At 42.6% G+C, this 70,898-nt stretch overlaps 4 protein-coding genes and 1 long non-coding RNA gene across 12 annotated transcripts; 2 read left to right on the forward strand and 3 right to left on the reverse strand.

Moving 5' to 3' along the window:
* Positions 1-27,277: 27,277 nt before the first annotated feature.
* Positions 27,278-31,916, reverse strand: pcare1 (photoreceptor cilium actin regulator 1). Its single transcript, XM_029831795.1, has 2 exons — positions 28,610-31,916; positions 27,278-27,533 (listed from the first exon to the last, which is right to left on the reverse strand). Exons 1-2 carry the CDS (start codon positions 31,879-31,881, stop codon positions 27,410-27,412), a joined length of 3,396 nt encoding a protein of 1,131 aa, XP_029687655.1. The 5' UTR covers positions 31,882-31,916; the 3' UTR covers positions 27,278-27,409.
* On the forward strand, positions 31,914-36,733 carry spdya (speedy/RINGO cell cycle regulator family member A). 7 transcript variants are annotated; one of them, XM_029831818.1, is made up of 8 exons: positions 31,914-31,931; positions 33,688-33,837; positions 34,539-34,812; positions 34,894-34,952; positions 35,024-35,109; positions 35,189-35,360; positions 35,433-35,745; positions 36,595-36,733. In XM_029831818.1, exons 1-8 carry the CDS (start codon positions 31,929-31,931, stop codon positions 36,654-36,656), a joined length of 1,119 nt encoding a protein of 372 aa, XP_029687678.1. In that variant the 5' UTR covers positions 31,914-31,928; the 3' UTR covers positions 36,657-36,733. The 7 variants fall into 7 exon arrangements, with proteins under 7 accessions (XP_029687678.1, XP_029687682.1, XP_011612665.2 ...); XM_029831822.1 differs by having other exon boundaries at positions 36,598-36,715; XM_011614363.2 differs by lacking the exon at positions 31,914-31,931 and having other exon boundaries at positions 33,514-33,911.
* Positions 36,420-41,370, reverse strand: trmt61b (tRNA methyltransferase 61B). Of its 2 annotated transcripts, none has more exons than XM_011614332.2 (7): positions 40,207-41,370; positions 40,033-40,135; positions 38,069-38,259; positions 37,869-37,960; positions 37,296-37,498; positions 37,133-37,213; positions 36,420-37,055 (listed from the first exon to the last, which is right to left on the reverse strand). In XM_011614332.2, the coding sequence occupies exons 1-7, from the start codon at positions 40,912-40,914 to the stop codon at positions 37,021-37,023; spliced, it is 1,413 nt and encodes a 470-aa protein (XP_011612634.2). In that variant the 5' UTR covers positions 40,915-41,370; the 3' UTR covers positions 36,420-37,020. The 2 variants fall into 2 exon arrangements, with proteins under 2 accessions (XP_011612634.2, XP_003962355.3); XM_003962306.3 differs by having other exon boundaries at positions 37,296-37,495; positions 40,207-41,365.
* Positions 41,371-41,492: 122 nt separating this feature from the next.
* On the forward strand, positions 41,493-49,285 carry wdr43 (WD repeat domain 43). The gene is made up of 18 exons (XM_011614371.2): positions 41,493-41,741; positions 42,564-42,698; positions 42,921-43,042; positions 43,768-43,888; positions 43,995-44,113; positions 44,193-44,295; positions 44,722-44,786; positions 44,934-45,093; positions 45,478-45,564; positions 45,681-45,806; positions 46,077-46,223; positions 46,372-46,458; positions 46,554-46,585; positions 46,682-46,745; positions 47,050-47,163; positions 47,696-47,765; positions 48,458-48,516; positions 48,592-49,285. The coding sequence occupies exons 1-18, from the start codon at positions 41,535-41,537 to the stop codon at positions 48,706-48,708; spliced, it is 1,935 nt and encodes a 644-aa protein (XP_011612673.2). The 5' UTR covers positions 41,493-41,534; the 3' UTR covers positions 48,709-49,285.
* Positions 49,286-50,259: 974 nt separating this feature from the next.
* On the reverse strand, positions 50,260-52,277 carry LOC115248237 (uncharacterized). Its single transcript, XR_003887183.1, has 3 exons — positions 52,226-52,277; positions 51,749-52,086; positions 50,260-50,732 (listed from the first exon to the last, which is right to left on the reverse strand). It is a non-coding gene; the product is annotated as an uncharacterized lncRNA (long non-coding RNA).
* Between the last annotated feature and the right edge of the window lie 18,621 nt (positions 52,278-70,898).

Genomic DNA, 70,898 nt, shown 5'->3' on the forward strand with positions numbered 1-70,898 from the left:
CATTCTGGTCTGAGTAGTTTAGAAACTGATGATCTACTGGGATTTTCACCCTCAGCCATCTTCAGATTTACAGAGAATGGTCCCAAAAGAGAAAATATCCAGAGAGCAGCAGTTGTGTGGAGGAAAAAGCCTTGTTGAGGTGAGAGGAGACTGGGCAGACTGGTTCATGATGATAGAAAGGTAACACCCACTCAAACAACCCCTGGTTCCAACCAAGGAGTGAAGAGCAGCATCTCTGAAGGAACAACATGCTGAAGCAGATGGGCTACAGCAGCAGAAGACCACAGCTGGTTCCCCTCCTGTCAGCCAAGAACAGGACAGCATAATTCAGGGTGGGGGGGATTTTCTTGGTACATTTTGGGCCCCTCAGCACCAACTGAGCATTGTTTCAACACCTCAGCCTACCTGAGTATCGTTCCTGAGCATCCTCCTCCCTTTATGACCACAGTGGACCATCTTCTGATGGCTGCTTCCAGCAGGATAATGAACCATGTCACAAAGCTCAGATCATCTCAAACTGGTTTCTGGAACATGACAATGAGCTGACTGTAGTCCAGTGGCCTCCACAGATAGATAGATAGATAGATAGATAGATAGATAGATAGATAGATAGATAGATAGATAGATAGATAGATAGATAGATAGATAGATAGATAGATAGATAGATAGATAGATAGATAGATAGATAGATAGATAGATAGATAGATAGATAGATAGATAGATAGATAGATAGATAGATAGATAGATAGATAGATAGATAGATGGATGGGCGGATGATGTTCCCAACGTCCTTCACGTCTTCACACCTGGGAGCTCATGGTCAGCTGCAAATTTCACTACCAGCACTGATAATAAATCTAGTAGTTTAAATGCAAGCACAGGAACTATCCAAGTACGCACATGTAACATTTCATTCAAGGTTGTTATTAGCACACATTTGTAAGGATTTTAAGTGTTTATTTAGTGGTTAGAGCACTTTAAGAGTTAGTCCATCAACTCCGTTTGACCTTTTCCAATTGAAAACACATTTTCTGTCCCTTTATGTGGATTTCTGCACAAGATGGATTATAATAAAATATATTTTGTAGGTATTTCACTCTATGGATATACTGAAAACAGGCATACAAGAACCATATATATATATATATAACCCAGAATATATGTATATCAGGAAGAAGGAACACGAGAAGCTGGAGAAGTACCAAGGGCTGAAGGAGGAGATGGAGAGAATGTGGGGTATGAAGGCAACAGTGGTCCCAGTGGTGATCGGGACACTAGGGGCAGTAACACCCAACCTGAGTAGATGGCTCCAACAGATACCAGGAACCACATCAGAGATCAGGAACAGCTAAGATCCTGCACAGATCCCTCAGACTCCCAGGCCTCTGGTAGAGGACCCGAGTCTGAAGGAAGGAAGCACCACCCAGGAGGGCGAGGAAGAGATTTTTTATGTCTATATATGTATATACAGTATATAAAAGTGTGTTTGCATGTTTCAGGTTAGGTTAATTTCTCAGTCTCATTCTCCTACAAAGAAAACAACAAGAATCCCTCAAAAAAGGAGCTATTTCAGAGACCAAGGAAGAGGAATGTTGAATAGTGGATGACAATTACTGTCCATCATGTCTGTCGTGCTAACAATGAACTTGAAAACATAAAAAAAGAAAAACAGGCACTTGTTGATCGATCATCTCTGAGATGAACTCAGAGGAGAAGACGACTTCCTGCGGGGTGTCAGTAAAGAAAACCCAGCTGGATCAGACGCTCATGCGGGGACGTTGACCCTTCACAGCTTCAAACAGACAGTGGTAAGAGAACATCTGTGGTGGTGAGGATGTTAGCACAGAGGCTGTAACTCGCACAGGCCAGAGGTTGAAGTGGAGGAGAATGAGCTGCTCTGTGACATGTGACCCGTTGGAAACACACGAGTCTCACAGCTCAGACAAAGGACGCTCTATTTTAGGAGGCAAGAGACAGACAGACCTGTCAAGTAAAATAACCCATCTGAATCATTCGCTCTGACCGTAGCATCTCAATTTTCTGGCTCTTGTTACAGCACAGGGGTAAAAACTCTGTATCTTTGCTATAACTTGGTAGATAACTTCAACGGTCCTCCATAAAAGAGCCCATCCCAGGTGCCTTTGGTGGGGTAGGCTACATCCTGGGCACATCACCTGCTCACAACAGGGCTGACAGAAAGACAGACAACCGTTCACACCTAAGGTCAATCTAAGGTAGCCAAATCACCACTTCCCCCATGTCTTTGGACTGTGAGAGGAGGAGAGATAGGAGAACAGGACCCAATGGGGTTCTAACCCAGAATCTTCTTGTTGTCAGGCAACACTGCAGCACCATTTTTTAAAGCCTTTTTATAGTACGATGATGACTAAAACAAAATTTCTAAGTATTTGACTGATGATTTGGAGTCACTGTGTGTATGAGTCACCGAGTCAGGCAGACAGAACACAGTTAAAGGGAATTTGGAGCCACAAAAGAGCACACGATGACAACCTGGGATGAGGACCCTCTCAAAGACGGGGGTCTTTGGAGGAGGAGACCGTCGCATATTAACAAGGGATACGTGAAAAACACTTCCCTCTTGACCTGGACCTTTGGAATTGTTCTCCTCCCCATGTGCAAACAATCCAAAATAGACTCAGAGGATCCCAAACAGATGTGGCAAAACTCAACTCTATAAATTAGGTGATATGGGATCACTTGGAAAGCCGTTATAGATACAGATGTTTCTGCCGTCTGCCTTGTTCAGCTGACTTACACAGCTCAGCAGCAGCAGCTCATGATGGATGGGGAGGTTTAGGCTTATTACAGCGGTGGTGTCTTTGCCAGTGGGTTTATTCTCAGGATGGAAGCAAAGGACTGCTAAAGTGCCTGAATGTGTTCCAGACATCTGGGCAGGTGCCTGGAGAGGCAGCACGTCGCTTCCAGTAACCCCCACCCCAAGGCCTGGTCTGCTTCTGATGCCGTACAGGCCGAACAGTAGGACAAAACTGTCCTCTACATAATCTGACAAGGCTGGAAAACACGTCCGCTTGTTAGAGTCGATTTCTCTGGAAAGGGAAGGGGAAAAGCCCTTTACCTCAGCAGAGAGTGCTTTACTTTCACTGCAGTTTAATTGTCTTTATTGCTCACAGAGAAAAAGGGGGGGAAAAAGTTTACGCCTTTAACTTTGGCACAGCGAGCACCTCGGCTGAACCGTCTTATCACACCAAAGTCTTCCTTTAAGACCCCAGGAATGCACCTAGTTAGCAGAACGAGAATATACTGTGACTGCCTTTAAGATGCAGATAGCGTTCTGCTGTGCCCCAATTTAAACTCCTATGAATAATGTATGTATTTAGCAATGCATTTGGGGATGTATGCTTATTTATTTAGACATATATATGTACATAGTGCACATCATCATAGACTTGAGGTCATGTTCTGGGATTGGTGTTCATAACTGAGGAAAACTTATCTATATTGAAGTGGAAAATTAGCATTAATTGTATACCATAGAGGAAAAAACAGTTATAGTCTCGTCTGACTGGTAATGGTTCTGGTTCTACTGCTTCAATAAGGTCAAAGGGATGAGTTGATTCTAAATTATATCAGTTTTTGTATCTACGTGGTTTTGCAGCAGCCGAGTAAGCAGTTACTCAATGAAATTTGAATCATGAGAGAAAAAAGGAAATGCACAAGATGCTCAGAAAGGTTATTACATGTAAAAGTGACGATAATCACAGCTAGCATGACTTTGCACATTAACGTGAGTAAATAGAATCCAATATAATTTTAATCTTACACAAATGCACGGTTCAATAATTCAAGATTTAGGGAGGGGAGTTTGCCTTTCTGCCTTTTCCCGGTGGACTCGTGGGAGATATAGTACAAGTAAAAACTGCTGTTTTGTTTTTCATCTCAGGAAATCAAACTTATCAATGTTTCACTGTGCAAGATGGAGCAACCATTTAAAGATTAGCTTCAGGTCAATGATTCTCCAAAACTGCCTTTGCTCCTGTCAGTCTAGATGGTGGGTCAATTATACTAAAACACAAATGTGTGTTTTCCTGCGTCGCCGTAAAATCTTTAAAAAGCGACACTGGTTCCGTGTGCACGACGAACAGTCTTTTCAAGAAATTGTCTGAGAGTTTGATTGGCACGATTCATCCAACACCTACTTATGCTAGCACGTTAGCTTTAAAATTGCACTGAATTGAGCTATGGAGCACAAATTAGGCCTGAACAAGTGTTGAAAATGAAAAAGACATTATGACAAGATGGACAAACACTGGTCACTGTGAATGATACACAGGAGATGTGATTATGAAGGTAGCAGCATCTAAGAGATCTGAACATACATATAACCTAATATTACACTTAATAGCACTGCAATCCCCTTTCACCCAATAATTCTAATTTTTGGTATATTTTTGGAAGCATTATGTCTATTTTTCTCCATGTCTTTTGTTGCTTTTCGTGATGTGGAGGCCGTGGCACTAGTTCAAACACCCTAAAAAGTGTGATTCTAGATCAGCTGATCCATCACATGACCTCTCCTGATAGGGCAGGTATTTAATCCCCTCCATTTTACCTGGTCACTCATTGTATGCTGCTCATGCTGCTCTGCCTCCTGCTGCCATAGCCATATTGTGCTGCTCTATGCTATTGTGCTGCTCTGTGCTATTGTGTTGCTCTGTGCTATTGTGCTGCTCTGTGTTATTGTGCTGCTCTGTGCTATTGAGTTGCTCTGTGCTATAGTGCTGCTCTGTGCTATTGTGCTGCTCTGTGCTACTGTGCTGCTCTGTGCTTTGGAGCTCAATCCCACCAACTACCCAGCATCCTTCTGAACTATTTTTTTTAACCCTAACACTAATAATTTGTGAACAATAAAGTATTTATTTTAATTCAGAGTTGTCTGACAAAAATGTATAATTAGACAGTTTTTTCCAGCATTGATTTCAGTTTTATGTTACAACCGTTAATGAAATTTTATGGAATCGTAGCAGAGGCGCCGTAGATGAAGGCTGCAGAGGAAATCTAAACAGATGAATGTAAGGGGCGCTCAATGAAAGCAAGAAGATGCCAATGGCTTTCCAGTTTGTATATCTACCGCTGAATCATTATCTCAATATGCAGGTTGAGAAGCAGAGAACTTTGAGATAAGGAATGTCACCCGAAACCTTATTTACAACGTTAATTATCTCATTTTTCTCACTTACGTTTGCAGCTCAGGGGCACAATCCTGCGGCCTCATTCCATGTGCTAAATGCTTGCTGACAACACCTCTCTGGATGTGTAGTAACAGTCAGCAATTTGCATACATTATCTTTGCATATGTTACTGTGTCGTGTGTATTAATTCAATAATGATAAAAACAAGGTTTGTTGTGTTCTATATGGAGACACCGTTCCATCCATTCCATCTAAGATGGCCTCAGTACATTAGTTACAGCAGAACATCGTGCAAACACATTTGGGAATATGAATAATAATAACAATATCAACAACAATAATAATTTTCTTTATGTGTACAGCATCTTTTCATACAATAACAGTGCCTCAAAATGATTCACAATAAGAGATGATAGACACTTAAACAAAATAAACAAATAAAACATTAGAGATAAAATATTAGAGAAAAAGATGCAAACCAAACACAATAAAGGATGGAGTGAAAGTGAGCTAATTAAAGGCAGAGCATAAAAAATGGTCTTCTTTTGGATACCTAGTGAGCTGTCAAATATCTAATTTTATTTTATAGTTTTCCTCTAATTCTCTTTCTTTGTTTTCACTTAAATCTCCAAAGAACTAGCAACAGACAACTGCAGTGTTCTTTTGGGTACAGCTAACGGGAGTTGGCAACATAGCTTGAAGACAGCTTTGTGTAGAAAGAGTAGTTCCTTAATGTTAACTCTGAATGTTATAGGGAGCCATTGTAGGGCAGCTAAAGCTGGGATCATTTTTTATACTCTTGTTTTTAATTAGCTTTAATCAGCTAGGGTTTCTCCATTATTAATGATGAATAATAAGATTTTCAACTTAGGTCACCTTTTGATAACAGATCAATTTGTTGTTAAAGCAAATGGTTGCACCCCGTCCTGGGCTACCACCTTATCGTGGTGGAGGGGTTTGCGTGTCCCAATGATCCTAGGAGCTCCGTTGTCTGGGGCTTTATGCCCCTGGTAGGGCCACCCAGTGCAAACAGGTCCTAGGTGAGGGACCAGACAAAGCGTAGCCCAGGACCCCCTAATGACGAGAAACAATATTGGTTCCAAGTTTTGCTTGCCCGGATGCAGGTCACCGGGGCCCCCTCCTGGAGCCAGGCCTGGGGGCGGGCCACGTTGGCGAGCGCCTGGTGGTCGGACCTCTGCCCATGGAGTCTGGCCGGGCACAACCCGAAGAGGCAACATGTGTCCCCCTTCCCGTGGGCTCACCACCTGCAGGAGGGGCCAAGGGGGTCGGGCGCATTGGGTGTTGGGTAGCAGCCGAAGGCAGGGACCTTGACAGTATGATCCCTGGCTGCAGAAACTGGCTCTAGGGACATGGAATGTCACCTCTCTGATGGGAAAGGAGCCTGAGCTGGTGTGTGAGGCTGAGAGGTTCCGACTAGATATAGTTGGCCTCACCTCGACGCACGGCAAGGGCTCTGGAACCAGTCTTCTCGAGAGGGGTTGGACTCTCTACCACTCTGGAGTTGCCAATGGTGAGAGGCGGCGGGCAGGCGTGGCAATTCTCGTTGCTCCCCAGCTCAGTGCCTGTATATTGGAGTTCACCCCGGTGGATGAGAGGGTAGCCTCCCTTCGCCTTCGGGTTGGGGGCCGGATCCTGACTGTTGTTTGTGCCTATGGTCCAAACAGCAGTTCAGCGTATCCACCCTTTTTGGAGTCCTTAGAGGGAGTGCTGGAGAGTGCTCCTTCTGGGGGCTCCCTCGTCCTCCTAGGTGACTTGCTCACGTTGGCAGCGACAGTGTGACCTGGAGAGGTGTGATTGGGAAGAACGGCCCCCCTGATCTGAACCCAAGTGGTGTTTTGTTATTGGACTTCTGTGCTTGTCTCAGATTGTCCGAATGGACCATGTTCCGTGCCTCCGTTGTTGAGGCGGCTGACCGATTCTGTGGCCGCAAGGTGGTTGGTGCGTGTTGTGGCGGCAATGCCCGAACCCGCTGGTGGACACCAGCGGTGAGGGATGCCGTCAGGCTGAAGAAGGAGTCGTATCGGGCCTTACTGGCTTGTGGGACTCCTGAGGCAGCAGATAGGTACCGGCAGGCCAAGTGGAGTGCAGCTACGGTAGTTGCCAAGGCAAAGACCCAGGCATGGGAAGAGTTTGGTGAGGCCATGGAGAACGACTTTCGGACGGCTTCGAAAAGGTTCTGGACCAACATCAGGCGTCTGAGGAAAGGGAAGCAGTGCACTGTCAACACTGTGTATAGTGGTGATGGTGTGCTGCTGACCTCAACTCGGGATGTTGTGGATCGGTGGAAGGAATACTTCGAGGACCTCCTTAATCCCACCAACGTGCCTTGCGGTGAGGAAGCAGGGCCTAGGGACCTGGGGACAGGCTCTTGTATCTCCGGGGCTGAAGTTCGGGGCTTCTCCTTAACTCAGGAAAAACTGAGGTCATGGTGTTTGGTCCTGAACCTCTCAGGGATAGATTAGATCACATCTAGGGAGATGGTATCTCCCTAGCATCTAGTCTCTCTGTGAGGAATCTTGGTGGAACTTTTGACCAAAATCTGTACACATTAAAATAGTCTCTAGAAGTGCTTTTTTGTCACCTGACAGCGTCTCTTGATTGACTGCACATTACATTTAGAATACTTTTTAAAATTCTTCTTCTGACCTACAAGGTCCTCAGAGGCCTAACTCCATCCAAGCTAGTGACACCTTATCATACCAGCATTATGTTATTATTAATGTCTATCTATGTTATCTACCTATTCTCTCTTCTACCTGTCCTCCTCCTTCTCCTCTCTCTCTACCCAGCCCCACCATCAGCAGGAGGGTCCCCTATATCAGCCTGGTCCTGCTCAAGGTTTCTTCCTGTTAAAGGGGAGTTTTTCCTTGCCACTTTTGCTTGTTGGGGGTCAGGCCCTGGGATTCTGTAAAGCATCTAGAGACAATTTTGATTTTAAACGTCTGTGCCCCAAAGGTCGTAAGGTGTCACAAAATAGTGAATGTAAAGTTTTTGTAAAGGGCGTCATTGAACTGGAGTTCTGCTTTATTCCGCCATGTTGGATGAAAATGTGGAAAAGTGAAGAAATCAACCATTTGTAGATGATTGAACTGTCTTCCATAAGAATTAGGAGGCCCCTGTGAACACAAGACTACGTAGCAAACGACATAAGCACCATGTTATTCATCTAAATATCATTAGTTCTTCACTGTGTCACAGTTCAGTCCTCCAGGATTTTTCTATTGATCCTGATCCTGCCACACTCAGCCTGCCAGCCTCTCCCACACAGCTGCCGCTCCTCAGAACCATCCCAGCATAAACTCACCAGTTCCAATCACTCCACTACCGACCTCGGCTGTCCCCAATCCTGAGCCTTGTGTCCCTGACCAGGATTTCAGTCTCTGTTCTCCTGTTTCCTGTTTGCCAGTTTCTGACTTACCACCTGGTTGTATTGGTCCTCCTGCCTGCTCCTCGTCGGATAACTGCCTGTGCTGTCGTGTTCTGGTACCAAACCCCTGTCTGCCTTGTCTATTGAGCTGAAATTGGGTTTATGCTCCAGCCATTACAAACTACTTGCGAAGTACCACGTATACTGTAAATGTTTTGTTTTGGTTTTATTGTTTTTGGTTTTAAAGACAAAGTAAATTCCGCAAAACTGGAGCAAGCCCATGGTGAAATTCTGGGAAATATACATCTGGAGTTCTGGTCATTTCTGCTACCTAACCTGAGGGCAGATTTCCAACACTATTTGGTAAATAACTATCTGTGGCTTCTGCGCCCAGAGGCTAACCTCACTGGAGAGGATAGCGTTATCATTTTCATGGGTAATTTGCAAATTATGCTGCAGCAGAAGTAGTGTCGACTCGTTTTTCCATCCAACATGGCCTTACCAACATTGGGTCATGTGTTTGATGATGCATAACCTCTATAGCCCTGCTATATACCAAAGAGAAAAGGGGTTGCAGCGGGTTACACCGAACCAAGGTTATTGTCAAATTTCATCATGTTTTTCTAATCAAGGAAGAGGGATTTGAACTTCTCTCACATCTCTCCCATATGCTCTTCCAACACGGCTACCAATAGAGCCAGAGCTGGTGTAACCACACCAGACTCTGTGTTGTAAGTCTCCAGGATGCTGGCCTCGGTCACGACTCCCATTACACACGACACTGTTACAACAACAAGACACACAAGGATGGAACCCTAGAATGCAGACAGGAAACAAACTCAAACTGAAAGATTTATTTACAAAAAATTAGAAAAAAAGGGGGCAACAGTGACACAAACATGCTGCAGGGCTAAGTCACAGAACACTCAGCTACCAACAACAGGGACAAAATAACCTAACACAAATCAGCTGGTGTTGACTGCTTAAAAAGACTTCCAATCATTCCAATCATTCAATCATCAGTGAAGGTGGGGAAGCAGCCAGGAACGAGCCAGGAACCGGCTCACCAACGCCCCCGCTAGGGGAACACAGCCTTAAAAACAGGAGCGCGACAGACACCTCATTACTACGCCACAATGGCTCACCACCCTCACTGTTCAGACATTGGAATAGCCATACATACATACACTGGAAAAGCCAGCACCTAAAAGTTGAGCACTTCGCCTCACACTTTGAACTGAAAAAGTTTAATTTCTTCAGGGCTCCAGTTCCCCCTCGCGCTTCACCTGTTTAAGGCCAGAGGAGGACACTGCAAAAGGTAAAAAGTTCATCCTGCATTGGCATCACCCCCCGCCCCCTCCATCGTTGTAGGCAACACAGATGGACTCTATGTTTCCAACATTGCTCCCAGCATTAAACATTTCATTTTCCAACTGCAGAAACAGCTGAAAGAGGTAAGAGATATAGTTCAGTTATCATTTTAGGATCAGGATCAGAACATAGATTAGTGTTTGGTTCTTAATATGTTTTAGTGACATGAATGAGTACATAGAAAATGTTGTTTCAAGCCCATAGCTTGTTGGATAGGAAATAAGACCTTAAGACCTTCCTCTTTGAAAAAACATATAGTCAGTAATTCTGTAGTTCCAGTAATTATTCTAGTCAGACTAATTATCATATTTTGAGGGTCGTCTAATTATTAGGTTAACATCTTAGTTATGCTGCTATAGGCCGAAGCTGCCAGGGTCCAGAAACATGATCACCTGACAGGCCTCTGTTACCCTGCTGGGTCATGGCTGCGTCTCCTCTCCTCTCCTCTCCTCTCCTCTCCTCTCCTCTCCTCTCCTCTCCTCTCCTCTCCTCTCCTCTCCTCCCCCCTTCTCTCTCTGTGTGTCCATCTACAGGTATTGTGGCCGTCATAGCTGTATGCTGGCCTGCTGACCTCTTACCCCCACTCTACTCTTATACCAGCAGTTTGTTATTTTCCTGATCCCTGCCTATTCTCTCTTCTCTCTCCTCTCCTCCCTAGTCTCTCCTCTACCTGTCCTCCCCCTTCTTCTCTCTCTCTATCAAGCCCCCCATCAGCAGGAGGGTCCCCCTACATGAGTCTGGTCCTGCTCAAGGTTTCTTCCTGTTAAAGGGGAGTTTTTCCTTGCCACTGTTGCTTGTTCAGGGGTTAGGCCCTGGGATTTTGTAAAGTGCCTAGAGACAATTTTGATTCTAACAGACGCTACAGATAGATAGATAGATAGATAGATAGATAGATAGATAGATAGATAGATAGATAGATAGATAGATAGATAGATAGATAGATAGATAGATAGATAGATAGATAGATAGATAGATAGATAGATAGATAGATAGATAGATGCAGGCCGCTTGAAATTAATTTGCTCTGAGTTTGACAGTTTGCAGTAACAGGAAAAATAAAAAACAGCGGTCGTCATCTGACTTCCTGTTTGAGTCTGAGTGGTGCCACACGTTTCTGCCAGAGCTAAAGCCAGATTAGATTGACCCTGTCTTTGAAGAAAAATTTCATTCACGCCCAAAGGCTACATAAAACATGCCACTGTAGTAAGGTTTTTATAAATACCTCAATTTCCCTCAAAGGGGAATACTCTTGTGCTAGCATCATTATTCCACGTTCTCCAACTCCATCTGTTATCTTAGAATTCCATAGCATATACACACTAAAATAGTCTCAGCACATGGGAATAAGAAGGCCTATTAACACTTGAGAAACTGTAATCTCTCTATATTGTCAACAAACAGATGTTTTGAGGAAAAACTGGCATTCAGGTGGTGACCTGCACCTCCCAGTTATTTATTCATCTTCTGTTTATTTCAATAAGCCCTCAAAGGTCCAGAAGGTTGATGACATTGGTCCTAACTCTCACCTGGATTCCTCACACTGGGTCAGCCAAAAAGCATGATCTGGTGGAGGAGGGGTCTTATTCTTACCCACTACAGTCAGTTAATCATTACCTCCGGTGTTTCCTGGTGTTGCTATCATCTGTGCTGTGTTTTCCTCACCTTAGCTGATAATATTTTATCTTGTTTAGAGTTTTTTTCATGGTTCAGGGTGTGAGTGTTGCTAAATTAAATTGCCTATCCGCCTGCTGGTCTCTGTGGCCCCTTTGACTGTCCCAGACACACAGGGACAATATGTGGGCTTCGAAGTTGTCCTTTATTAAAACCTGGAGACCAAACAATCAATGACTCTGCGACTTTGTGGTTATGGGAACTATGAGGAGGACCCCATTGGGAAAGAAGCAAGCAGGAAGTGTGAAAACACACCAAATGATTGCTGTAAATCAGCAGAGAAAGGAATGTAATTGATTGATGCCGAGGAAGAGCACTCTAATTAAAATATGTTGTTTGAAGCCAATTTTCTGAAGCCTTGTTTTGATACATATGACACAGAAAGGTGCAGGTGTTTATTTCGGATGTTAAAAAAAAACAGCAATGCATGTTTAGGGGTTCAGTGTTTGTGTACACACATGCTCCATTTAACATTTCATTAGAAGCATATGATAGCAAGTTATGGGTGTCTTTGTGTCAATTGCGGAGCTACCAGACTGTATTTCATCAGAAATACAAATCCAAAAAGTATTTTTAAGGGGGAGATTTAGGGGAATCACAGGCTTCAGTTATCTGTCAACTGTCAACCTTCTAATGTGCCATTTTACACTTAAATTTTAGATATTTTGCAGATGCTTTGGTCCAAAAACACTAACACATATTTAAAAAAAAATCAATTTCCAGAATTTGAAATCTGGACTGTAACATATATTACTGGTATGTTCGCTAACCCAGCAAAAGACAGCAAGATGTCTGGCAAGGGCTGACTCCCTGGACTGTTCACTTACAATGAAAATTCACAAGACCGGTGAAGAACAGTGTATTGATATACAGTATATGATACAGACGTAAGGCTACAATAATTTCAGTCCCATGAAATAATGTTTTCATAAAGATGGTCTTGTCCCATCAGGTTCTTGTTCCTAAATCTTCTAACTGATGTGTTCTAATTCTTAATAAAGGAGAACTATGTTAGATATTTAAATGAGGCTGCACTGGACAGACTGATCTGCTTTAGATATTCTACCTCCAACACAATCAGTGCTGCATGACTAAACAAAGGAGGACCAACACTGCCAAAGCTCTTTTGTTAATTAATTTGAAGACTCGAAGAGAATCTGTTGTTGCTGCAAAATGAAAACACAACAAGGCAATGGGAGTTGATCACGTTTAAAGCGGATCCATTATTCTTTTTTCAAAGTCTCCAGCATTACTAAAATACCCCACAGCAGCTGGTGTGGAGGGGGGGAGACCCTAAAGTAATGCAGTGAAAGCTGAGGCTCTGAAGCCTGTCTCCTCACTTCTATCCCCTGATGTGTTTATCAGGTTCTGTCCGGGAGCAGAACTTCAAATCAATATAGCAATTAGTCCATCCCAGAGGCCAACTCTCACCAGGGCATGCTTTATTGGTTGTAAGAGCAGCCCTGGCACAGGGTGACATCATCATTTCTTCAAGGCTGACTAGACTCAAGTTCATGGGCTTGATGGTATCACTGAACAGAGGCACACCATCTCAGGAAGTGAGGAGGTCCGCTTGTGTTATCTCATTACGTGTCAGAGATAGCTGACCTTTCCCACATTTCACTCCCTGCTCTCCAAGTCTGGAGTTTGTCTTGCGGAATGTCAGCATGTTCTTAATCTGTACGGATTTACAATAAAAATACAATAAAAGAGACAATTCAAAAGAACCAATCGCCGTTTGTAGAATAAAACGGTGATGCTGAGGACTGTGAATGGTGTAAAACACTTTTCATGGCACCTTCTTTCAGAAATGACGCAGAGGAGTATTTGCCAACAATAAACCAATTCTCTTGTCACACATCAGAAATTTTAAAGGTTTAAAAACAATGATCAATTTAGAGGAGCTGCTAGGGTCTGTTGGCTCCCCACTGGGAAATGTGCATCCTTTGGACACATTTTCAATAAGAAACATAAAATATATCCATAACAACATTTCCACTTGCTGCTGTCTTGGCCAATCAGAGGCAGAGGAAGGCGGGTCATTGTGCCTTGTCCATCCTAGATAGGAAATAATCAGCCAGAGAGTGCATAGTGGGGCCCCCTTAGGGGGTCTTCTACTGTCATTGCAGACTTGAATATAGACTGAATATTGTCATTGCAGTAAATTTACAATGGAGCAGTGGTCATGCCCCCCCCCCCAGCAACTGCCTGCCATGCCTGTTGGCTAACAACACCCCTTGTTGCATAAATGTGAGAAACTAGGCCAGAACACAGGAAGAAAGTGATAGAAGGATCACGGGGAGCTTCCCTGCTGCTGGGACTGGAAAATACTGAGAGAGTAATTATCAGCGCTCTTGTTCAAAGATTCTATTGAAAGTTGAGGTTAGATCTGTATACACGGGCCGAATTAAGCACACTTTCCGATTTAACCTCCATGAAACCTCAATATGCATCTCCTTTGCATGTGCAGTCACAAAGACCCCAATAGTTATCCAGGATCATCTTCATCCTTCCATTCAAAGTCCAGCTGTCACTCCAGAATAGGCGGGATGCTGCAGCAGATGGTCTTTATTTGCTGCAAAATTTGGCATGCGGTGATGCTGTGCACCTGAGATTTGTTTATTGGACGATCAGTTAATATGAATTATGCTGCCGCCTCCTTTGAGAAATTACAGCTAACAGCTACAGCCTGGTTGTCATCTTTAATTAGGTCCTGGTTAATAAATACATGTTTATTGCTGACACAGGAGATAACTGCTCCTCTACCTTGAGAGCAATAGCATCTAATGGCTTTTCAGTGATGCTCATAGATGCCATCTTGTGGGATACTTTTTTTCTTGGTACAAGTTACATTTGTGAACTAACACCTTTTCTTGGGTAATGACACATTGTTAAGTAGCGGCCTTCTGGCCCTCCTGCTGTAAACAAAACATCATTACTGTACCTTTGTGTACAGCTGAAGACTAATGTTCTGGTTTATGAATCAGCTGGCGCCTCTCATTATATCTTTGCATCCATAATCCATAATTGTTATTAGCAGTTGCAGGTTCTGAAGAAAAGCTGTCTTTCAACATTAATGTGTATTTTCTTTGGGAATCGCTGTGGCCAATGACTGACGGGCGTTTACCAATCATGTCCCACAGAGATGTTGTAAGGAGATGGAATACAATACAGACACACATGATTTTGGCGAAATATTTCTGAAAAGGTACAGATGGCGCATTGTGAGTGGCAAAGCTAATTGTGTGGTTTTGTGTTTAATTTAGCATTCGCAGCCCTGCAACTTTTTTTTCAGCGCTTTAAACGAAGTTTTATTTCTTCTGGCAAGCTCTCATTTTGACCAGGGACAGCAGATAGCGGTCTATACGCTCGGACACAGGACAGCCGCCGATAAAGGCTCCCGATTATCTGCAGTAGATAATACCATGACTCCGCTGAAAGCAAAGCAAACCTCCAGCCTTTGTTGCAGCTTGCAATTCTTCACGCTTCAAGCCGGTGTTTTGTCAACTGGATGTTTGTTACAGGTCGACCTAATGCACCAAAGTCCAGATATTCTGAAGAAGATGTCCTGTTTTCCAAAGCATTAACTGCAACATAGCAGCTGTTATAACAGCAATAAATTGTTCTGTGGCTGTGAAATCAACCCAATTTTGTGCAGGATTGATCATTTGTAATATAGTTACTCCTTGTTTCCTTTAAGTTGGACCTGACCAGTAATTACAATTATAAATCTGAATGACAGAGAGTTGGGTGGCATTTTGTTCGCCACATTTCACCCAGCAGCTTTAGTAGTTCATTTTTCTCTCACTTGTTGGCAGTGGTCCAATATTGTGATGCGGTTTGGTTGTTCAGGGCTGCTATAACCATCGTCTGAGGCTGCAGATGGCTTATTGCTTTGATGAATTTCCACTTACTACATTTCAACAAGGGATTTAGAATGTTTAAGGAATACTTGAAGGCTACTTTTGACTTTTGTAAGTCTTTAAACAGTATATTTTACTGCCTTGGTTGTTCAAAACCTCTGTGTTGAATTGATGGCTAACATCAGTGAGCAAAGATCTTCACTACCAACAGAGTCATTTTACGTAACATAATATTATCAACCACATTAACTTAGTATTCCACACCGGGAGCTCCAGGAGCAATGCAGTGAGTGTTTCTCCTTTGACACACTCCTTTCACTTCACTTTTCCTGGGTTTAACTTTGTCAGTCAATGTGATAAGACAGCTGTCCTCAGCAAGACCTGCCATCTCTAGCATAGTAACCATAGTAGATACACACCTTGTGCACTTGTATTTGCCAAGTTTCTTGGATTGACTCTATAAACTGTAGACATTATTGTTAAATATTTGTTAATCTTCCAAATCAATACTGAAGTTCTAAATCTCATCCATGAAGGACCTTCAGAGCTACAGAAACCATTTCCCCAAAAAGTTCCATATGCGTCATCAGAGGAAACTGGTACAATGGAACAATGTGTCTTTTGATGACAAAATTGATCTAGTGCACATCTAAAATGAAACGCTGTTGTCTCTTGATTGTGCTCTTCTGTCATCTTGTTTTCCTCTGCTTCTAGTAAGGAAGAGATGACCCAGAATGAAATGGAGCTCATGTGTTCATGGAAGATTTTACTCTGTGACCAAATGAGGCCTTATAGGACAAACATGTTTAAGGGCCTACTGAAAGATTTCCACATGCATAAATGCATTTTTAAAACCAAATGTTTCTGTGGGACTGTGATCCATCTGAGATGAGTTAAAACATCACACATTCACCTTTTACTCTTGCCATGGCAGCAGATGATTATGTGCTATCAAGCATCTGGGTTCAAATGCAAACTCAGTGTACTTGGAGGGGAAACAGACGCAGATGTTTGGCCATTGTCTCACTGATGCTAGCAGCTTAATGGCTTTCCCTCTGTAGACCATGGTGAATCTGAGAGCTGCTGGGATTGGATTATACTCAGTGGTATAATGCAGTTAATTACTGAAGTTAATGTGAAAACAAAGTGAAAGAAACACAAATTGTCTAATCTGCTTGCATGATTGTGTTAGAAGTAGCAACATCAAAGACCTCAGTAAGAACTGTATCTCCTGATTCACCCTCACCTCTGCTAACCCCATTACAGACTTTCTTTTCATATTTGGGCTCCTCTTTTAAGTGGGTGCATATATTGGGAATATGTGGTCAACTAACAATGGTGTATTGTAAATGTCATCATGTTTCAGACTCACGTTTGAGGAAAAACAATATATTCCTTACTGACACAATGAACCCCAAAAATTATATTTGATCTAAAAGAATGAAACGACAATCAAAAGCTTGTAGTTGCTTGCTCTACACACAGCAGGACTTTAAAATTCCTGAGACTTTAAATAAGCCTATACACTTCTCAAAATGCATCTTTCAAATTAAACTAACTAAACATCAAAGCCTATTTTTTTCCTGCAGAGATCAAATCTGTTTGGGTATACAGGAGTTGTTGATTAGTTATGGTCTTGACAGTTTAGTCAAAGTCTTTCGATTTTTGCATACCTTGTTGTAAAAAGGCAAGAATGACTTAGGTGGTGTCAGCAGCAGTAGCATTAGCAACATTCAGGTCAATTATCAGCAGTTCTAAAGAATACGAAGAAATTATTGAGCTCCTCAGGCAAGTGGGTGTTGTTTTCTGTATTTTGTGATGTTTTGATGCATTTCTAGGTGGTTACATTTTCAGTACAGGCCCTAAAGTAGCATAGAACAGTGAGGTATGAGCTTCTCTGTCTGGGTCCAAGAAAAGACCCCAGTTGGTCCTTTCAAAGCAGTTTTGCCGCTGTATGGGTGCGTCCTCGTGCTGGGTCACAACAGTTCTAGGGGCTTCGGTTTTTTGATAATGAGGCTGTACACCGGGGCCAGGAAGAGTAACAGGTGATCGTATTGTCCTAGCATTGTCCTGCATGCTTTAGTAGAATATTGTGCATGTTTGAGAGAACACAGTTGAAAGGATTATCCCCTCTGGTTGACATGTTGGACAAACTTGGGTGGTACACTCTTCAGTTCAGTATGATTGACGTCTCTAGCAGATATAAAGATGCCATTGGGATCTGGGTTGGGGATGGGTTTTATAGCAGTCAGCAAATAGCCCATTGCTATATTAGCATTAGTAGCCGGTGGTATGTAGAGAGCTTTCACAAAAACAAGAAAAAACTCCTGGGCTGGTAGAATGATCCGCATTTTCCTGCTGGAATCTCCAGTGTCTGTCGATGACACTGATATCATTTCCTGTCATTAAGCATCCAGTATTGTCTGTTATAATCAATATGCAGGTGTCCCTCTCCGATTGGTAAATTAGACAAACTGATGACATTAAACTCATTAGGTTTCTATTTTATGCTTCCATCCACAAGATAGAAGCAAATTCTGATGATGATGATGATGATGATGATGATGATGATGATGATGATGATGATGATGATGATGGTGGTGGCTTCCTTCCTAAACTGTCATGCACTGTGCTTTGGGGTGTTCAATTTGATTAGAAGTTCATGGACCAGAGGGTCTTACATTAGCTGTGCTCCATTGGGCCACTGGTATGACTGGTTTAACAGCATTATCTCTGAGAAGTGTGTGAGACTAGAATGGGAAGCAGTTAGCAAAAATGTGTTAACTTTGGATGGACTCGCTTTCTGCTGCAGCACTCGCAGGGTGTCTGTTCAGCTGCAGGTCAGCGGGGCAAAGACAGCAAAAAAAAGTTAGGGGCAAAGGACAAACGGGCTGCTGCAGTGATAAAGACACTGGTTATGAAGTTGGGAGGGACGTGAAGGATGAGCAACATAATGGATGCGACTGTAAATACATTTCCGTACAAAATAATTGCTTCTTTCCTTTCAAACGATGGACTCTTTGGTGAAATTTCTATTCTAACTGGGCATCTTGCAACCGTTTCACTATGCTCAGCCATCCCCTAAATAGACTGTGTCTGAAACACATCAGTGAATTGGACTGTGGAAATTGGGGTTTAAGCAAGCCAAATAGCCATGTTATTACCACAGGGATGTTTCCCCATCGTTCACCACAAAATTCACACTATTCTCCCCTTTTGGTGACAAAGTGTCCCTCCACCCCTCATCCCCCCGTAGGCCTGGAATCCAATTTAATGGATGTATTCCCACAGACCTGTTGCCAGTGATGAGGAGAATCGACGAGAATCGGGAGGCGGTGGTGTAGGGACCAGGAGCTCGTTTCGCCTTTTAATGACCATTTCTGCAGGTTCTTGTGGGCGGAGTCATCTTCTGTGAGCCCACATAAAGCGGAGAAAGAGGATTTGCATTGAGGCAATTACTGCTGCAGACATTTGAACGGAGCTGCTTGACCTCACGACAGGCGTGAGGCCTCATCTGCAGACAAGAAATGATAAAAGAGATCCAGGAAATTGAGAAAAATGACCTCAGTCCTTAAAGTTGAGGATGGTTAAGAGTAAAAAGGTAAAAAAAAAATGGGATATTTAGATTGTTCAGATTTTTCAAAACTCTTGTTGCAGAAACTTACTTTTGTGATGCTAAAGTCCACCCCCACACATCTTTAGACCTAATTTATTTCATCATTTCCAAAAAAAGACACACTGGCTGAAAGAAAAGAATCAATCAGACCCAGTTCAGCCTTATTTTCATGTGCGTTTATTTGAATATGTTTATTTTATGACCTGCACTTCTTGCGATCTCATTATGGTTCTACCTGTATTTAAATTCATTCTTTTTTTAAATTTTGTGGGGGTGATGTATTCTGACGTGTGTCTGCATAAAGCAAAACCGTTACGCACATTTGTGTTTGTCTGTATGTGTGTGTTCTTGTATATGCTACATACTGAGTACCAAAACGTTCATTCTACAAGCAAAGTGAGGACATTTTAGGGCAGTGAGGACATTTGCCTTGTTCACAAAACATTAAAGGACTTTTTGACGGTTATGCCATGGTTTTAAGGTCGAGGTTGTAATTGGGTTTAGGTTAGGGTTATGGTTAGGGTTAGGGGGTTAGTTGGGATGGTTAGAGTTAGTGTAAGGAGCTGGGGGATGCCTTATGTCTAAGAAAGTCCTCACAAAGATAGGAGTACAAGGATGCGTGTGGTGCAGCAAGATGGTTAAAGGTTACTGGGGCCGAGGGACTTGCCATGTGTTTTTTGTTTGCGTGGGTTCTCTCTGGGCACCCCAGCTTCCTTTCACAGATATACGACAACAAGAGAGGCGAGTTGGTGTGAATTTGGTCTGAATTCATTTATTATTCAATCTTGAAGGGCCCCAAAACAATTTAGGGGGTCCTGTTTAAATCTGTTTCTGTGAAATGATCTTCTGATCAAATCATTTCCAGCACTTAATTCCCAACTGTTTGGCGTAGCAGATGATTGGCAGGAGCATTGAGCATCAGAGGTCTTTTAACGTGGGCCGGAGATAACGTGGGTGCCAAAACGCACTCGAGTTTATTATTCCTGATTTGCCTGCAGTTTATTCCTGGAAGACTCATATATACAATGAACTCAAAAACTTTAAATTTTAGCTGTCATGAAAGCAAAGAAACCCACAGGGATGTTTAAACAGCGGTTATGTAAAGGAATTTCCTGACATTTAATAGAAATGCAGTTCTACTCTGATTATTTCTGGGTAAAATTCCAACAATCATTCATCCTTCTAATATCCCTATTATCAATAATCCCATTAGCACACACACAAACACACACGTGTGGCTTGACAACACAAGAGTCACTGCCAATAAGTCACTAATAGAATGAGAAGTTAAAGGAACACAAGAGGTCAAGCAGATCAAACACTGCTGTAAGATGAAGGGGGGGGGGCGAATATTTCTCCTGGTGCTGCATTCTCATGCTAGATGTTAAATGTAAGTGTTTTTGAAAGCTTGTAACAAATGTATACAGTATACAGAAATATATCTATATATTTATAGCTTGTTGAAATAATTTAATATTTTTGCATAAGGTTCAATTTATTTATTGAATAAGAAGAATTTGTTCTTTGTTCCTTCAGTATTTATTAAGTTTATTATGTTTTGATCCTTCAAGCCATCCTACTTTATTTTACATTCTGCCTCTGAATTCAGCTCAGTTTTCTAAAGTGCATGTCAGCCATCAACCACTCACATCACATAGAGAATGTCCAAGATTATTTTGTGTACTTAATAACCTTGTACATTCTTTATATGATGGAGAAGGTTATTAAGTGCACAAGGTCTAATAACATTGTCAGTTTGACTACCTACCTTTATGGTGAACATGGTCAAAACTGCTGCTGCACAAGAAAATTTTGTACCCATTGGAAATGAAGGTTAGTGGGGAGTGAGTCCCAGTTCACGTCGCCTTTCTATGATCCGCACCACGTTTGCTGCATCTGCATCGGTGCAGCCCAGCTGTAGCTCTCCTTCAGGTAGGAGCCATTTGACACAGATAGATATCAGTTGGTTTTATTTAGGAGCTGCCAGGTTTGAAGTGGCAACAGGCACACGCCGAGGCCTGATAAGAGGCAGCCGTGCCAGCTGCTGGGTCCTGTTTTTTCTGGGGCCTCGTTGGAGCAGACAGTTCTCTATCTGTAAGCCAGTGAAAGGATGCTGGCTGTGTAAATAGGATAAATAGAAGCGCTGAGTTGCCTAGAGCCCTCTGTGTAATCAAATCCGAGTGCTTCTGGGGTCTTGGAAGGAGTGGGTGTGAGAGTGGGGTTCTTTTGTTTCCTTTTTGTTTTGGAGTTTGAAACAAAATGTTCATTGTAGAAAATCAGCCCAATTAGAGCATATAGTTTTATAATGTTGACGCAAAAACCCAAAGGGTCAACAGCCTGAGTTAACAATTTCACACCAACCCCCACCTGACAGATCTGAATTATACAAAACATGATTGCACCTTATAATGCTCATGAAATATGCAGATTGTTGCTGTGAGCACAAGGAACGGTGCTCTGCCTTGTTCTGTTCACACTGCACGTCTCTGACTTCCAGTATAAGTCGGAGTTCTGCCGTATGCAGAAATACTCTGATGACCCTACAATCCCCGGATGTGTTGCATGTGTTGTACAGGAGCCTGGTGGTAAACCTTCTGTAGGTCTAACCATCTTCAGTAAGAGCCCCTCTCCAGTCTGTCTCCATAGAGGGCTCAGATGTGGAGGCAGACATTTAACCCCTCTGTTGTGTCTAGTGTTCATTTTATGCTGTGGTTCATTGAGGGGGCAGGATGAAAAAGAGGGCTGCTGGATGATGGAACAGCCTTCTGAGGAGGGCTGGATCTGTGGCGGCCACAGAGCTGGACTCTATGGTGTCATTGGCACAGAGAGACAGACCATAGAAAAGACTCTGTCCTTCCTAGACAACACAGCACTGTATAACGCCTCAGTGGTTGGACAGAGAGGGCCATATCTATCTATCTATCTATCTATCTATCTATCTATCTATCTATCTATCTATCTATCTATCTATCTATCTATCTATCTATCTATCTATCTATCTATCTATCTATCTATCTATCTATCTATCTATCTATCTATCTATCTATCTATCTATCTATCTGTCTAATACCAGATGAGCTGTTTTTGTCCACTTTTAGTCTAATATTTGTCTAATATTTGATTTTGGTCTCCTTTTTGCAGTGGTCACAGCACCATGTCTCTCTGCTGCATCAGGATATTTCCTGAGAACTTCCATATTGATGTTCTCCTCATCTTCTGCAGCTCAAGCCAGAGGCTCTCCGTGAATGTAGAATAGCTCTAGTCTGGTTTATTTTCCCGCTTGTTTCAAATTTACTGGATAGGAGTGAGGTTGAGGGGGGACAGTTCAGTGTTCCCATCTGTTGCAGCAACAGTTAAAACCTCTTAAATACTGTATGTGGGTCATACTTTAAAGTATTCTAGTACATTGCATGAAATAAACTGCCTGAGATTTGAGACTTTATGATCAATTTATATCGATCAATTACTAATTTACCAATGACTTCCTGTCATTTTTAAGGAGAAATATCAAGATGCAGGGAGAGCTGCAGGATATCCTCTTTCAGTGACCTCGATGGCACAATTGTCTGGTTCCCTCCTTTTTTCCTAATAGCACAACTCTTTCAGGTACATAATAATTCGGCTCCATATGCTGTGTCCACCTCCACACAGGCAACATAGATATGGGACATGTCTGATGGTAAAAACAGGTCCTCTCCAAGAAGCAGGCTGTGAGTATTTCTGCCCATCCAGCAGAGGAGCGGGAATTGAATCGAGTTCACACAGAATCGACGTGCTGCAACATTGATTAGCACGCCATTCTCAGAGTGCTTGTTTATTTGTGTTTGCCAGGATATTAAACAGTAGACTGGGTGGCCAAGCCTTAAGCAATCAGGCCCCCCTGCTGTGGATCCAGGTACAAGAGGCTGACTCCATCTGTGCAGCTTAAAACACTCTTTGAGACAGCTTATAGTCAGTAATTCTATTCATGTCTATTTTATAGTTTAATAAAGCTCACGTTTGCATCCTCTCCTCTCCTCTCCTCTCCTCTCCTCTCCTCCTTCCCTTCCCTCCTCTCCTCCTTCCCTCCCCTCCCCTCCTCTCCTCTCCTTCCCTCTCCTCCCCTCCTCTCCTCATTCCCTCCCCTCTCCTCTCCTCCTTCCCCTCCCCTCCCCTCCTCTCCTCTCCTCTCCTCCCCTCTCCCACCCCTCCTCCCCTCTCCTCTCCTCCTCTCCTCCTCTCCTCTCCTCCTCCTTCCCCTCCCCTCCTCTCCTCTCCTCTCCCCTCCTCTCCTCCTTCCCTCCCCTCCTCTCCTCCTTCCCTCCCCTCCTCTCCTCTCCTCTTCTCTCCTCCCCTCCTCTCCTCTCCTCTCCTCTCCTCTCCTCTCCTCTCCTCTCCTCCCCTCCCCTCCCCTCCCCTCTCCTCTCCTCTCCTCTCCTCTCCCTCCCCTCTCCTCTCCTCCTCTCCTCCCCTCTCCTCCTCCTTCCCTCCCCTCCTCTCCTCTCCTCTCCCCTCCTCTCCTCCTTCCCTCCCCTCCTCTCCTCCTTCCCTCCCCTCCTCTCCTCTCCTCTTCTCTCCTCCCCTCCTCTCCTCTCCTCTCCTCTCCTCTCCTCTCCTCTCCTCTCCTCTCCTCTCCTCTCCTCTCCTCCCCTCCCCTCCCCTCCCCTCTCCTCTCCTCTCCTCTCCTCTCCTCTCCTCTCCTCTCCTCTCCTCTCCTCTCCTCTATCCTGATCTGATGGGTCTTTCATTTTGATGCATGTGTCTGTCAAAGAGATTGTTTTTAACTTATATGATCGAGAGCAAATCTTCTGTGAGCTATGTGTAATTATCAAGGATTTGTGCTTGTTGCCTGCCCTAAATCTAGTCAACAAACATTGGAAAGACAACATCGAGTGAGCAGAGACAATGTTGATTATGCCCCCTGGCAGGCTGTGTGAACATGGAACAACAATGTGTTTTGTGGGCAATTATGAAAGAACCTCATTTAATAAATAACAGTTTGGCCTCAGCTCATTACAACAGAAATAAACCAAAACAATGGAGAACATTAATACAAAATTTCACTCATCATTTACCTGCAGTGATAACTGTGCCACATTCCCCATTTGCTAATGGTGGAGGGAACACCAACGGCATTTTAAAACCCAGCGTATCAGCCCGAGTGACTAACAATTAAATCTTTCTGGTCCTTGAACAACCTTGAACAAGTTACCAGACCTGAAACATTGTTCCTGGAGTCGCATATTTTACATTGCAGACGAGTCATTGCATATCATTGGTTGTGTGAAGAGGTGAGTAATACACACAAGCCATTTACCGAGTATTAAGTACACAACATTATGAAACAAATCCACAATGGTGATATTTGTACTGTAGATTTTCAAAAAAAGCCATTAAAGCTGCTGGATATTCCCTTGTTGCATTCAAATACAGTGAATATTATAGACTTGCATTATCTGCACTGAATAATGAGTAATATGTAAACTAATGTTGTAATTGACTTTATGGTTTATACTTTGAACAACAGGTTTGTGTGGAGGCTTGTCTCTTTTGTCCTGTAATACAGTTAAAAACAAATGATACATTCTGCTGTTTTGCTACTTGTTGCATTGTTCTAACATGCTTTTCATTGTAATATATGATCAAATATATATATATTTTCATGGGGATATAACACGTCAGAGATGAGACAGCGAATGAAGGCGTCTCCATTTTTATTAAGCCGAACCTGCTGTCCTCCTCATGAAGATTAATTTCTTCAATTTAATTGCCTTTGCTTTAATCTGCACACACACACACACACACACACACACACATACATACATATATATTCAAATCATTGGGGAGAGGATCCAGAATCAGCAGGTCTGTCGTGTTAACCCTCATAACACAGCTTATTTCACCAGTTTATACATCTGAACCTTCCGCATCCAAACACACTATAAATAAAACGATGCATTTTCCAGCACATTATAGAATTATAGACAAATGCCACAGGGAACATGGGTTTGTCTGAGGATACCAACATGTTATTGCTCTGCATCACATATGCTGTATATTCCATCTGTGTTTGTGAATCCTGTGAGTCTGCAGATACCTGAGAATTGTGTGCAGAGACCCTCCTCTGGTGGAAAACAGGCTTAATTGCAGGAAGTTTACTGAGATGGTGTATGAGCAGTGGTTGTCTGTCAGGGCCTTCTCTGCTGGCCTTAAAATATCTGGATCATGTTAATTATATTTTTTCCACGTACGCTTATAAAATAATGTAGAACGTTCTCCATTTCCTTTTATTGTGTTTCCGCTGGTTATGCTGCTTCCAGACATGTATTTTCATATCGGAGTATTTAACCAATCAAATTCCCTCTATCCTTTGTTGCCAGGCAGGGTCAAAGTCAATTATTGGGTTATTATTAATGTTTTTTGCTAAGTGTGAAATGCACGGTTCGCCACTGTGTATGAGTTTGGTGGACATCTGCTTGTTCAGTGATCTGATTACAGCAGATTATACAATCCAGGCTTAGTTCAGTGAAAAGAAAGTAAAACCTGTCATTAACCTGCAAAAGTCAACTTTTATTTCTTTGCAATTATGTCAAAAAATAACTTGTGTGGGATCTTTGTGGTAGGTTGGAAGCATGAGATCATCAGAAGACAACTGTCTCTGATAGAAATAGAAGTATATGTATGTGTTTGTCACTGGATTTGATCAGATTCATGATCCAAGCATGAATATAAATACCGTATTTTCTGGACTATATGTCGCTATGGAGTTTAAGTCGCACTAGCCACAAAATGCATAATAAAGAAGAAAAATAGATATATAAGTCGCACTGGACAATAAGTCGCATTTTGGGGGAAAATTGATTTGATAAAATCCGAGACCAAGAACATACATTTCATCTTGAAGGGCAATTAGCAATCCATTAGCATGGATTAGCAATAGCGTTACGGTATGCTTACGTAACAAAGTTACATGACCCACAACGAACTGAGTACGTGTCTGCTTTGTTAACGTAACATATTAACAGTTATTCAGATATCTATAGCATAAAGAACATCCGAGAAAGTTTACCAAACAATCAAGTCTAACTCCATAGACGAAGCACCGCTTCTTCTTCTGCGTCGCTATAGGAACTCGTTCCTCAGTACACACACCTAGCGCGCCCTCTTGTGGTTGTCAGTGTGAAAATAACGAACATATGAAATTCTGTAATAATGTATTTATATAAGTTGCAGGAGGACAAGTCGCACCCCCTGACAAACTATGAAAAAAAAGTGCGACTTATAGTCCGGAAAATACGGTACTTCAAATCAGTCACGCGGGCTGCAGACCCCACTAGTAGAATAGGCTGCTTTTACACAATTAAACCTTAATGAATGGGCTGCACAAACATGAAAAGAGTTCATTAAAAGCCAGAGTAAAGCATTACACAGAACACTCCATTCTTTTAGTCTCTCTTTCAATCTTTTACTGGGTGTATATGAGATAAACCACGACAATAACAGACCACTTTAGGTTGAGCATTGTAGAACAGAATTGAAGTGGATACATTAGAGCCATAAAACCATTGTAATTTCAGATTATGCACTTTACAAAAGCTTAATGTTGAAGTGTTTTGTTTTTGTCTGTCATGGCCTGTGTGTTGGTGCCTTTTGTTTGTGTTTTGTGTTCCTGGTTCTCTCACTAGGGGGTGTGGTGGATTCACCTGGGTACCTTTCTCAGGTGACCAGCTCACCTGCAGCTGGTTACCAATCAACAATCTTCAGAAGCCGCTGCCTCTGATCACCAGCATCTGGTTGTTTTGTTGGCTTTGTTGTAAATGTGGGTCAATGGTATCTTCTTGTGTTCTGTAAAGTAACTTTCCCCGTTCTTCTCACGTCTCCTCCTAGGTCACCACGCGCCCCTCATTCAGAGGATACCTGGGTTAATTAAAATCTTGTGTTCACACCATCAGTTCTTGTTTGTCTGCCTACGGGTCCTGCCTGAAACGCACCCTAACATTGTCTTTTCTTAAAATCCTCAGGCAATAATGCTAATATGTCAAACGTCTGATTGATTACATGTAATTTAAAATATGTATCCAAACATGTAAGCGCTTCAGTTAATGAATAAACCTTGTAATAAACACAATTAAGGCAATTTCAAGTAGGGTTTTATCTGTATAGCAAAGATTGACTCAAAGGTAGTTTTCACAATCTTTATTTAAAACAGTGTGCTGGTGTTTACTGGTGTTGTTGTTCTTCAAAGTAGGTGTGATTAGCTCCGCCCCTTATCTCAGTGGTACCAACAATGCCCTGTAAATCCTCAGTAAGGCCTTCTAATCCATAATCCCACTGACTCCTCAAAGGCCTGTTAGTCTCTGTACAAGGCATGTCCAACAACGTAGAGTTCTGGGTGTGATACCGAGCGAGCTGTAGCTCTGAAGTCTGTCCGCCCACCCCATAAATCTTCATCTCTGGCTGGTTCCTTATCCAACCTGTAGGCACAGGAATGATTTTATTACGGACTTGGCAAGGGGTAGCAAGTGCGATAAATTGTGATCACAGTTCCCTCATTCTGGATAAAACCAAACAAGACAGAAAAACAACCAAAAAAGTCAACATTATAAAAGAATCTTCTGTCAAATCTTAAAAAAAAACATTGACATTTATTTTAGTGATGTGATTTTAGGTGATTATAAAACAATTTCATATTTTGACAATATCAAAATAGTAAGATGATACATTCTTCCCACAGACATGTATTTAGGGAACATATAAATTGGCTACTCTAAATTTACTTGATGTGTGAACGGTTGTTCGTTTTTGTATGTTAGCCTTGCTAAGGACTTATCCAGAGCTTACGCTGCCTCTCACAGGAGGGATGCTGGGACTGACTCCAGTCCAGAAATAAACCAGGAGAAGATGGATGGTTAGATGTGAACTCATTAAATACTGCCTGATATACTGTATGAAACCCTCTCCTCTCCTCTCCTCTCCTCTCCTCTCCTCTCCTCTCCTCTCCTCTCCTCTCCTCTCCTCTCTCTGTATCTATCTACAGGAACCACTGAACCCATAGTTTCCCACTGACCTGCTTACTGGCCCCACTGACCCACTCCATGTTTTTCTGCATGTCATTCATGCTTAAGTATGATGTATGTGTCTGTCCTTCTCCTCTCCCTTTCCTTCTCCCCTGCCTGAGCCTGAGCCTGCTCAAGGTTTTTATTGAAAGGGATTTTTTCCTGTCACTGTTGCTTTTTTGTTGGTCACAATATGCAAAAACCTACTCCAAAGATTAGTCAGTTCAACATTCTCCTTTACCATCCTCCCAAAGTTAGCTTGAATTGTTGATTAGTACAAAGTGTTGTTAAACAATTGCTTTTTTGACATTTAATAGTTATATCATTTTCTTTTTTTGGAATTCACTGTAATCATGAGAAAATTGTAAAAACATTTTGTCAGAAATAATATTAACAACGACTCAAAAGATCACGACAATGATTTAACAGGAAGACATCATTTAGACATATATTTAATGTATAGTGTAAAAACAATAAACATAGTAAGCACTCACCCAGGGGAGTACATTGCTGGGTCACTCCCACATGTCTCAGCTATAGACGCTTCCAGCGGCCTTGGTGCAGGTTTTGGTCTTTGGTCTGAATGGCTGCGTTTGATGAAGGGTCGAGGGCCTTGAAAATTTACAGGAAACCTTCCACGACTTCCACAGGAGCGTGAGGGAAAGGATTCAGTAGAGGACGTCCATGCTTGAGGGGGCTGCAGAACTGGAAATGGCTGGGCCTCAAATAGGGATGAGGATGCCGGACAGAAGAGTGAACGCACATTACTGGTCTTTTGGCTGCAGGGTGAGTCTTCACTGCTGTTTCGTCTTGATTGTGTTCTCACTTTTGGTGAGGCTGGTGGAGACGGTGCTTTGAAAAGGTAGGAGGGGGAAGAATTTGAACTCCGTTTTGCAACGGGAGGACTGGGAAGTCTTCTCTGAACTCCAGGTGGAGTGGGAAGTTTCCTGTTTGCAGGAGAGGGCGCTGAAGAGGTCACAGATGGTTGCCTTTGAATGCTATGGGGACTAGGAAGTCTTCGATGCAGACTGCTTGATGAAGAAGGTGTGGATGGCAGCATTCTCCCTCCAGAAACAGGCAGAGTGCTGGACGATTGGCCTCTGATTACTGAAGAAGTAGGCACCGTGGAAACTGTAGTGTTGTTTTCAGGCACTGAAAGCGTTCCCTCATCTTGTGTGTCTGCTGATTCATCTTGATTGCAAGATGGATGTCTTGCTGTTGTGTTCATTAATGGTCTCTCTGAGTCTAAATTGTGCCTCTGCTCCATGATATTTTGGGGTAACTGGTAAAAAGAAGGCCTTTGCCATCCTGAGTCAGTATCTGGTTGCACATTTGATGGGGCAGTTTTGGACTGACTGTTTGACTGTTCGGTTTTTGTAAGGATTACAGCTTTGGAGGTCTGTGGTACAACTACTTTGCTTGGCAAAACTGTCACTGTCTGACCTGAAGCCCTCAGTCTTTGTGACAGTGCAGCCCTTTTAAATTTAGGCGATTTTTCGACTTTTGCAACTGCTTCATCAACTTCACCAGTTGGAATGCTCTGGGTACTTTCGTAAGAATTGTCCATTAATACTTCCAGTGGAGGAGGAGGGAGACTATCAAGATCCAAGTAGTCTGTTTTTTCAGATGAAGAGCTTTTAGGTCTACAACTGGTGATCCCAGTGCTAAGCACAGCCTCCATGTTTGCTAAACCAGGTAATATAGGAACTCCGCACTTCCGCACTCCCTTAAGAGGCCCCAGAGCTTCAGGATTTGATTGACCCTCTAGTCCTTGACTGAAGGTATCGATGAGCTTCCTAACAGAATTCCGGCCTCTGCAAAAGCCAGAAGATGGTCGCGGTGATGAAGGAGGGCTAGGGGGTGGATTTGAAACAACAACTTCCATAATCTTGTTTTCCCTCAATGTATCTTCTACAACAGTGCTGGATGCTGTTTGTTTTTTGCTGCTCTGCTTTGTAGGGCTTGACTTCCCTTTAAGAGTTTTTGGGCTGCAGCCACTCTTGTCTTGTGAGAGATGTTTGCGATTCATTGCTGGAGATTGCGCTGGTGATTGAATTTGTTTACCTGAAATAGGCATTGCATTTACACTAGCCTTGTTTTTATTTATTCGCGGGAGCCCTTGGTTTGAACCCATGGGAACTTTGTCTTTTTCAAGCAATGTTGAATCTCCACTTTTAGCACAAATGGATTCTGCTGACCGTGACCGTCGCTCTAAAGCCACTGGTGCCTTTTTGACTGTTGCCCTCCTGGAAGGTGCCACGGCTTTAGGCCTCCTTGAAGATATGTCTTCCTCATCCATCAATTGTCGTCTACTTGCTTTGGGGCTGCCACCTACCTTTGCTTTGGTAGTAGACTTCTGGGAGGGGGCAAACTGTATTCTACCCTTTATGGGATTTTTCATTTTCATGGTCATTTTTACATCTTGAGATGTCTCAGGTGTCTGTGAGGGTAAATGATTTGAGTGTTGATCGTAATCTGCGGATGAGAAATTTGATCGCTTCAGAAATCCTACTTCTATAATTCCCATTCCTCTGTCCATTTCCTCATCATCAATTTCATCTAAAGAAACTGACCCTAAGGCTGAGTCTCTTTGATCATTGGCCATTTTGGTGCCTGTAGAGCATATGGAGTTTAGTGATGTAACAGAAACACTTGGACTAATTTTCTTTATCAGCATCTGCCTTGAGACTCCCTGCTGAACATTCATAGAGGTTTGTCCATCAGGACTGACAAGAGTGGTGCTATTGGTTCCTGATGACGAACAACTCTCCCGTCTATGCTGTCTTTCAGATCCAGCAAGTGATTCACTTTCAGCCCCAATGCCACTGTCTTCACTAAAGAGAGCAGAGTCCTCTGGTCCAGGTTTTCGTAGAGAGGCCATCTCAATTCGAGATAAGAGCTTCATTAGCCTAGTTTCAACCAAGCGTTTAATTCTTATTTTCTCCATTAAGATTTCTGAGACAGATGCAAAATAAACAATTGCTTCCTCTAATGCCGTGTCTCCAATTCCACCAACTGTGTGGCTCACAGTTTGCATTCTCTGTGTTGTGTATTGTAAGAGCTGCTGTAACAAATCTGGTGGGGGTTCCGTGTTGGCAGAGCTAGCCTTTAGAGGCACAGAAGAAGACCGGTTTGTAATTTGACTCGGCCAAGCCAGATGGTCTCCATGTTCTTTCAAAACTTTTTCTCCTTCATATGCCATCTCCTCCAACCCCTGTATAACCTCTTCATAGCGTAGAGCTATAAAAGCAACCATAGGCTGCACAGAAACCTGTGTCTGGGTGGCTTCTTCCAAAAGCCCAAGTATGATGTCATATTTGGTTATACCAGGATTTAGAAATGCATAAGCAGCTTGGTGAGCCTTAACTAAAGGTTCTGGAAAGTCCACCTTCTGTTCTGGTACGACTTGGTCCTTGTCTTTCTTTTTTGGCACCTTAATACCTCGAGACAATTTTTTTGTTTTTTTGCCAGGCTTCTTCTCCGCAAAATCCTGTTTGTCCATTTTTCTGTCTTTTTTCTGTGAAACTGTGTTGCTGTCAACTCCTTGACCTTCACATTTATCTATGCTCACTGCTTCAGGGGCTACCCCAAGAACAGATCTCTTATTTTGTGGTGATGCGTGAGTCTCTTTCTGTAATACCTGCGCTTGTCCAGGTATCTTCTTCTCTTGTTTATCACCATCTGGTAATCTGCTTGACTTGTGATTTTCTTCAATAGCCATCCAATTTCCATCTCTGGGGCTTTCTTGAGGTGGAGCAGGCAACATTCTTCCTTTCCGTGTGGGACCCAGAGTCCCGAAATTGTTGCCTTTTGATGGTGAGCAGCCCATTTCCTTTATTATTTTTTTCTTAATTAAAGCTAATTCTATGCCTTCCACAGCGTGGAAAGACTTGTTCAAAAATAGCCAAAATCCTCAGCCACCTGCTGTATCTGCCACGTTCAGATGGCCAAAGTTGTTCAGTCTGTAAAGATCCTTTCCCAGAAGTGAGCAACTGAAGCAAAAATAATGGTAAATCCATTTTAAAAACCTCCCAGAACTGTCATATACAAGCCAAAGAAATCCAGAGATCGATGATTACATAAAAAATATATATTCTGCTTCGTGCTGTAAAACATCCTTCAGAACCCCACAAAGGACAAGCAGCTGACAGGATTAGTAAAGCTTTCTGTGAAGTCTCAGCATGCGCATATGTCACGTTAGACCATACAACACTCACCTACTTGTAAGACCATAAGCTCATTAAGGTAATGCAGTTTGGCATCAGGTTATTTTTATAGCCTGTGATGGCGTCTCTCTGTTTACCTTTTTAAATATCACTTTAATAAATACTAAATGACATCAACTGTGCAATAAAAGAGGGGAATATTTTGGGTTGATTTTTTTTTTTTATGGCGACAAAGATTAGACTTTTATCAACAGTAATAGAGAATGATTGGTCAATTTATTCCTCTTTATGATTTGCTTCGGTGTCTTAAAACAACCAGGAAATATTTTAAAGCCTTTTTTAACCACACTATAGCTACTTTGCAGCATTGGATAGCGTCTCACTTGTACTGGACAGGTAGCCCTAGATGGGGAGATAGTGAAAGGAATATAATTTGATTTTGGTAATTTCATAGAAGGGTCTACTGAATTGTGGTTACACTGGAGGTTTTGTGCAGGTACTCACTTCTATCATATAAAAATTCCAATCAATATCTGCAATAAGCTATACATGTCAATCTCCCTTTTAAAGGCCATTTTAACTCTTTTATAACAGCTAATGAACTATAGCCTGTGTCATTTACCTGACTTTATTTCTCCCCTCTCATGGCACTATAAATGCCACCCCCAGTGTCCTACATTGTTGTCTCCTGAAATTTTAATCATGTCATTTTGGACTCTTCACTCACCAATTTTCAACAGTTTATGAAGTGCCACCAGGACAACAGACCTCATTTATGCCATTGTGTTAGATGCATGAGTGCTATCCCTTTGCCTCCTTTAGGAAATTGGATTACAATTTGCTTTTCCAGCATTCATAGTCCAACCCATGTGTATATTTGAAACCTTCAACTTTGTCAGGAAATGGTACTCTGAGGCGTTAAGCATAAAGTTGAATATAATTTTCAATTACATAAGCAAAATAGTTGGCGTTGTAGTTGTTTTCAAGCAGATTCTAAATTATTTGGGGACTGTGACTTTGAATATAGCTGATAAGAAATACAGGTATGAAGCAACTTTGAATAAATTTGTTAGTACTTATATTTCAGTCATGTACATTGTTTTGAGTGAATAATAACATCGATCTTTTTAAGGCACAGATCCTCAATGAAGCAATTTGAAACCAGTCTGGCTCCAACCTGCTGTAGTTTATAGTTTGACCACTAGTTGTCGAAAAAGCGTTGTCCGTTCTTTGTTATATAGACTAATTGATCATCGAGACCGAAAGAGACTGGACGAGTTCGCTACAGTACTCTACAACGAGTTGATATAACACAAACTGAGCTTTAATAATGGGGTTTAATGGAGTAGGGGGAAGGACGAGAAAGCGTTCTGTCAAATTGTCTAGTATTTTCCTCTCCATTCCAGTCTGGTAGCCATCTGTTGATAATTCCAAGGCAGTGGAGGGGAGACACACAGTGGAGGGGAGAAGGTGGAGGGTCTCGAGGCCGAAGGATCGCGCGACGGATCTGCGCGCCATCCACGTCTCCTCGCGCAGATGTACTACCGCTAGCCAAGGTCTGAGCCGCACTCTGGTCCAAAAACGCCTTCCCAGCGATTGACAAGGTCTCATTTACTCGCTTTTAAATACGGTGAATGTTTTACATGACTACGTTCCATTTGTTTTAGCGCTGTACCATCTAGCATTGCCTAAATTTTAAATTTTAAAGAGCGTCCTTGACAAGCAAGAGATCTGCGCATGCGTGAACTGGCTAAAGACGTCGGCGTTAAAACAAGCTATTAAAAACATCCTAATGGACTGTCGAATAATACATAAACTAAACGTTTGATTTAATTTGTACCTTGGCTTTACCGAGGAAAATAAACACGGCATTTGATTAATTAAAATGATTGATGGTGAGTTTACTAAAACACGGAGTCTTTCCTTCAATCAAGAAAGTCGCTGTAAGTTGTTAAATGACGCCATATAATTTTTGCACCACAAACAATAATAATAATGACGTGGGAGAGATAAACAGTGAGTAAAAGCACCTTTAATATTGTGCGTAACCCAGTCATTTGACCAAAAATTGTAAATTGTGTCACAATTTGTTGCCATAGAAGCTCTCACATATAATGTCCATTACTGTTTAAATACACAGAATTGGCTTCAAAACCAAAAATATTCGACTACCAAACTACTTTACTCATTCAGTTCTTTAAACTTTTCATTTTCAATATTGTAAGATAAATTTTACTTTTCGTGTGTTTCCTCCTAGATTCCAGCGGAGAACCGAAAGATGTTAAAGCATAAAAGCCGATGGCCCCATTCTCAGCCCTACGAAACAGTTTGGATGAAACCCAAACCCGATCCACGCTCTGTTCCACTCCGAAGAGGGCTCGTGCTCAGAAGAGCGGTCAAAGCCCCATGTTTAGGGAGGAATCGACCCAACCAGCGTCCATCTGACTTATGTAGTAATAAAATCACCAAATCCAAAGCCCCAACATTTGTCATCCAGTCGCAGGAAATCGCAGCCTTCTTTAGCCTCTTTGGTAAATGACACCTCATTAGACAAAACAAACAAACAAAAAACACATTTCACCTAAAAGCATTTGAAAATGTCCTGATTACAGATGACCGGCTAATCAGGGACTTTCTGTTGAAGGACTCTTGCTGTAAAATTACTGACAAGGTAGATGTATTGATCAACTAGCTAATATCACTATATGTCCAAATAATTAACTTCTCCTTCTAATCTGCTAGTACCTTTTAGCCATGACCTTTGTGTACTTCAAACGAGCTCACTTCGCTGTTTCTGACTACACTAGGAAGAATTTCTTTCTTGCTCTGTAAGTTTGAAATGTCTTTTAAATGGTGTGCTGTGTTTTGTCCCTTGCATAAATGTGGCTTCTGTGCTCCAACTTGTAGGTATCTTGCCAACACCATGGAGGAGGATGAGGAAGAGAGTAAGTATGAAATATTTCCATGGACACTGGGCAAGAATTGGAGGAAGAAAATTTCCAGTTTCCTCAAGCAGCGAGACGCGCTATGGGCTCGTATGGAGTACAGAGCTGCTGTTAGCAGTGATTGTTGCAAAAAGGTGAAGTGTAGGAAGATAAATGGTGTCTGCATTTAAAACTCTAAACTATCTATTAAGCCTGTCTCTTTGCAGGTGATGGCCATCACCCCCTCCCACTCTCTGTGGCAAAGAGAGCGTTTAAAACACCACAGCGGCGCCCAGCGTTACTATGATGACCATCCTGTCCCGGTTCCCCGTGGACCCGCAGCCTCGCCCGTTCACTGTGCTCTTTGTAACTGTGAACCTCTTTCAGATAAAGCCTCGGGCTCATCTTTTTTCCCCGACACCTTTAAAGAGAATCGGATCCCTGTTTTTCTACACCGGTTCACCACCACAATGGCTTTGAAGAAAACTTTAACCCGGGCTGCAAGGCATCCATCTTGCTGCAGTGCAGAGGTCCTTCCCAGTAGGTACCACCAATACTATCAGTTGAATTCTCTTTTTTCAGGAAAAATCAGGAATCGGTCTAATCGCATTATATTTTCAGCCAGTTGCTGTTTGCAATTGAACTATAAGGGATTAACTCCACAAAGTGCTGGACAGAACTGATCTGCTTGTCTCTGTAATTTAATCTTTAACACCCTTTTAGATTATTGTCTACATTGATTCTGGTCTTCATCGCTCACTAATTCCCGATTGTATTTAAAGCACATTGTCGCCCACTAGTGGTAGGCTCGTAATCTACATGTGATTTTGGTCAGATTGTACTCAGACGTTCAGAGAACATTGGTCACCTGTGCCTTTGCAAGAACAATGTTGTTCTGTTTAAAAGCCAGAAACAGCCAACAGCAGCCTAAAATAGTTGCATACCTGAGACTGGAATATTTGCTTAACTACTAACTGTTCTGCTTAATGTCTCTAAATTTCATTATACTTGTGTTTTATATTAGTTGTATACGCTATATTTGAATGACCAATGCCCAGTTAATTCAGCACCTAATTGAGGATCCGCGCATGGACAGCCCATGGTAATGTCTCAGCATAGAAAGAGTTGTATATGGACGGGTACCGTATATCATGTAAGCTGCTCAGTCTGCACGAGGAGCCACACTCAGGGTTGTCAAATAAGAGCCTTCACTATACATTTGATTATTAATTTTAATCTCAAGTGATGAACAATGCCTAGCTTAGAAATTCTATTTGCAATTGAGGAATGGGGATAAACCATGATTTTTTTTTTTTTAACCGTCTTTTGACAATTCCTCTCTTTCCAAAGGATTTAACATGGTGAGAATAATGTCTTCATGTATTTCAGCAGGTGATTCTTCCAGTGGGACAACCGACGACGCCGCCCTGAACTGGATCTTTGAGGAGTAACTGAATGAGCTGTTGCCTGTCATGCTGATGGATTCCTCTCCAAGTGTTAACTCGGCAGTTGTTTCAACGTTCTGATGCAAATTTGCCGAGGATCTGGTAAAACTTCTGTTGTGGGAAAGTTCTAGTTTTAAACAGGAGTAAACAGCCATGTTTGCATATCTTTCCCATGAGCATGAACATGCTGAGGGCCTGTTGTATTAAACCAACATAGCCAGTTGAGTTTTGAATAAATGAAAAGTATTTGCACTTTTGACATGCTGAATGAGTATTTTAAATTTAACAGACTTAAAAACCATTCACTCTCTGTACATCTATTAATATACATCAAATGTGTGTATGTGCGTGGAGAGTTCGAGGTTTCCCACTACAGCACACACTTCCTCAGTTTGACCAGGAAGGCTGTGAACAGAGGAGCAGATTGAGATTATTGTGACGTACAGAAAGATAAACTTTAAAAATATGAACTGTTATCTTACCTGTGTGGCTCATCTGTTCAGGATGAGGTCTGGCAATGTAGGGAACACTCCCAAAGTCTGGCCGACTCCCAGTGGTCCTCTCTGAAGAGTGTAGAGTGGAATCAAGAAAGTCAGCACAAGCTTACGCAAACGTGACATCGTCTTGGTTTCACTGTAAAATCACCCTGATTGCTGGTGACCACAGCTGCCTCTGCCTGCTCGTCTCCGGGCAGCACTGGAGGCTTCCGAATGCAGTAGCTGCCATCTTTCTGGAGAGCCGGAGCCACCGTCCAGTCACGGACAGGAACTTCGATGATGCGTTCACACAGCAGAGGTAATTCCAAACATCGAAGCCCCTCCAGTAGGTCGGTGACCTGCGTTATGCTGCTTTTCAGAACACCCAGAAAAGATCAATCAATTAAAGCTACTTACACTTTAGGAAATGTGATACCAAAAAAGTAACATTGGGAAATACCTGGAGCGCACCTTAACAACAGCAAATTGTGTAAAACTAGAATAACTTTGTAAATTAACCTAATGGCTAAAAATCAATGTAATGAGCAGCCTTTACAGTGTTTTACAGACAGCAGCTGCCTTGTATTATAAACTCAGTTTACTGAGGGTTCCTCTGAGATTTCAACAACACATTTGAATTTAAGGCTGTTTTCTGACACACCATGAACGCATCATAATCTCTACTCGTGGGAGGCAGACAAAGATGGACAAATGTGAGTATGAAAATTAGATATAGACAAACTTGGCGAGGTAGATGGCGCACACAGCTCCGGGGTGCAGGTGTGGAGTCAAGGCGGGTAAGGCCAGGTGGGGGTGGATAAGGTCCAGAGCAGCCTGCAACACATATTATATACCATATTACATACCTAATCTGCATAAAATAGAAAATTGTCATTTCATTTTTGGAGGGGAGAGAACCTTCTCTCTTAGCAACTTACTGACCGCATGAAATCCCTGACCAGAAAGGAGTGGGGATGCTGTGCAGAGGTCAGCGTTGTGGAACTGAACGTTGTCAGGCCACTCCTCCCCTCTGCGCACACTCCACGCCCTCCTCCAGCCGTTGTAGTTCAGTACCGCTCTTTTGTGGTGGTCCTCCCTGATCTCCACACTTATTACGCAGCCTTTAGAGCCAACTGGGAATCATATCAACACACACAAAAGGCAGAGTCATGTATGTAATTAATATTTTGCTGAATGATATTTATGCGAGCTGTGAATTTTCTAGAGTTTTCATGTTTCTGCCAGTGCAGTAAATTGGCTTTAATCTAATTACACAACAGAGACTGCTTTTTGTAATTATGACTGAGCATATGAAAATCACTTATGGAGTTCCCCAAGGGTCAACCCTCAGGCCTCTTTAACATCTACATGGTCCCTCTGGCTCAGATTTTGGAATATTATAACATGTATCATAATTCTGCAGGTGACACACAACTAAAGTTTCAGTTAATGAAAGCAGCCCCTTGTATTTGCCAAGAACATGCATAAATGAAATCAATTAGTGGATGTGTCAGAACTTTTGACAACTAAAGCAAAGAAAAGGCTAAAGTAATTGTTTTTAGCCCCAAAAAGCAAAGTTTAGAAATCAGTCCTCACCTTTACTCCATGTCCTTAAAAACAACAAATCCGGAGTAATTACAGACTCAGACCCAGACTTTATAAACCACATTAGGGAAATAACAAAATAAGCCTCCTGCCATCTGAAAAATATTGCAAGGATGAAATGATTTTTAACTAGACAAGATTCAGAAAAGCTTGTTCTTTCCTCTGTAAAACCAGTCAGACAGCAGCTGCCCCAGAACACTGCAGCCAGAGTCCTCACTAACGCAGAGAGGGTGGAACAAATGACACCTGTGCACAAATCACTGCACTGGCTGCCTGTGGGTCACAGAATCAACTAAAATAAATCTCACTCCTTGTCTATAAAGCATCAAACAGCCATGAGCCTGAATGGATTTCAGATTTACTTGTACAATATGAAGATCCAGGTCCTCAGGAAGAGGTTTACTTATGGTTCCCAGAGCCACAAACAAAACAAAGTAGTTACTACGCCACTCACTTTTGACTGCTGTCACAAATCAGGCCTTCAATCTTTATTTTCCCTTCAGACCTTCTGCTGAATCCTATATATTCCTTCTTATTTTGATAAAGCTTTTGGACTGCATTCCTTTCCTGCCATTCTATTTGTTTTCTTCTCATGTCTGTTTTTCATGTTGCGCCGATGTGAATTGCCTTGTGGCTGAATAGTGTCGCATAAATAAACTTGCATTGCCATTTTTGGACAGCTGAAACGCTTTTCTTTTTCTATGCTGTGCAATTCCACTTGTGCCAGGGTTGTTAAAGGACTGTCCAGTTTGTTTGTAATTCTGGAAGCTTTAATTATGGCCATATCTCCCAACAAATTGCTTTATATATCTACCAGTAACCAATTTTAACTCACAGTTTAAAAAATATGATGTATAAAAATGTAACCATCCTATTAGGAGACATTGCTTCTTATAGGAAATCTGATAACGCTGTTGTTTATGGCTACTTTAATTCTTAACCATTGAATGGGTTAAATTTCAGGTTTAAAGAAATAAAAGTCAGTAGTTTCAAAAAACCTTGCTTCACTTGTAAATTTGTTTCCACTCATATCTTAAATTTAATTGATTTTCTTTATTATGTTTTAAATAATAAGTTATAAATGTGACCTAACAAAGGTAAAGGGCAAATATTAACCATATATATTGTTTATACTGCTTGTAATTGGGATATGGTAAACATCTGTTCAGTATTTTAACATAAAAGTGTTTGATTGTGAGGCATTAAAAGCCACAAAATGCAACGGGTCCATCAGACCCACAAACGCTGGATGAGTAACAACAATATGAACATAACACAAGGGTTAAACAACAATTTCTGACCTGCTCTGGACAGGAACAGAGACATGGCCCCAGACCCTGAGCCTGACTCCAGCACACAGTCCCCTTCTGTCACATCCATCATCATCAGCATGGTGGCAGCATCCTGGGGAAAACAGAGGTGTGTCTGATCCACTCCCAAACACAACACACATCACATCCCACCGACATGTGTACCTTTGGATAGGCGATGGCTGGCCCCCTTCTCATTAACAGCACATAATCCTCCAGACTGGCCCGGCGGACGAGGATGGATACCCCCCTCCCTGTCTTTAAGAACTGACCTGCGCGCTTCCCAACAATGTCATTGTGCTGGATGAACCCCCAGTTGCCCATCAGCCTTGCCCCTGATTGAAGCTGAAACAATTTCTTGAACTCCACCCGTCGTTTCTTAGAGTACTCGGCGACGAGCAGCTCCCCGAACCCCAGGAGCCTCTCACCAGGAACAGAAGGGCAACTTTCCTCCTCTTCGAAAGTGACATGCGAATGAACCCCGGGAGTTTCGGGATCTTCGAGTGTGTCCAAGTCATCCTCACGGGGTCCACAATCTTCTTGTATTAAGCGTGTTTCTAAAAGTTCTGTTTCAGCCGTAGTCTCTGTCTCGTTTAGGTCCCTCAACTGCATGACCTCAGGGCTCAGGGCATCCTGGGGCAACAAGCCACTGATCCTTTCCAGGGGGGACAGTGATCGCCTTCTTCTGTAAAGCAGGGTCAACCTAGAGGTCAACTCGGGACTCAAATTTGAATTGTCTCCCTCAGCCTCCTTATAGTTGACAGAATTTGCAAAAAATGTTCTAATCTCCCGCTTACATTTATGGACGTTTAAAAAGAGGACACGGTTACTGTTTATTCTCACCAATCGTCGCATACACACAAATCCAGCCATCGTATGTAGCTTAAAACAAAATATCCGAAATGTGGGGCATGGAGTATATGTGATAAAAGGAAAAATATATCCTTGTTCTCCAGCTCGGCGGTGTTTACAGTCTGTAGGACGCCATACTGGAAGAACACACGTGGAAAGACGTCATAAAAGGGCGACACTTTTAAAACGGAAGCATACCAACAGGTGGCAGTATTGTTGCAAATTCCTGTGTATTTATGGCCGATCAACTGTCAGCTTTTTTGCTGAAATTCACTGTAAATAGTTTCACAATAATAATATTTTTTATGTTTAACTTATAGAGTAAATTCCGATGATATGTACGCGGGCCGAAATCTAGTACATCCAGCGTCACAACGTACTTTAGTGTAAAACAGCTAGTGAAGAGAAGTTTAACTCTAGTCCGGGTTGAAAAGAAAACCAAGTTGCACATAGAAACACTCATTGGCAATATAAACGTTACCAAAAATTCCTTTCAGGCGGAAAAGTGTTATATGTTTGTCATTCAAGTGGGTGTGTCCTCGAATGTGACGCGCGGCGCTGGGACGCTAGTGCGCATGTCCTCAGGGGGCAACACGTGGTTTGTGTAAACCACGCACGCAGACTCAAGCAGCGTTTCAGAAATGGCGGCCGATGGTGGCAGCGCTTCGGTCCAGCTACCTTGCGTTTTTTCACCCAAAACACAGCAGTACTTAGCTTTGTGTGCCCAAGACGGCAAACTTCGCATATGGAATACAGACAGTAAAACACTTCACCAAGAATACGTGCCTTCAGCTCATTTAAGTGCCACTTGCATCTGCATATCCTGGGGACCATGCCGGACGCTCAAGGTATGTTGGGCTGTTCTGGAGTACAATTAGCTGCAGAGGCTAGTAAGGCCTTAGGGAGCTGGCTGTTGTAGCTCATTGTAGAAAAAGACGTCTTAAATAAAACAACGCATCCCTGTTTAGTGGAGGAATTCCCCAAAGATGCGTTTGCTAATGTGTTATTGCTGGCATTTTCTTCTTAACATAGTTGCGAGGTAGGGTTAGCCGCGGTAGCTTCTAGCTACAGATGCAGAACGCACATGTGTGTCCCACATGGTAGTCAAGAAATGATGGGTAATGCTTTACAACCGTATTGCTGTTCCAATAGACACACGAGCAGTATTTATTTTCGCCGAAATGGCAGGAATGTTAAAATAGCATTATGCCATGGCAAGGATTGCAAATAAAGTCGTTATTTAAGTTAGCACTAGCCTGCCACCGCGTCAGACGCGTGTGCCACCATGACACTTGTGAAAGGGTAAATGCAAGAAGTTTCTTCATTTTTTTCAATTTAAGTAAAAATCCAGGCCCGATTATGACATATAATATAATTCGACATCGCTGTACACACCGAGTCACATAGATACTTTGTTTAATTTGTTTGGATCAATTAAGTGTATATTATTGGTGATTTTCTTCTTAAAGTGAAGCTGGTGAGCAGTCAGACAATAATATATAATTCAAATAGTAGCTGTGAAAATTGTGCCGCCATTTTAAGTTGTGGTGCATTATTAAAAACCATAGTATTGCAATTGACTGAGATTTAAACGTTAATTTAGATGCAGCCCATGCAAATATGTCTGGTCTGTATAGTTTTTAGTCACATCCGAAATGTGTGTGTCTTAGGAGAGGCCTCAGAGGAAGAAGAGGAAATCCGAGGCGGCACAGGTGGAGGAGAGTGCAGACCTGTTGGCGATGGGCACAGCAGCTGGCACGGTGCTCATCTACAGTACCACGAAGGGAGCGCTGCACTGTACGCTGGTGAGTTTGAGCCTCCACACACAGGAACTGGGAGCTGCACAAGTCTTGTGTTTCTAACTTTGAAATGTCACCTCATTCTTCAAAATCAAATGGAAACTTTGAGCTGTAACTTGTGTATGTTGGGGTGGACAGAACTGGGGGAAAGGGCCGGGGGGAGGTCAATAATACCGCTGCTACAGAAGCATTCCAATCTGATTTGCAATATTGTTTTCTCTCTGCCAGGATGGAGGCCACAGCGGAGGGGTAAATTGTGTCCAGTGGCACCCCGAGGACAGTTTATTGTACAGCGGCTCAGATGATACAAACATAGTAGAATGGGACCTGCAGACAGGCAAGACAAAAAGGTGTGTGTGATACGGATTTCTCCTTAATGCAGTTGTGTCTGAAGATGTGGAATGAGACGTGAAATCCTGACTGCTGAGAAACATCAGGTAGCTTTTTATAAAGTCATAGTTTGCAGCAGAGTCCGGTGGGATGAATCGATTACCATCAGCTCATCAGATTTACCTGTTCAAACAAGCGTTTATTTAGCTTCTGTCAAAATTTGAAGCACTACCTGCTGCAACTTGGAGGTATCTCCATGCTTGACCTTTTTATAACACAGTAAGGTGTCACATGGATGCTTAATTCTTTTTTATCCTTTTATTAGAGATATAGAACAAACCTGAGCAAATATTTATTTACAGAAAGTTTGGGAGCAATTATGACATCAAGTCTTTTGTGAAACCTTGGTAGACATTTTTGAGGAACATTTATGTGAAATGTAGGTTTCCCAACCCTTTTAGTAATCACTTCAATGTTCCGTGGATTGTTTTCAGGATGCTGAAGGTTTTATGTGCTTTGTATTTGCTGTATTGTGACCAGCAGATCTGGAAGAGACACATCACAAACAAGAGTGTGGTTTATTGAATTTTGAAAGGAATTCAAGGGCTTTGTCACATGCTAGAATGTTTTGGTTTTAACCCTTGCAGTAAGCATAAAGACCTTGTGTGGTTGTATGTGCTGGGACAAGGCAGGTTAAGTAAATGTGAGATCATCCCCCCTGATGTGTCGTCCGTTTTCTCCACAGTAAATGGAAGGCAGACCGCGGGGCCGTAACCAGCCTCTGCGTCAGCCCCGATGGAAAACTGCTGCTGTCGGCTGGTCAGACAATCAAGATGTGGGATTTAGACACCAAGGAGGTCTATAGGGTGAGCCTGCACATCTGAGACGCTGTAACCTGATACGAAGAAATCCTGCTTGACAGGACGCTGTTGTCTGACGCGTGTTTGCGCCCCAATGTCACCCCCACTGCAGAAATTCACAGGTCACTCTACGGCTGTGACGACCCTGTGCTTCGCCACCACACGACCTCCCGACAGCAACGGTCTCTATTTTCTGTCCGGGGCGGCACACGATCGACTGCTTAGTGTTTGGTGAGTGCTGGCGCGACCGTCGCCCCTCATTTAGTCATCGGCGACACCCCTTTTTACAGACTTGCTCCCCCCCACACAGGCAAGTGCGAGAGGATGGAAAGGACAAGAATTCAGTGGTGTCATTTGCGCTGAGCGACGAGCCGCAACACATCGACCTCATCGCGTCTAAGAGCAGGGAGGAGGTGAGAGTGACGGAACACCCTTTCAGAAGAGTTTGTAACTCTTGGGCGGGGTTAGAAAACACTTAATTATTTACTTTCAGTAAGAATGAGACACAGATTATCAACAGAAGGAGCTGCAACGGCTTTATTTATTTTCGTCAACGCACAGAATACAAGATCACTAATGCAACAGCAGCTCATACCATAAAGTTCAGAGTGTCATCTTAATTTGCCTCACAAAGATGCATAATGTGTATAAAATCTCCAATATTATGAGATGGAATTTGAAAACTATTACAAATGGGGGGACAGTTTGTGAGGTTTTTTCAGGAGCAACATATTAAATTGCATTAACCCTGCATATCCGTCTGATTTTGGCTCCTTTGGGTGGTTTAGACAGACAGTTCCGTTATCTCATCCGTTGACGACCATTGTGGTTCCTTGCAGGTGATGAAGCTGGCAGTGGTGTGCAAGGATGGGCAGCTGCATTTGTTTGAGCACTTTCTAAATGGGTGAGGTCACTTTTAAGCACCTTCCATTCATAATTCTACACTGACACACACACACACACTTCCTGAGCAGCAATACGCTCAACTTTTAAAAGTTATTTCACTGAATGTCTGGCTTCAGTTGTCCCGTTTCAACTTTTCTCTCCACAGTCCCTGTAAGAAACCATTACAACCCTTGTGCACGGTGCAGATGTCTGACACCAAAGACACACCGATGCCAATCCCCCTGCTGGCGGCTGCCCTGCGAACAGACATGCAGACGCTGATGTTGGCCTATGGAAACCACTTGCAGCCCGTCATGGAGAAAGTGGTGAGTAAGCGCAGAGCCGCAAACACACATGAACGACGCGTGTGACACCCTTGCCCTCACGTATGTCCTGGGGTGTGTTATATTCGTAGCCGTATTTGTTTAAACTTTCAGTTTTGCTCGGGAGCTGCAACCTTGTTTTTTTTAACGTTCAGAGACCGTTTCAACGGTCTCGTAGAGCAGACGGGTCAGATATCTATTAGCAAGCCTTTAGCTAGTGCAGATGTGAAATCTCGCACTAGGCATCCATGTTTGTCACCGTGGAACTAAAACTTCTGGATACGTGTGGCCCTGCGGGGGCTCATTTCATGGATTTCCTCCATCAATCTTGATTTAGTTCCAATAATAATGGATATTTAAAATGTTCCTCCTCATCTGTCCGTGCAGGAGATCGACACAGCAGAGAGATGCGTCTGTTTGACCAGGGACGTTCAGACCAGCTTGTCTATTTCAATGGCGACCACCGTATCCAAGGTAACGGCGAGGAGCTCGGGCCAAAAAGCCTGCTGTGTTTTTGACATATTCTCAAGGGTTGAGATGGTCATGTTTGTCAAATTGTGACTAATGAGAACTTTGGTTCTTCCTTTCAGGTGAAGACGCCAATTGTGAACGCCAAGAGCAAAGTTCTGGTGCCCGGGCTTCCTGGTCACCAAGCCCCAGTCAAGGGAGCCACACAGGGGCAAGAGAAAAGGAAAACAGGCACAGACACCAAAGAGGTTGGTTGGATCATTTTCGTGATCATTTAGGGATAATGCAGCCCATGGCGGTGGTCTTTATGTCTCCACCTGAACAATATGAATGTTCCTAGAGGAAGCGCTGCCTGCACCACTTTCAGTGTATTTATTTAATTCAGTACTAGTTTAAGCCCCTAAAATTGGCCATTTTTCACAGCTTCAACCTAAGCCTCCTGTCACAGCTGTTGAATATAGATGTACGTGGAGACGGATGTCATGGATAAATCTGCTTATGATTTCAAATTTGTGTAGGTGCAGATGACGATAGCGGAGCGACTGGGAGAAATTGAGCTCTCCACCAAAAAGGGAGCTCTTAAAGGAACAGCCTCTCTACAGACGGATCATTTTGCAGTGCTGCTCGTGCAAGGCCTGGAGAGCAACGACGCCCACATCCTAAATGTGAGTACTTTTCTGGTCCCTCCTTAAAAGCATGTCTGAATAATCAGAACACTTGTGCAATGAGCCAAGTTGAACCCACCCAGGTTTTCATGAGAATTAACACTTTTATACTCATCCCATATCAATTATTTTGTTTCTTCTATTGCAGAAAGTTTTCCAGACTCACAAAGACATGATAATAAAGAAGACGGTTGCACAGTTACCCCTCCCTGCTGTGTTACCTTTGTTGGAAAAGGTGAGTCCTGTTTCTGTCTATGATGTTCAAACCTTTTAATTTTACGTACCTGACCTTGGATCAATGATTTCCTGTGTCTGTTTTTTAAATTTTAGATCACAGAAAGGCTCCAAGGACACCCTTTTATGTAAGTTAGATCGCTTCCTTGTCGCTCCCCTCACACAATGTTAACGCTGGTTGTTTTTGTAAAAGCCTTGATATTAAACATCTGCTGTTTCCACAGGGCAGTGTTAATGACGCGGTGGCTCAAGGCTGTGCTCATGCATCACACATCATACCTGGCAACGGTGAGCGTGGGCATTTGCTTAAATTGTTCCACACCAAGGTGCTTTACACAAACACACCCCCCCTCGCTCTATGCTTTCAAATGCCGCCTGAGTGCTCTGCCTTTGAGCCTGGTTTAGCGTTCATGATTTAAACATGTTCGGAATCAAACATGATGCTTTGAGCTGTTGCCTCTCCTGCTTCCCACGACCTTTTGTCTTTTTTTTTTGTGGGAAGGTATAATGTTGGATAGAGCTATTTATGCTAGATGTTGCTCTGGTCAGGTTGTGAGCTTTAAGGGTGGGTAACTGTCTGTATATTCAACAGCTTCCAGACTTGGTCAACCAGCTGGGGTTGCTTTATCACACCATCGAGAGCCGAGTGAAGATGTTCCACAAGCTCACAAAGCTACACGGGAAACTGTACCTCCTAATGTCCCAGGTTGGTTTTACTGTTTCGCAGTTTCGCTCCATGGATTTGGTTCTTTTCTTTTCTGATGATCAACCATTGGCATCAAAACCTTCCAGCAAATTTTACAAGCATAATTTAGAATTAACGCTAAATGAGATTAGATCTTTAAAATCTGGAAATCCGAAATGGCATATAGCGACATTTTATGTCATTTTTAAGGAGAAATTCATAGCGCTTTGTGTATAAAATATTTAATCTACCAGGGTTGGGGGTTTAAATAATCCTTACATTTTATCCTTTCAGATTTGAGCTGTACATTCTGATTTGAATAGTTATGACTCCTTATTTTCTTTTTTACATTTGCTGGACTCATTGTTTTAGTTTCATAAATCTTTAATTCAAACATAAAACAGTAAAAGACAAAATAGTGATGGGAAGCATATACAATTCCTGTGAGAAATGCAGGAATACAGAGCATTTTCACAGGTTTTATCATGTGCAGTTATTTTTATGTCCAAGTAAATCTGTAGCAGAGCGCGTGTAACTCTTTTTCTACCACTAGGTGGCAGCAAGTGACCGAAAGCCCACAGTAACGACTGTGGACCGCGAAGCTAAGCTGGTGTACGAAGAGGGTGAGTCCACTTTAATCTGTAATAGCGCAGATTTTCTTTTAACTTGGTCTGAATATCAGGATAATGAAGTCACATCTCCAACAGAGTGATGAGGTGCAACAAGTGGCACTTTTTTTTAAATATCGCGTTAGTTTCTTTGTTTATAATTCACTCAGGTTCCTCGTGAATCCTGCCTGGGATCACTTTCCATCATAGAGGCAAGGCCTGTACATCATGTTGTTTCTCTTGCTCTGCACACAAACAGGGCCCCTGTTGCTTGGCAACCTGACTGGCAGGGTTTAGAGCCTCCCTTTTGCATGAAACACGGCTCCACTGTCTTCATTTTCATTTTTCAGCCCCGTGCTAAATATAACACTGATCCTGACTGGAAATGTCGTTGAGGAAATAATTGTTATGATTAATTTTTCAATATCCTTTGGTGATCCAGAAAGGGAAAAAAGTATAAAATGAGCCAATGAACAGGAAGCTGTTGCTGTGCGTTAAGTTGTAAAGTAATATGCGTCTGACAGGAAGTGAGAGAGGATTAATTGGTTAGCGTGGCGCAAACAGTTGTCCAATTATTCTAGCAGTAGGTGGTGGTCTTCATTAGCTGAAGCAACAACAACCAGAAGCAACCATGCAACAGTCGCTGATTTGTCCTATTACCTCTGAATTAGTTCAGTGGTTTAAATTTGGTTTTTGTGTGCAAACAGAGTCGTCTGATGAAGACGAGGCCTCCGGTGACGAAGGCCTTCCCCATGAGGATTCTGACGTAAGTTCTGTCCCCAACCATCCGCCAGATCGGGGGGGAAAAAAAATCAAATGTTCATCTTCTGCTCTTTGTTAGAACTGGGAGGAGGAGGAGGCAATGGAGGAGGAAGACGATGACCCAGAAAGTCGATCGGACTCCAAAGCTAATGGGGAAGATGACATGGAGCATGAAAATGAGAGCGAAGAGGAATGAGGAGGAAATCTAACATAAAATTGGATTTGAAAGAGTTATATATGTACTTTTGTTTTATTTTCATGTTTTTGATTTTATTATTAGAATGGTTTTACAAACTCAGCAGGCAATTCAGCCCAGCAGGCCTTCTCACGCCACAGGATGGTGACAGGAAGTGGCGCAACGTTTCCTCCGAAAGGAGGCGGATTCTGTGCGGTCAGGATGGATGAATGACTGAAAATCAAAGAAAAGGAATTTCTCCTAGCTGTTGAATTACAGTCTGCATTCCAAATTTAATCTGCTTGTGGAATTAACCATTTGGAGAATTTTTGCATAGACAGGTACATAAATAAGTTGGTGATTGGTTCATGTTTAGCTCTGCGGGCCATATGGAATGTACTTTACAGGGGTGGGGCTCTGCTGCAGACCCTGAATCGCTGTTGTGCAGGATTCCTCCTGATCTTGACCAGACCCTGCGTTCTTTCCCTTCACAATGTAAATCTGTATGTACAATGAAGTGTTTGTATGAGCTCTTCCTTCTACAGCCGACCCGCAGAAATCCTTGGGATTAAATGAATTTCTGTAAAGTTTCCCTCTCCAGCTTTTTTTATTTTGTTGGAAGAAAAAGGGATATTCTACCCTCAATTGAACAAAACCATTTTCTATTGAGGTCTTTTTTTGTTTGACTGCCGTGGGAGCCAAACCCCACTATAGGAGGGAAGACGGTCCCCCCCTGGACGAATCCCCAGCTCACCTCACACCAAGAACCTCACAAACTGGGCCACCTGCCTATATATCATAATGTTCAATACAGTATTCTGATCCTTTTCTAGTACCTGTTGGATCACTTTTATTTGGGGATTTTCTGTCCTCTACAGATGGAGAAGAGTTGGACAATAATGTTGGGGGTCATTGTATTGAAAGGTGACCTTTCAGCCCCGTCTGAGGTCCTGAGCTCTCTGGATCAGGGCTTCATTAAATGTAGATCTTCTTTGATCCATTCAGTCTTCCGGACCAGTCTCTCTCCCAGCCCTCGAGAAACTCCCATTCCCACACACGGGCACTGGTTCCATTAACAGCCTGTAAATGGGTCCTGCCCTGGACATTCCCGTCCTCAGCACCGGCGCCCACGGTAACCTCTGATGGTGATGGTGCATTGGCAGTGAAGGGGGTGAAACCACAAATGGATTCTTTTATTGCGTCATAACACTCTTCCCCCACGTGCACTCAGTGATGCCACATTAGCCCAAATGAAGTTATAATTCTGATGTTTCCTGTTTCCTTAGTATGCAAAGACCTTTCACAATAAAAGCATATCCTGGCCTGGGTATGTGAGCTGTCTAGTAGACCTGTAATTGGTCAGCTGTTTGCTTCTACCTGGTGTCATTTATAAACCTGCCTGTGTCTGTGTTTTCTAATAAACCACAATGGGGGCCCTTATTACACTCACACAGTTGTCTCTGACCTTCCAGCGTGTCGATTGAGGGATAGACGGTCAGTCTATTGATTAAGGCTCCTGAGGGAAATGCCTCCCTGTCATGTTATTGACACCTCTTGGCCTGCAACACTGTAAACACCGGTAAGAAGAGACCTGAGCTCATTAGTTTGTGGTTGAAGCTCAGCAAATCGGTCAGAAATTGGACTCATTTTCCAGACAGTTGAGGATTGGCCGTAGAGCCGCTATACCTGACGCACGGAATGAAGCTCCTCGCACTTTCTGCTGTGAGTGATGGAATATAAACAGACATTATTAACCATGAGAAGGAATTTATTGCCTTGGTTTTGTTAAGACGTGCAAAAGTGTCACAGTGCAGAGAAATGATATGATTGCCTAAAATGTGCTGACAGCGCTTTATTCTGGTGGAGGCCTGACACTTGGGAATCATTCAGCAGGTTCCAGCAGATCATTTAGTCACAGTAATAAGATTTTGTTTGATGAGTGGCGGCGTGCCCTCTGACTCCATCAATGGTTTTGGAGTTATATCCCAGATCTTTATATATTTTGGCTCTACTGGAGCCGAGTGTTTCCTGGAGCTTCAGAAAATCTGCCAAAACAAATTTAATTGCCGATTATAAAAGAAAGCGACTATAGTTTTACATTTCATATGGCATTTTCACACCTTTCACATTTAAATGTAACATAAACGCATCTGTATTAACACATTTAAACATGGAGTCACATATGTAAGCAAACATAATTACATGGTGACCTGTTGGTTTATAATTACTTTATTTTAAGATGACAATAAATATCAGGAATGTAGTGTAAAATTGATACATTTCAATTCACTTATCAGTGATTTTGATTTTAATAGAGTTAAGAAGCGTTCATTTTACACTCTTCTTCTTGCCAACTCAGGATTAATCAAAATACATGATATGCATATGTGTAAAAAAAAAAAAAAAAAAGTAGTTTGTGCTTCATTTGTAAGGAAAATAAAATGAAATGTTGGTCACGTCAATCTTTTCTGTTCAACATCTACTGTTTTTCCCTCAATGGGGGGACTGGAGCCTATCCTGGCTCAAGGTGGGGGACAACCTGGACATGTGTCCAGTTCATCACAGGACTAATACTCACCTTAACCTTAACCCTTCTCTTCACACTCACACCTAAGATCAACTGGGAGTCACCAATTCACCGTGCATGCATGTCTCTGGACTGTGGGAGGAGGCAGACCAATGCTGCACAGGACTGTATTCACTCGTGCACACACTGAGCGATACTGGACACAGTCAGAGACACACAGGTATTCAGCTACGGTAACCTAAAGGCAACCCCAAACTCACAATACATCACATCCCCCCCCCCCCTCAGAGAAAGAACAGGCTCTGTCTTCTGGGTTACGTGGAAGCTACTGTATATCCGTCTGCCCTGGCAATGTCCAATGTCTTTGTCCCCTCGATATAAGTAGATAACATCTCTCAACCAGGAAGGGGCGGTTACTAGCACATCATTTCACTTCCAGTTCTTTTTACCACATCTTGCCTCTGGGTTTAGAACCAAGGTGCTAATGCACAAGCAATGAATGAGCTCTGCCCCCTCTGCTGGTAGATGGCTCACCTGTTTGGGTTCTTGGGGAGCATCATGTTAACTCATGTGAGGAAGGGGGTAGTCCTGAAGGAGCGGGTGGGGACCTGCTACTCTTTTGGGTCATCGCACATGACGGGACGTGGTTAGCGGCTGTAGTGTTGGTGCACAGGTGTTGGCTCTGTCGGATTGGACACACAGGGTGGATGAACAACACTGCCAGGCGCCTATTTGTGGCTTCCAGGATATGGAGCCATTTTGACGTCATCTCCAGGTGGGGCAGCACAAGGGTTGGCTGCTCTTTTGCTGTCGTGGTAAAATGTCTGGGTCAGCTTAGTCTTGATTCTTGACTTTGGGAGGGTGACAGACCACTTTAGGTTGAGCATTGTAGAACAGAATTGAAGTGGATACATTAGAGCCATAAAACCATTGTAATTTCAGATTATGCATTTTACAAAAGCTTAATGTTGAAGTGGGTTTTTTTGCCCGTCATGGCCTGTGTGTTGGTACCTTTTGTTTGTGTTTTGTGTTCCTGGTTCTCTCACTAGGGGGCGTGGTGGATTCACCTGGAGAGTAGGTAGAACATAGAAATACATTATATTACGCTAATTAAAACAAGCTGCTGGTAGAGTCGGGTTTGGTGGGTCAGCGGGGTCGGAGGTCAGTATACAGCTTATGAAGGCGACGATACCTGTAGATGAATACAGAAGGGGGGGGACTACACAAGAAATTACATCACTAGTCTAGACGAACTAGACAAACACATGGCAGCGGAACCGCTCCAATCCCTTAGATAACTCAGCTGCATCCCAGTCAATCCAGGGTGATGGAATCACCTATTCATGGCTGCAGGTGCTGTCCCGTTACCCCCCTTTAAAGATCACCGTCACTTGGCCTAAATCCTACACCTGTGCTTCGTCTGAGGCGAAGAGCTACATCGGCCCTACCACATTTCTACCACAGCGGCAGTTCCTTACTGTTAAACCGGTCAGGCCAAGGCTCCCCAAAAGAAAAGGCAGTTAATTTACAACCTACCAGGCTGTGAGGCAGAGACGAGGAGTCAATCTTTAAGAACCGCATGATTCCATCTTGTAGCACATTTAGTGCACGGAAGTAAGAAACAGCCCATGATTTTGTGGAGCCGTTTATCTCATTCAACCAATTCCAAAGTAACGAAAATTTGATTTCTACATCCTGTATCGCCGGTAGTGGATGGATGAAAAGGATTTACAACCCAAATGTTATTCTGCACGTGGCTGATTTCTATATGGAAGTATGTCATTTGGTGATATGCCAGTCTCTGCACGGCGCTGCGGTTTTACAATACCTCTGCACATCTGTCAGAAAAAGAGGGGAATAAAAACCGCAGGACACTCGTCTGCCAGTTCTCCCCCATGAATCTCCACAAGCTCCCCTGTGAGCTTTGTCCCATTTCAGCTGAGCAAACCAGCAGAGATGAAGGGGGCAGAGGGCGCCGCTAGATGTGCGTCAACTGCCAATAGGAAATGTCAGTCGCTCTCACGCACGCGGAATAACAAATAGCCTCCGAGCGCTTTGACAAGTGAGGGTGTCTGCGGAGAACTTGGAGAACCAGCTGTCCACACAAGAATTATGCAGCCCATAAGGGGCTTTCTGATACCCGGGGAAATTCATCCGGTCTGGTGCTTGACGACGTTTTGACAATTTCACATATTTCATCACTTGTCTGCGGGAATGTGGTCAACATCAGACTCATAAACAGGAAGGACTGGACATTATTTACAGTCCTGTCATCTGCGCCACAGGAGGGAATTATTTAACGCACATCCTTTAGGTCCAAGTTGCAAACTGTCCATAAGGAAGGGTGGAATGAGAGATCCCTTAAGGTGATCTCAAAACACTAGTTCGCCCCCTGGTGACAGGATGCCATTATTTCGTTCATCTAGCCCAGGTAAGACCAAAATCCCCTTTCCTCGGGTTCACGTTGCATTGGTTCTTTATTCTTTCGTATTTCAATGTCATATAACTGCATATAACTGTGGGGTTACGTCCTGCGTTTTCATGGACAGGTGCCGTTTATGTCAGCAACTGACAAACACAAACACATGCAAGCGCCACGGCCATCATTTCTCAGTCTTCATAGCTGGTAAAATGTAACAGGTCACGTCCTGTGTAGCCGCGGACGCCGCCATAGAGGCTTTTTTTCTTTTTATCTGGCTTTTAGAGGCATTAAATTTGACATTTAATGTTAAGACACCTCGGTGATATAAAAATCACATTCCATGTCCTTTACAGTTTGAGGCCCCTATGCCTGCCCGTAGGCACTGAGAGGAGAGCTAACGGGTTCAAACATGCACATAAATGAAGTCAGTAGTGTCCAGTGGAGGGAAATCTGTCATAATTCACTTTTTTAAAGTGCTGATGACTCCAATGAACAGTTAAAGTGTTTTCTAAAGTCGTCAGTGTGCATTAGAGTTCGACCCTTATTCATATGTTGTTTATGTCCTAAGACACGAATGATGACGGATTTCTAATGGGAGAAGGAATTAATGTCACTCGATGGCAGCAGGATTAATATCAGAGGATGACTTAATCATGATGCCGATGCATTAGCCCACATAACAAGCACCTTTTTTCTTTCATCTTGTGAATCTGCGTCAGCCACGGATGTGTCCGCCTGAATCCGTTCACTATTAGAAGTGAAAAACAAGGACAAAATAACAAAGGAGGTAAAGTTTACCGATTAAAGACTGCCACTACCAGCTCCTCTTAAATAATCATTTTACTTCCCTTTTTATTAATTTCCTCCTAGAATTAATAAAGAAAAGTGCTGAGGACGATGGGATGGCGGCAGCTGACAGATGACCTCTTTCTAAAAATCCCTAGTAATAAAACTTCGGACTCCAGTAGAATACAGAAAAAAGATGTGGAATAAATCTGAGGGCGACTTAGAGCTACATTTAGACACTATTAGAAAGTTATTTTATAGAACACCTCTTAAAGAGATGATGTAATGAGACAGCAATATTAACAGAGCAAAGGGATAAAAGATTTCATAGTAATATAATATGAATAGAATTGAATATATGTTGTTTGTGGGTGTGTTTGGTTCACTTCTGTTCTGAGCAGTGCAAACTCAGGCTGCTCATTTCGACTGACACACGTCTGACTGTCCGCCTCTTTATCGCAAACACACAGATTCCTGCTGGCTGTAGTTCGCCACCGGTTCCAGGCAGAAAAACTGGCGCCGCTCAAAAATCACACGGCCCCCCCAGCAGGGTCCAGTTTAATGATACTGACAGCCTTGACTGAAAATGTTCATTCAGTTACTTCAAAACTCAGACCTAATTTCGGTGGAGGAATAGAAAAGGAGACCGCGTGGGTTTCTTTTCCATCAAAAATGGAAAATTGTAAAAGACAGGGAAACAATTTAGCAACACAATTATGTGCAGGTTACAAATATATATTTTTAAAAAAACCCAGAACTTAAACAAAGAGAAAATGACATCCGCAGATAAAAAGAGAAGTGAATGTGCATGATCAGAATGTGATGTTGACCTGGAGCACTGTTGCAGATGTGATAGCCAAACAGCATCTGGACCCTCTAATCAGAGCAAATCCATTAAATTTAGGCCACTAGATGTCAATATTGTCCAGCGTTTAACCTTTTCCCTGCATTGGCGCCCAGCAGGGTGCACGTAATCTCTTTATTTTGCAATTATTTTGAGATAAAAGCGTTATTATGTAACCACCACACAACAATACCTGCCAATTTCCTCCAAGCTGCCGGACTGCGAAAGGTCACGTTTCTAAAGGAGCCGGTATGAAGAGACGGCGTCTCCAATAGGAGGAGAGCTACATCAACATGCTACTCTTGGTGTGCTTGTGGGGGTGTGTGAGCTTACCTTGCAGAGCGTGTGTTAATGTCTTGTTGGGGGGGGGGGACGACTCTCAGAGCCAGGACGCAACTGTGGTGACCAACCCTGCATGTGGAACTGGCCTCTGATCAGCGGCGCCTCACAGAAATGCTAATTGAAACCCGATTAACCATCCCAGCACAAACTACCGGAGCGGAACGCGAACGCACGAGCTAAGCAAGAACGGAGGGGAAAAGGACAAACCTCTGCTGGGCCTAATCACCTAATTTAGTCATTACGGCGCTATGCTGGACTCCAGACATTTTATGGCAGCAATTTGCCCTGATGGGGGCTATAGAGAGGCCACAAGGTTGTTGGAAAGTTCGGCCATGACTGCACAGAGAAGTAAAGTAATCAGGAGCCTCACCGTTTCAGCAGTCGTATGTAAGATGAACGAGTGGAGCTCAAGTTCACTCAAAAGACACTTTTTTTAGTTGCATTTTTATAAATATTGTCTCATTCTGAATTTGATGTCGACAAATGTCATTATTGATGGATCTGACCTGTACATAGGTTGTGGTTTGGGCTGATCTTGTTGGGACCAGCAAAGGTCCTCCTTAGAAAAGGGGTCCAGGTTCGTAGGAAGTCCCCCTTATTTCCTTTCTCCAATGGCTTTGGTGATGCTTGAAATGACCTCCTCATACTGAAAATCTCCCCCATTCTTGCATGTTAGAGGCAGAACTTTTGGAACTCCTCAAATAGGCACTTGGATATGGGTGGGGACCAACCCAGTTTCCACCCTGAGAGAACAGTGTTTATGTGCACATAAAACCAGGAGAACATGTCGGACATCTGAAGATCTGGATTCATCAGCTAAACTATTTTCTGAAGGATTTTGGAGACATGTGATGTGATTTTCTGCTGCCCTCCTTCACCTCCACAGTTGGAGTGCCAGGGTAGTCCAACCATTGGTCTCACCAATATTCGAGATGGGAGATGTTGGAACCCAGGCAGCGAGGGCTGAGCTCCAACTGGGTTTCTGTCCTATAAGGTAGACAGAATAAATTGGAGCATATGTAGCGTCTTGACAGACTCCCCCATTCAACTTGATCAACCAGCATGCACTTGAGGAGGCACAGTGATGGGAACTGTAAGAGCAGTGGGCTCATCCGCGTGGGGATTTCTGCCTCGCAAATATTTGGTGTTTCCAAAAGATGACCGAGATACTGACATACACAATTGAAACCAGGTCCATCACCACATCACTCACATGGACACAAGCTCAGAGTCAACAGAGACACGGGGATCCAGAAGTCGGGGGTTTGTCCACCTTGGTGAACCAACTCCGTCCACGGTCAAATGACAGCAGCAGCTCTGCTTATTGAATCCAATACTGTCTTTGAAAAGATTTCTCCTTTCAAAGGTGAGGCCCTGGGATTCTGTAAAGAGCCTAGAGACACTTTTTCTTGTAACAGACGCTATATAAATATGGATTGATGGATTGATGGATTAATTGGTTGATTGATAGGTGCCCAGGCAGCATGGACGCGTGTTAACATCTCACCTCTCATGACTTTCTTCTGTATCTCAGAGGAGATTCCAGAGGCTCTGAGCTCGAAAGGGGAGGATGGTCAAACTAGGCTGTTGTTTCTCCTGGGAACCAAGATGAGAGCAAAAGTCCTCTATCAGTCTGGGGGCTGAGAAGCAGAGGGTTCTCTGTTCCAGCCCCGGTGTGGACAAAATTTGGAAGACATTCTGGTAGCAAGGGGAGGCCCCTGGACACCTTCAAAGCACCACCAATGTACCCTTGAGCAAGGTACCAAATGCCCAAATGCTCGCATAACGCCCCGAATGAGCTGGCGACTCACCCCCTGTAACTAGGAGAGGCTCCAGCATCCTCCCCGCCACCCCAAAAAGGGATGAAGCAGTAAAGATTCTGAGCAATGATGCAGGTGCTGCTCAGTTCTATTCGTTATAATGAGAGTAAAATTCTATATATGCTGTCTTGTCTTCATGTTTCACATCGTTGGGCAATACATCATTTAAAGATGATTAATTTTAGCTTTCTTTTGGACAACTCAACCTTAAACTAACCTTAAACTAACCAGTAATACCATTATAGTATAGAAATATACTTATCATGACATATATTGATGTGAAGTTACTAAAAAAGGTGCAAAAATCGACATTTATTGGGTTGATAATAGCTCACGTTCCACTTTATTGGCATCTTGTAGAACACTGCGGCTTTATTGGAAAGATGACTCTTGTCATAATTTTGCAATTTTTGCACAGATTTTATTACCATCAGAGCACAAATTCAGACAGATGGAAGTCATAAAAGGATGGTTGTCAATGTGGGACTTTTCTGCTCCCGTGGGGGGCACAACTAGTTTGCCAGACCGATGGAAAAATAATTAAAATGACAAATGAGCACGGAGAATGCCCGCCATCCTAATTTTCCCACTTTTAAAAAAAATAAATTATTTTATTTAGTTAGTTCATTTGATTTAGAGAAATAGGTGATTTGCCAAAGTCCAATCTTTAATTCTAATTTGTACTGGGCCAGAGGTATAGGAATATGATATCTAATATAATGAGGTTTTAGAGAGTGGTGTTATTACAGTTTGCATTAGAATTACCACTGTTAATAATGACAACTTGACATATCATATAAACTTACTAAGATACACCATAAAGCACACATTAATTGTCTGCACTACACAGTAAACACAAATGCCTGTTGCTTTTATCCACAATACCCTAAATTTCGACATAAAGAAATGATGTGTTGCTTTAATTGTAGCTTTTTTTCCCCTGTTTTGAGACAACACATCATGTTTCCGTCACTAAGAATCCTCAACATGCTGAAGTGGTGCATTGCCTGCCAGCCCAGAGTCTTGATTTTGCCTTATTTTGGTTGTCGGGAGAACCGGCCGTGTAAAATTAGAGATGTGAATGCGGATGTGGTGAAGTTGGCGAAATAAAGACGAGACTGGTTCCAGCAACAACAGGCAGGCGTGTGGGTCCTCTGAGATCCGCTCCCTCAGTGTGGTAAATAAATCAGATACGTGGACAGAAAGAACGAGGGTTATATATGCACACGATACGTGGCGTTCGGGTGTCCTTTCAATTGGATCCGCGAAAACATCATTTAGAACTTTCATCACAATTCGCTGACACAAAGGATGAACAGATGCTGTCACCTGGAGGAGCAAAAATGGATTTTCACTTATAAACACACTTTACACACACAGACAGCGCCATAAGGTGGAGGGAATTGGTTCAGTCAAACCTCAGTGGGCACATAACTAGGCTGTGCTGCTGTCACAAAAGGGCCCAAACAAAAATGACATGGTTTGATTTATCCATAATTACACCTCAGTGGCTCCCCCTTATTCCCTTTTTAAGGGATCTATTGGAAAACAATAAGCTGCAGTAAATAAAGCACAATAAAGTCACTAAATGAGCCAAATCCTGACAAAGTGGCCTTTCTGTGCTGTGATGGCATCATTTCTGCTCTTTAAAGTGAAAACACTGTGGTTGACGTACGTTAAGGTCTCCAGTCACGTTTAAAAAAAGCCCTTTTAGGTGTCCAAGATGTGAAGTGAGGGGGTCCGAGACCCGTGCTAACGTTAGAATCTTGCACCCATTGCGCTTTTGATTGGTGGCACATGTTTGGGGGGTGCCAAAACCAGTTGGCTTTCTCTTTCTCAACGGCCCGTTAAAAGTGGGGGCTGAAAATTAGCCGCGTCTCCACCGTTCTGACTGTAACACCAACTGTGCGACAAGTGTAGCAAGAGGCTGGGGGGCAGCTGATTAGGTGACTCGCTTATTGGATCCATCAAACATGACGAAACATTATTAAGGGTTATTGAATGCATGAGTCTATCCAACCAGGACTTCAATAATTGAAGAATAAAAGCAAACAGGAAGAAGAAAGAAGAGCTCACAGCACAGGAGTAATTGGAGAAAAAGCAGAAGGGAAGAAGGGAAATGAAAGGGGCCTCCTGTGGAACTTTAGCTAAGCTTGTCACGATGATTTTTCCCTTTTTAATATCTTCACATGGAATTAGATGCTGTTTTCAAAACTCTGTGATTGGGTTTAAGTTAAAAAAGTGGGACTGATTACCGGAAAACCATCAGATTAGATTTATTCCCTAAAGCCAAAGAGACTGAATCACCTGCGTCAACGTCATCGACTGAGGTGAAACCATTTTGTTTTAGAAAAACAGAGGCAACGCTAATATTTCGGAGCTATACATACTATTTAGGTGTTTCCCTGACCCAACGTGTTAAATGTTGGTTATTTTTATCTATTGTAGTTTAAATGGAGACAATCAAATCAACTTGTCTGGAGAGGGGCGTCACACTGCCCCCAGACCTGTTTGTTAACCCACTGGGCCCCCCCCCACGTGAATGTTAACAGGTCCAGGTCACCGCAGGGTGAGATTTAAAAAAGGACTCAAAAAAAAGATGGTAGTTGTCATTTGTAACTTTTTAATTTTCCCCAGGTTTCATAAAGGCAGAATGAACCTCAGGAGGAGACAAACACTCAACGCCCGACGTCGGCTTCTTTAATCTCTGATGGAACGTCCGGCGCTGAAAGAGATATTCCCCACAATCAGCAGGAACCTCCTTCTGGAGAATAAATGATTGAAGCACATTTGCTGGATGAGCGTTGTTGCAGTGAACTTGAGCTGCTGCTCTCTCCGTTGTCTAGCGCTAGCTGAACAGAGAGATAGCTAATGTTCGCAGTTTTGGCCGCAACCATTTCGCAACCATTTCTTTTTACCAGTTTGACACTCATCTCATTCCAGGCTGTCTGTACCAAAAACATGCAGCGTGACATCTGGTGTGTTGATGATTACTGCCTGGATTACTGATCTGATGTTCTTAGCATGATGATTTGGATTTGTTGGCCTGATTAAACTGTCCACTGGTACAAACTCTGTTTAATAAAAATTTCCCCGGAGCTTGTTTTGTGTTCCATAATGAAGTCCTGCCTAACTGGCCTTGACAGGAAACACGTGGACATACACAGAAATATGCTCAGTAACCAAGTACCATCAAAGTAAATGGGGAAAAAAATCATAAAAAAGAATACTAAAACCTTTATGGATCTAGTATAAATAAGGAATGAGGTAACAAGTCACTGGATCTGCAGTTAGGATGGGAGTAAACAAGGTGGGCTGAAGTAAAAGCGTGTCTTGGTATCTTCCTAATCTTGAAATCAATCTTACTTTTAGTTCTTCTTGAGCCAAACAACATAACTGCACAGGTGCTGCTCTGCTCACAAGTTGAAGCACTCTCAAACAAAGCACATAGATTTCCTAAAGCAGGAAATCCAAAGGGAGGACTGACGCCAGATAAAACTCGCTCTGTCAGATAAATACGATAAATCAGATACATAAAACAGCATCTTGTGGTCTTGTGAAAAAGAGAAAACAACCGCCCTGGGCTCCGTCTTCCCCAAGCTGAGCGCATCCAGTTCATCAATACTGTTATTCTTAACTTCCCAGCGATGCAAAGCAGATGTGCCCAGTGTCAGTGCCAAGTTAGCCTAGTTTATGCTTCCTCCTCGCCCGCATAGCTTACGGCACGTCTTCGGGCCCTCTGAGACGTGCCACAAACATCCGAAAAGCGTAGGAAATGCATCGACGTTGCACTGTGATCAGCTTTTGAGGATACCAAATACACGCCAATGTGCGAGATGTGAGCCCTGCATACAAACGCTTCCCTTATGGTCTGTTTTGCACTTCAAACCGTGTGCTTTTCCATTAGCGACATGCTGAGGACATCTGTTTTTAAAGTCAGCGTGTGATGAGAGTCTAAAACATGATTGATTCAACCAAACCCCTTTGGAAATGACATTCAGATCGTCAACATAAAGAAACTTATCTCGCCTTCAAAAGCGCCCTTTCCGATGCTAAAGGGGCTTGTCTTCTATGTTCCAGCTCACCAAGGGATACACTTATTCTGACATGGCCGGCTTTGCTGTGTTCATCATTGCAGCAACACAGCACAGAATAATTGATGAAAAAAGGTTTTAACCAGGACCTGCTTTTGATCGCTGAGAAAATGCCATCGGACAAGCCCCGGATGCTCCTCGCTGTTAGCCTTTCCCTTAACAGTACGTTCTGTTCTTGGCCTGATAACAACAGAGCTGCATCGGAGTGCATTTAAACTTTAAATGATAAGTCTCCGTCAGGGTGACCACTGAAGATAATGTGTCCTGCTTCCAGTGAATGTCAGCGTAATTAAAGGTTGGAAAAAGGTGGACAACAATGAACAGTCTGCGTGTTGTTAATGACACTATTCCTGCCTCCATCCACACCCACTGTCTCCTCCTTGCATCCCATTATTCACGCGCGTCAGCGAAAAAATTGAAGTCACGTCTGTTGTTCAGACAGCCTCATTGATTTCGCAGAGCACCTGAGGGTCTTACTGCAGTCACAGTCGCTTACTGTAGATGTTTTCATAACTACAGTCGCCTCATTGCTTCTTTAAAAATGATGATTCTGCCGCTACAGTCAAGGAGAAAACATCTGCAGGAGCCATGAATGACTCAGACACGCCGTAGATGATGTCACATCCACCGTAATGCTGAGCTAGCCGCAGTAGATGTAGTCAGCTCCAGTTGTAGAGGGTGTTGTTTGTTTTTGTGAAGACTTCTCCACGTTTTTATCTCTTCTCAGGCCCGACCGCCAGATTCTTCAGAGCCTGTTTGGCTGCTAAGTGTGAACTCGGCGTCTTGGTAGTTGGCCGTTGTCGCAGCCATGTTTGCAAAGTGTGAATTTCAGTGTCTGTAATGTGTTTCGAACGTTGCTAAAGTTAATGAATTGATACCATTTGATTAGCCCGATGTGTTAGCCAGCTCATCGCAGGGGTAACAACCATTCACCCTCACAGTTGGCTCAGAAATCACCAGGTCACCGGTCCCCCCCCCGAGTGCATGTCTTTAAACTGCGAGAGGAAGTCAAAGTACCCAAAAAGAAGCCGCGCACTCTGGGCTCAGGGGGATTAGATCCCAGAACCTTCTTCCTGTAAGGCAACAGAGTTGAGTGAGGCACTGTCAAAATAACAATACCTTTATTTTATTTATCAAAATTTGTTATTAGTGAACAGTGTCAGTGACAAGTGGTTATGTTCACAACCAACAGACCATAACAGGGCTGATCGGACAATAGAAACGAGTGACAACTGAATGGAGGCTTTATTAGAACATAAACAAAATTATAACAAAATGTCAAAAAGGACGAGGAAGAAGTGCTCTTCTGGAGAGAGAAGAAGCTTGCTTGACATCCTTTTATGAATACCAATAACATATTAAACATATTGGTTTATGTTTCAATTGATAAATCAGTAAATAAAACACACAAACCTCAACATGCTTATTTTTTGATGTATCTTGTATGTTTAAACTGCCTCACGTTTGAACGCTGCTCCACTTCCCCACAGAGTCGGTTCCACACCTCATATATAAATGCTCAATGTTTTTAATGTTGTGTCAGCACATAAATATTTTAAAATTTGTTCGCCCCTCGGACAAGCCCCTGTTCTGTGCTGAAACATTTCTGCATATTTAGGAGTATCTTGTTTGCTGCTTTATCCATAATTTGTGCTGTTTTTAAAATGAACTAGATCTTTAGATTTTCTAATTTGCATGATGAGTTTTTGCTGAATGGTTCCAAATAAATTGAGTTCGAATTGTTTAAATTGAGATTCTCATCTTATTCCGGCATCTTTTATCACATCATGAAACTTATTTTCAAAAACTCCAAGTCTGCACCATTTACCTGCATCGGTGATTGAATATTTCTCTTGCGAATTCCAAATGACATCATCTCGGTTTTGACAGGTTTAAGGACGGATTGTTATGATTGAACCACTTAAAAAAACTCACCCCTAGAAGCTCCTGTATATCCCCCCAAAATGGAAAATATCATCTGCAAATAATAAGAGTTTAGGAGACGATACATTTATATACTTGAGGAATATTTTTGGCCCCAACACTGATCCCAGGGGGTTCGCCAAAATAAATGCCCGAGCTTGAGGATGTGCAGTACATTCTTCCATTTTCACAAATGATTTTCCTTCCATTAAATTGCTTGTCAACCAGTGGAATACTACCCTCGATCCCATATGGGTCCCGTTTTTTAATTAAAATGTTGTGATTGATTATCATGAAAGCTTTCCTCAAATCAATGATTATACCTCCTGCCTACTGCTCCTGGTTGGAAATAATTTCCTCTGTTGGTCTCTCAATGTCAGTGACGGTGACCTATTGGATCGGCAACCATATTGATTGAGAGAGTAAATAGTCTTTATCAATGAATTTGTCTAATCTCTTGTTGAACAGGCTGTGTTTTTTTTTTAAGAATGTTTAAAATGATGGCAGTAAAGTTACAGGCCTGTAAATTAAGAGGAGTTATTTCTCTTTCTGCCCCCTTCATGAGGAACATAGGGTTGTGTGTCTAAACTGTACACCTCTGAAAACAGTCCAATCGGGAATTCCTTTGTCAGGTTTGGGCAGAAAAATTAAATCTATTCACCCGTGAACTCTGTCACACTTATTATCTATTTTAATAGTATCGATAAAATACCGAGGATAACTGTGTCTCGTTTCATTTTTAATAACACTATATACCAATTCCCATATTCCCTTAATGTTATTTCTCTTCCAATTTTTTGTTTTACTTTAGTATTCCATTCTCCATACCGACATGTATAATATTGGCTGTATAAACTTATATTATATTGCTTATATACAGTATATTGTCTGCCCCTTAAGTTCTAAGTTTTATTAATCCTCTATTGAGTGTAATTTTTTACTGGTGTTTTTTAACACCTTTGTGATCCACAGTCATTCTTGGTAATTGCTTTTCCTACTATATTGTTTAATTTGGCAGTTTTTATTGTAAAAAGACAAAAAATAGCCTTAGAAATGAGCCGTAAACATTGACAATCTTGTGACTTTTTTTTTTTACCCCTGTTGGCTGCGTTTCATCTGGTATCACTTGTTTCTAATGATTCCCCAAATGCTAACAGTTGTTAGCACGTAGCCTCAGTTGTGAATGGCAGAAGGGGGTTTGGGGGCCGACTCTTCACAGTATTAGAGTGTGTGGCGCCACGTTTTCTCTCTCAGATGGTGCCTCTGTCTTGCAGGGATGCTTCTGTAGTTGTGCCACCATCTTCCTTGCAGAGAGTGGAGGATTACACCTGTTTCCAGCTTAGCCTTTATTCGCTACATGTTTTAAAAGCGTGCCAAAATTTGACGACAGGGAGAAGTGGGCCAAGTGAACTGTGTGAATATTAATCCGATCAGCTCAGCGGGTTTGTATAGTGGGAAAAAAATGCTCAGAGTTCTGTTGGGTTTTATTTTCTTTAACATGAATCACTCACTCATCACCCATTGGAGGTAAAATTGGCCTTAAACATTTGACGATTAAAAACCGCATAGGTGATACTGGAGTCCATCCTGGCAAAAGTCTGGAGAGGTCAAGACTTCATCACAGCACTCACTCCCTCACACATGCATATGTTAAAAAAGAACTAGACCTAAAACCTATGTCAGCATCCCAGCATAGAAAGGCCCTGAGCAGTGTTTTGATTTTTCACACTTTTCAATTCTGTTACTTATCTCCACTACAGTGCACCTCTCTTAATGCACAGTTTTCTAACCATGCTACACACAAAAAAAAAAAACCCAAACATTGTAAAATACAGAGCAGAAAACCACATAACACTGATGCAGGTTTGGCCATGTTGAAGGATGGTCCACTCAAAGATGGTGCACATTCTTGTCTTGACACATAGCGCATGTATCGTATCTGCCGCGTCAGCAAATCAATCTGGGCTAAGATGGTGTGTCCACAGGCAAGAGGCCAGAGTGAAGCCGTTTCTCACTGGTAACCAGGTAACACAATCAAACCTACCATATTTTCACGACTATAAGGCGCACCTAAAACACTGAGATTTTCTCAAAAATCGACGGTGCGCCTTATAATATGGTGCGCCTTGTGTGTGGACTGAGTTCCAAAATCTGCTGTGCGCCTTTGGTGGGTGCACTACGATAAACGCTCCGCCCATCGATTAGCGGCACACCTATGCGTAAGGACCCCCTAAAATGGCGCCGGTCAAGCGACTTGAGGCTTACTTTAAACTGCAGTCCATCGAATATGCGGCTAAAAATGGCAACGAGCAGCTTCCTCACTTCGCCAAGTGAGGAAGACGAAGCTGAGTTTCCATGGGAACAAAGCAAGGTGGACCGAGCTGGAAGACCGAGTGGAACAGCGAACAACTGGAAGGGGCGTCTCTACTGTCACCATTCGACAGAAAGCCACAGCGATTGCTGAAGAAATGGACATTGAGCATTTCCAAGGAGGTCTGTCTTGGTGTTTTCGCTTTATGAGCAGGCGGCATCTCTCCATAAGCACAAGGAGTAGGGTGGCCAAGGAGAGGGTGGCCATCTTCCACACCTACTGCTGCAACAAGATAATTGCGCCCAGCCACATCTATGAGGCAACGGCGGGCGAGTTATGCCACCATATGCGGGTGGATTGTAGACGCATGGGCTATGATACCGTCTTCATGTATTGGAAGAGCTTTCACAAAAGCCGGCATCAACGCTGAAGCGGAACTGGTGAGTCTGATTTAGATGATAAAGAAGAGGAATTCGAGATGCTGGACATCGAAATAGTGCAGCAGTTTAATTCAGATACAGAAGATGAAAACTTTGATGGTTTTATGGCGGAAGAATGAATATTTTGTTCAATAAATGTGTCGAAACTCACTGTATTACTTCCATACTTACTGTATGTTTCAGCATGCGCCTAATAATACGGTGCGCCTTATGCATGTTTTAAATACAGAAATAGCACCCATAACTGAGACTGCGCCTTTTATTACAGTGCGCCTTATGGTCGTAAAAATACGGTACTTTATTTCAGCCAGACATGTTTGCAGCACAAAGGCAATAAAGTTTCTTTTGTGTGCCCTTGCTGATGTCAAAGTGGGATCAGCGCCAGTATTTCAAGTACTCTGTGCATCAGACTTTTAACCTGCACTACAAATTAGATCCTTGAAAAGTTTATGCTGACTCACTTTGGAGCGATGTGGGTTTTGCTTCTTTATTCGATTTAAAAATGACACAAAACCACGGAGCCAATTTGTCTCATGTCAGGACATCAAACATTAACATATCGATGCGCCTCTAACTCTTTCCCTACCCTGGACATCTAATGCAGGGGAGCTAATGCAGCCGCGATAGCAGCAGCTATCTGCAGTCCAAATGAAATGTTACCCAAATCAGACTCCGTCGGTGCAGTGCAGGGAAACTATGGCATAGCCGCTGATTAGAATAGCGTCGTTCAACATGAGTGCGACAGGAAGCACATGCTGGCAGTTTTCTAATCGCTCGGTGCACTGTCGCGTGGGATTACGGGGATGAACTATTTGCCATGGATGGAAATTGCGGTAAATCAATTTTCCATTTTCTTTTAGGACTTCACTTCTATCCTGTGTCAGGCTAATGACAGTGCAAACCCCTGGGACAGGAGTCATTCATCAGAGGCGTTTTTAAAGCAAATGGCGAGCTAAGTCCTGGCTCTTTGCTTATTAGTTCAAAGCAAATTAGTTTGGAGGCGAGCTGCTGTCGCACTGTGCTTTATTTTAAATCTGCTAATGTTCCTGCTATGACACAATTACCATTTGATGGGTCAACGTATACAGTGACACAAGTGAGCGAATTACAAATACTTATTTTTTCCTCTCAAAATGCATGTACAGTATAATATTAAAACTACACATTGTGAAAGGAACAACATTTCTCAGCATGGTAGTCATTGTTACACATATTCCCCAGATAATGAGTTCAAAATATGAGATATTCAGATGCACTCTTCTTGTACTGGGGAACAGCAGTGAGTGTTTGGACCGACTGCTGCTGTATATTATATATAAACCTCTTCTACCCAATAAACCCGATATGCAAGGCAAGGAGCTCAATGATATATTCATGAAGGTCTTGCACTGACTTTATTGGCCCAGCACAAGCTGCAAACTAAGTTTGACAAGCCGTCATGGAGAGTAAAACATGTGGGAATAAGCCTCTCACTGCTCATCCCTCCTTTGCCAGATACCACCAGTCCAACATGAAGGAGCTGATATGAAGATCACCTCAGAGGGAGGGTTAAGCTCTGGATAACAAAATATGACTCTGCATCTGCCTGCCTGCTTCAAAATGTCGGGGTGGGGGTGAGGGTGGGGGGCATTGGATGAGGTTAGCTAGTCGGGTAGCTAGATGGTGTCTTCATCGATAGTTTCGAGGAAGTTTGGAAAAGACAAACATCCCTCTTGGGATTCCGATGCTGACAATGTAAGCTGAATGACTTTAACTGTTTGTGGACTCAGGTGAGTAAATATCAATAATCATGATGTGAGAGAGAACAATAAACGTATGTCTAAATGTCCAGTGCAAATTGACTCGGAATTATCCTGGATCGACAGGATAAGTGACTGCATGTGTCTCTAAAGCTTTCAAAGCACCTTGTTCCACCCCGAGTATGTGCTCCGACGCGCCGCAGTAAACAACATATTTAGTACTTCCCTGGTGAATGATGGTCAGCCATGAACATATTTCAAGGTTCAAACCCTTTTTGCTCAGTAACGCCTGCTTTAAAGTCTGTCTGGCACAAGGAGCCGCATCCACGTCCGAGGAGCAAGGTGAGTTACGACAGATACATTTATTAAAAGCCCTCTGCAGGTATTTGTTTTATGTGCGCAATCCAGAAAGCCGCAAGACTAAAATAAAATGATTAAAGGGATCACTTTCCCTTGAACAACAGTTGTTTTTGGTCGCTTCTGAGTCATAAATCTGATCTGACTATAAATCTGTCAGCATTACTTTAAGTGCTCACAAAACATAGTGAATGTAAATATTTTCTCACTGTCTTAACAAAACCAAGGATGTGTTATTGTGATACGAGATGTTTATTATGAACATGCATTCACTTGATGGTAGATCTCTATATTTATATTCATCTGTACCTGTGTTGATTGTTTGAATGCCACGTGTTACTATTCCTCCTACTAAGATTAAACCCATTCCCTATAAACCCATTCCTGATTACCGTAATCCATTAGAAACCATATAAAACGGAGTCGGCCTATTTGATTCATTGATGCAATTATGTAAATAGCATCTTCATTCTGTGGTGTTTTGGCACTTTTGGACACCAAAAGTTTGGGACGGAGCCACGTTTACCACCGCATTATCTCAGCTTTAAACGAGATTCGATAAAACTAATTTGGGAACTGAGGATACTGATGTCCCAAACTTAGTAGGTGGAATTTCAGCCTCGTTTGAAGTATGACTATGTGATCCAGAGCGTGGCTGATAAATCCTTCACAGAATCCTGTTGTCTCTGAAAGGAGAGAAAATATTGGGTGCTTGCTGCTCACATGCAGGGATTGTGTTGGAGAGCTTGTTGATAAAATGGACTATTTGCTGTCTTGTGTTTATGGAACGTGTTGCAGACAAAACAATGAACCATTGTATCTTCTCTTGGTAGTTTATCCATTGATGATAAGTTGAAAAGGATTTTTTGGTTTTCATTTGACAAAACATCCCAACTTTACTTTTATTATGGTTCAAAATTAGAGATCTTTTTAATACAGTGGTCAACCTCAGAAAGATAGTTATTTGCTTGGAAGGACTCAGTGTAGTTTCTATTAAACTTTGTAACATTTACAATTGATAAAACTAAATCAAAAACTGAGATGAGGGTCGAACTGTCACTTTTCCAACAGTGTACTTTGCTGTGTGGGTGGCGGGACAAAGTTCCAGTTATTGCTCCAGAGGTACTGACGATAACTCTGGAGGCTGCCGAATTAATGGCACTGGCAATTTTCAAAATTCTCTCCTTATTATGAACCTTCCAGATGTTATATCAGACACGCTCCTGTATTAACAAGGTCCACTTTGAGGTATTAACAAGGAATATTTGAGTTTTAAAAAAAATGCCTCCCTGTGATGCCAAAAGAGATAAAGCAATTAAGGAGATGAGACATTTTAAAATCTATAATATGGATGTAATTTTTGTCTGAATTTTTATTTTTGTGCATTTTTTTTTAAAATAACTAACTTTTCCTGTCAGGCTTGGTAGGCAAAGAGCTGTTTTAATGGTCACCACATCAAAATGATGAGTCTGACATTTGGTTTTATATATTATATCTGTGTTGAAAGTTCAGCTAAACAGCAAGTTCCAATTATGCTTTGCAACAAAGTGAGTTCTTCTGTGACAGGAAATGGAGTGTGCCACGGCGCATTAGAGCCCTGCCGGGTCTGCTTAGCCCATTTCAGTGCAGACACGATGCAACAGGCCATTTTTGAGCTGCACCCAGAAGTGCTAATCTGTCTGTGCGAAAAGCTCTCTGTGATGATTTACAAGTAGTAATCCGGCAATTCCAGGCAGACGGAGAGAGATTTTCATCATTAGCCACACCTCGGGCTTTACGCTTATCCTCACGATTTTTGGATTGTGGGAGAAAACCCACGTGGGCGCAGAGGTGGGCCATAGGAAACTTCCAGCCATTTTTGAACCTGGAATCTTCATGCGTTACACTGACAACGCATCCCCTTTATACACAAAACATTATAAGAAAACCATCCAATCATGCAGAAACTCGTGATCGTTCCCAGCAGGACGAGGTCAGAAGACAAGTCAAACTCGAATGATCACACCAACAGTAGGACTCTCCGACCAACCCAGTGTGCACGTTTGTAGCTGTGGGAGGATGCTGAACCCAACCTAAAACACAACTAAGAGCTTTATTGGTTGTGATTTTGATGACCCACCTTGCATAACATTAAAAGAAAAACGAGATGCCAAAACTAATCAAAAGTTTAGTGTAATTATTACTTAAGAAACAAGTGACATCATGAGACAGATAACAGAAAAAAACTGTATAACAGCACATGTGCATGGAAGGTTTCACCAAGTTACTTTGTATTCTGCACCTTCAAAGATGAATAGCTATATTTATTGGCTTTGTGTTGTGCAGCAGATGCTTTATTAATGACTTAATCAGAAGGCTATTTTCTTTAAAAGGGACTGTCTAAGTATGATAATAGAATCAATCAATGTAAATATTCAAAACAATGTTTTGGACTTTAGCAGTGTGTTAAATGCCTTTCTGGCTTTTAAATACAAAACAGGGACTGAAGGTATTAAGATATTAGACTGTGTAAGACATTTATTATATAATTGTCAAGATAATATATGAACATTTTTCCCGACTTAATTATAAGAACTCCGGCACTCCCACAGTTTAAAGGAGTTAAT

The sequence above is a fragment of the Takifugu rubripes genome, chromosome 2 (assembly GCF_901000725.2).
Source record: "Takifugu rubripes chromosome 2, fTakRub1.2, whole genome shotgun sequence".
Lineage (NCBI taxonomy): Eukaryota > Metazoa > Chordata > Actinopteri > Tetraodontiformes > Tetraodontidae > Takifugu > Takifugu rubripes.

Bases quoted from the DNA above. Each gene is read 5' to 3' on its own strand.
- spdya (XM_029831818.1), top strand. The intron at 33,838-34,538 runs GTCTGAGCCGCA...GTTTCCTCCTAG, and splicing joins ATGTACTACCGCTAGCCAAG to ATTCCAGCGGAGAACCGAAA. The intron at 34,813-34,893 runs GTAAATGACACC...TCCTGATTACAG, and splicing joins AGCCTTCTTTAGCCTCTTTG to ATGACCGGCTAATCAGGGAC.
- wdr43 (XM_011614371.2), top strand. From the start codon at position 41,535: ATGGCGGCCGATGGTGGCAGCGCTTCGGTCCAGCTACCTTGCGTTTTT. The intron at 45,565-45,680 runs GTAACGGCGAGG...TCTTCCTTTCAG, and splicing joins TGGCGACCACCGTATCCAAG to GTGAAGACGCCAATTGTGAA. The intron at 48,517-48,591 runs GTAAGTTCTGTC...GCTCTTTGTTAG, and splicing joins TTCCCCATGAGGATTCTGAC to AACTGGGAGGAGGAGGAGGC.
- trmt61b (XM_011614332.2), bottom strand. From the start codon at position 40,914: ATGGCTGGATTTGTGTGTATGCGACGATTGGTGAGAATAAACAGTAAC. The intron at 37,961-38,068 runs GTCAGTAAGTTG...TATGTGTTGCAG, and splicing joins CTGGTCAGGGATTTCATGCG to GCTGCTCTGGACCTTATCCA. The intron at 37,499-37,868 runs GTTTGTCTATAT...TGTTCTGAAAAG, and splicing joins TGCGCCATCTACCTCGCCAA to CAGCATAACGCAGGTCACCG.
- pcare1 (XM_029831795.1), bottom strand. From the start codon at position 31,881: ATGTTGCCTGCTCCACCTCAAGAAAGCCCCAGAGATGGAAATTGGATG. The intron at 27,534-28,609 runs GTGAGTGCTTAC...CTGTGCCTACAG, and splicing joins CCAGCAATGTACTCCCCTGG to GTTGGATAAGGAACCAGCCA.